At 34.8% G+C, this 68,184-nt stretch overlaps 5 protein-coding genes across 8 annotated transcripts in view; 3 read left to right on the top strand and 2 right to left on the bottom strand.

Moving 5' to 3' along the window:
* The first annotated feature begins 2,342 nt into the window (after positions 1 to 2,342).
* LOC132550233 (sulfotransferase 1A1-like) lies at positions 2,343 to 6,733 on the top strand. Its single transcript, XM_060214272.1, has 6 exons — positions 2,343 to 2,358; positions 2,710 to 2,904; positions 4,081 to 4,404; positions 4,715 to 4,818; positions 5,588 to 5,747; positions 6,621 to 6,733. Exons 1-6 carry the CDS (start codon positions 2,343 to 2,345, stop codon positions 6,731 to 6,733), a joined length of 912 nt encoding a protein of 303 aa, XP_060070255.1.
* A 3,088-nt stretch (positions 6,734 to 9,821) lies between these two features.
* On the bottom strand, positions 9,822 to 25,891 carry LOC132550236 (farnesyl pyrophosphate synthase-like). The gene is made up of 9 exons (XM_060214276.1): positions 25,863 to 25,891; positions 23,604 to 23,792; positions 22,789 to 22,923; positions 22,076 to 22,156; positions 20,985 to 21,107; positions 18,912 to 19,073; positions 16,455 to 16,532; positions 15,777 to 15,911; positions 9,822 to 15,483 (listed from the first exon to the last, which is right to left on the bottom strand). Exons 2-9 carry the CDS (start codon positions 23,781 to 23,783, stop codon positions 15,283 to 15,285), a joined length of 1,095 nt encoding a protein of 364 aa, XP_060070259.1. The 5' UTR covers positions 23,784 to 23,792; positions 25,863 to 25,891; the 3' UTR covers positions 9,822 to 15,282.
* A 2,929-nt stretch (positions 25,892 to 28,820) lies between these two features.
* Positions 28,821 to 43,069, top strand: LOC132550237 (uncharacterized). Its single transcript, XM_060214277.1, has 6 exons — positions 28,821 to 28,969; positions 31,542 to 31,699; positions 32,184 to 32,336; positions 32,691 to 32,809; positions 33,101 to 33,279; positions 33,484 to 43,069. Exons 1-6 carry the CDS (start codon positions 28,821 to 28,823, stop codon positions 33,629 to 33,631), a joined length of 906 nt encoding a protein of 301 aa, XP_060070260.1. The 3' UTR covers positions 33,632 to 43,069.
* A 4,004-nt stretch (positions 43,070 to 47,073) lies between these two features.
* LOC132550235 (2-hydroxyacyl-CoA lyase 2-like) lies at positions 47,074 to 60,719 on the bottom strand. Its single transcript, XM_060214274.1, has 16 exons — positions 60,543 to 60,719; positions 59,963 to 60,016; positions 59,594 to 59,698; positions 59,272 to 59,350; positions 58,860 to 58,951; positions 57,152 to 57,290; positions 56,062 to 56,176; positions 55,691 to 55,791; positions 54,765 to 54,874; positions 54,049 to 54,172; positions 53,362 to 53,456; positions 52,559 to 52,713; positions 51,706 to 51,843; positions 51,226 to 51,400; positions 50,546 to 50,644; positions 47,074 to 50,123 (listed from the first exon to the last, which is right to left on the bottom strand). The coding sequence occupies exons 1-16, from the start codon at positions 60,666 to 60,668 to the stop codon at positions 49,938 to 49,940; spliced, it is 1,893 nt and encodes a 630-aa protein (XP_060070257.1). The 5' UTR covers positions 60,669 to 60,719; the 3' UTR covers positions 47,074 to 49,937.
* A 6,061-nt stretch (positions 60,720 to 66,780) lies between these two features.
* Positions 66,781 to 68,184, top strand: part of LOC132550229 (zinc finger protein 76-like) — a 15,950-nt gene continuing 14,546 nt past the window's right edge. For 2 of the 4 annotated variants that reach the window (XM_060214269.1, XM_060214266.1), the window contains exon 1: positions 66,959 to 67,421. The gene's annotated coding sequence lies outside the window, so the exon portion shown is untranslated. Of the gene's footprint in view, positions 66,816 to 66,958; positions 67,422 to 68,184 lie in introns of those variants that run through there. The other 2 variants (XM_060214268.1, XM_060214267.1) reach the window with 2 other exon arrangements.

The raw sequence follows: 68,184 nt of genomic DNA, 5'->3' as shown, positions 1-68,184 counted from the left end.
GATACGGTAGTCCCAAAGTCATTGGACGATTATCTCTTGTATTTCAGTTTAAGAGTCAAACGGGGTTCAATTTTCTATTTTTGAAAGAAACGTTGACATTTCAAACTCTACAGTTATGTTTAATCAATAAAGTATCGGTAGCACGGCGGTAAGACCCTTGCTCTCAGCTGCAAAGTTCTTGGATCGAATGCTCTTGCCGCTTTTTTTTTCTTTTACTGAAGGGATGTCACAGGTATTTTTCAAACATGTACAAAACACTGGTAGACCATTGTCTACCACTTTTGTCTACTTATTCCATATCATATAACATTTACAGGGATACTGATCTAGCTCCATTGTCTTACATATAACTGATGTAAGGCTAACAGGCCTATAGTATCCTGCCTCATATTTGTCTCCCTTCTTATATAAGAAATACACAATAAGTGTGGATGGTGGGAGTGTCCTAGGCTCGGTTATCACTGGAACACGGACGTTAAGCTCCAAAAACGAAAGAAAGAAGATATGGATGGTTGGACGCGGGGTACCGCAACAAGGACGTAAAGCATCTAAAAAGACAGACAAAAAAGAAAGATTGATGGTGGGGGTGTGTAAGTTCAAAAATAAGGCCTTCAAACCTCACTTTGTCCTCATATAAAAAGTTAAATACAGAAGACCAAACAGTTTCTCCCTTATTCCTCTCATCAGTGATGTTAAGAGGATACAACTTTAAAGACCACGGGCGACTATGGCAAAACCAAAGTGATTGAAAGACAATGGACGATTGTCACTTGTGCTAAACTTCCAATAGCATAACTTATAAGCTGTAGGATACATTGAGTTTCTTACAAGGAGTGTTCCTGACGAGGAGAAAAAGTTGTAGAATACATTGAGTGATGCTGTAACACTATGTGTATACGTACAGACCATTTCTTACCAGGCGTGTTCCTGACGAGGAGACAAAGCTGTAGGATACATTGAGTGCTACTGTAACTTTATGTGTATACGTACAGCTCGTTACTAACAAGGAGTGTTCCTGACGTAGGATACATTGAGTGCTACTGTAACTTTATGTGTACACGTACAGCTCGTTACTTACAAGGAGTGTTCCTGACGAGGAGACAAAGTTGTAGGATACATTGAGTGCTACTGTAACTTTATGTGTACACGTACAGCTCGTTATAACAAGGAGTGTTCCTGACGAGGAGACAAAGCTGTAGGATACATTGAGTGCTACTGTAACTTTATGTGTACACGTACAGCTCGTTACTTACAAGGAGTGTTCCTGACAGGAGACAAAGTTGTAGCATTGAGTGCTACTGTAACTTTATGTGTACACGTACAGCTCGTTACTTACAAGGAGTGTTCCTGACGAGGAGACAAAGTTGTAGGATACATTGAGTGCTACTGTAACTTTATGTGTACACGTACAGCTCGTTACTTACAAAGAGTGTTCCTGACGAGGAGACAAAGCTGTAGGATACATTGAGTGCTGCTGTAACTTTATGTGTACACGTACAGCTCGTTACTTACACGGCTGAAGAATACATTGATGTGTTGTTGTTACCAAGTACATATCGGTATTTTTCATAAGAACTCCGGCTATTTTCCACCACCACTAGCACGTCATTAAATGATACTGGCTGTTCATAACACGTAAACAAAAATGGACAAATGGATTGTAAAACACTTTGTTTTCCAAATCTTGTGTATCATATGATAAATCTTGTTATGTTTGTTCAAAACATTAAGTTTTATGTTGTAAAATTTGTGATGCATATTGGAAAAATAATGTGATTTACAATGTAAAGCTTTCGTTTTCTTTGCATAATCTTCTGATTTCATTGTAAACCTTGTGTGATTAAAATTGTACAATATTGTGATGTATACTCGATACGACTTGCATCATAGGTTATTTGATTTTATCGAACATAAAACAACGGATTTGGAAAATAAATAAGTTTTTCGAATTAACATCACAATATTTAGACAATAGAGAACAGCTTCTCAAATATAAAGCACCAGATATTGTATATAAATGACAGGATTAGGAACACAAATCAAAAAGATGTTAGAATATCGCAACGTTTTACGCGCCATATTGCATAATAGCATTTGTCGATATTTAGAATGCTTAATATTTCTACGAAAAATGTAACGATGTGATTGTAAATAAAGTCAGGTAAGCGACCTGTTTACTTTTCTCTGTTGTATCGACGGAGGTAGCCAACAAATGTAAATACTGTACAGGTAGCCGATAACACTGTCGGTCATCGCGTCCTGTGACCATGTATATACTGTCATGTGTGACAGATTAGGTTGTGTAATATAAGTAGATTCACTGTTCAGTCTTATGAGTTATCATGGCCGAGGAAACAGGTACGTAAATAAATCTTAAGTTATTTTCATACTTCCATGAATTGTGATGGAAACTGAACTCATATATATAGCATACACAAATTGCACAGATGTATATGATTCTGAAATATAATTCTTAACGATTCGCACTAAACTCAAACATATAAGGCGAATTTTAATATAATACATAGAGACATTGTGAATAACCATTATGTTATATACACTGGTAGTGGGCCGTTGTCACGTCGTAGGGCTAATTCACATATGCATTTTGTGAAGTGCGGGTGTGAGGGTGTGCGCGCGCGTGTGACACTAAATTCACAGATTGACACCTGTAGAAATAAAGGTCAGTTTTATTATCATTATATAAAGATAAACCTGTTGGAGAGTACCTTGAGGCCCGAGACAAAAACGGGAACAGCATATCTGTGCTTCGGTACGGTGAGGATGTCATGCCGGTGATGAAAGGAATGCTGGATTTCGGCGATCCACAGGAACACCTGTCACAGCTGAGAGAAATGGAGTTGAGAGATGACGACATCATGTTGTGTGCTCCCGTAAAGGCGGGTATGGTACTGCCTAACGTTGATTTTATCATCTTGAAATTGTGTATGGGATAATTCGTGTCGTTTTTTAATATACAGGTATGCAAAACGATAGAAAAAGATATATTATGCAATACAAAATTAAAATAGTTTCCCCTTGACGTCTACGTCTTAGAACACAAATAACTCGGTGTAACTGTTTGTAGTTGCTATGTTACAGGTTTACGGTAAATACGAAAGATGATTAATATCATCTGTGAATAGTTCATCTCATTTTTTTTCAGTGGGTTTTAATTTTAAACCACTTCCAAGCTTTTCACATCATTGGCCTGTAAAAGGAAGAAACAGTGAGATTTACAGTGCCTAACACTAATGTGGGTGGTTTCTACAATCCGTAAAGAAGCATGCATTTGATACTTAATTAACCTTATCAAAGTCATGCGTATATTGTACATTAGTATCTCATTTTTCTTCCGTTTTAAAATCTTGTGATAGGATCCTTTCGCAAGAGTGACGTCCATAGCCACAGCATATCTAACGTCGTGTCAAATACACCGACGCCATTAAAGCCCGACTGTATGAACGTGATAAAAATAGAAACCAATTTCAAGGGATCATCGTTAACAATTCGTTAACAACGAAATCCAAAATATCCACTTAATATTTCTGAATTACAATTCTAAATTTTACACTTCTGTTACATTGTGTGTATATGAAGTTCATAACTCATAATTGGTATATTAATCCATATTTACGTGTTAGGCTTGTTCAACAGTATAGGTTACTATACCATTAAATGTTTGCTTACATCTCTAAATTTTATACAATCGTTGTTTAACTGTAAAGAGACATGCAAAACATCTAGATGTAATGTTACATGTTACATTCATTTTAAAATAATTTGGTCTTAGATTTATTTTGTTGTCGTGGCGTTGTCACTGACGTCCAAGTGGTAACACCAACTGCTTCTACTATTCTAACGACAGGTATAAGGTACTTTTTAATTTTTTTTGATGAGCATATGTAGTAATTAAGTGTAAATATAAAAACTTTTAAATATTTTTTCTACCTGCATCGAAGTGTATCAATATTTACTTGTAATTACATAATTTACTTAGTGCACGTTGGGGTAACCACATGTACATTCAATGTTAATTTTGTCGTATGTTCTAAGTGACTATTTGATTATGTAACCTAGGAACCCACTGGGTATGGGAAATCATGACAATGTTGACAAGAGGAACGACAGAATACGCATCAGGACCAAAGGAGGATGCGATGCTGGAGTTTCGTTCACTGGAAAAATTAGACGCTTTGCCGTCACCAAGGATACTCAACACTCACCTAAGGTTTAGCAATCTTCCAAAGAAGCTTGTCGACAAGAGGTGCAAGATTGTATTTGTAGTGCGAAACCCTAAAGATATTGCAGTGTCTTTCTACAATCATATGTCAGCGAAGGGCTCGGCATTTGCTTACCGGGGCAGTTTTGACGATTTCTTATCTTTGTTTATGAGTGAAGTGGGTGAGTTTACATCAAAATCTGGCGTGAAAATTGAGATCGATTTGACTTGAAATACCAATGCTTTTGAAGTGTTCGCTTTCTCGTGTCGTTTTTGAAGAGAAAACAAACACGTACAACTTGAAAGGAGTAACAGGCAGCAGAAGCCATTTTTAAGAGATTCTTGACAATAAATCATATAAAAGCGACATAAATTCCGAAAGAATATCAAGTTCACGGGAAAACAAATAACACTTTATGGATTCTTGCTGACTTTTGGTGTGTCTTAATTTGTCGATCGTTTGTCTTTTGACTATTTATTTATATATCGCAGTACCACATAACACCTGGTCTCAGTATATGAGGGGTTGGGAAACGGATCTGGATACGAATCCCGATATTCCACGTCACATTATCTACTACGAGGACCTAAAACAGGTGAGTCCATCATACGTCACATAATGTTCTACCAGCATCTCAAATAGGTGAGTCAATAACATCATCATACGTCACATAATGTTCTACCAGGATCTAAAACAGGTGAGTCAATAACATCATCATACGTCACATAATGTTCTACCAGCATCTCAAACAGGTGAGTCAATAACATCATCATACGTCACATAATGTTCTACCAGGATCTAAAACAGGTGAGCCCGTTACGTCTTCATAAAAAAAGCTGACAGGATTTGAAACGAGAAATTCTATAATGTCATTATACGTCACACAATGAGCTGACAGGATTTGAAATATGTGATTGTAACGAGTCACCATTCGTCACACAATGAGCTAACAGGATTTGAAACAAGTGATTGTAACGAGTCACCATTCGTCACACAATGAGCTAACAGGATTTGAAACAAGTGATTGTAACGAGTCACCATTCGTCACACAATGAGCTAACAGGATTTGGAACAAGTGATTGTAACGAGTCACCATTCGTCACACAATGAGCAAACAGGATTTGAAACAGGTGATTGTAACGAGTCACCATTCGTCACACAATGAGCTAACAGGATTTGAAACAGGTGATTGTAATGAGTCACCATTCGTCACACAATGAGCTAACAGGATTTGAAACAAGTGATTCTATTACGTTACATAACGGGCTTACAGGTTTTAAAAAGATTATTCTATACTACAAGTACGTATTATGCTTATATTTCACTCCCTGATTTGATTTGATTTTTATTAATATTGTCAACAGAACCCTGTTCAAGAAGTAAAGAAATTGGCATCATATCTGAATGTGACGTGTACCGATTCATTCGTCCAGGACGTTGTTGACAAATGTTCATTTGTAAATCTGAAGAAGGGTAAAACCGGTCGATCTGACACTATGATGTGGCACTTCCTCTATAGGAAAGGTAAAACATTATATAATTATCATAGAACAAGTGATGTGATTATCTACACAGGGTAGTTTTGGATTGATAACGCTGCATATTATCAACCTTCAAAACTTGAGAATATACCATTTCAGTAGTAAGATACAGTAATAAAATCTCTTTAGTTGTTCTCATAGGGACTTGGCACGAATCTCGGACCAGTGGTCCATATATATATATATACATGCATTATACTAACTATAATACATGCGTATGGACCATGGGTCGGAAACTCGTATCAAGTCCCTGTGGTTTTTTTCTGAAGATAGCTCGTTTGTGTGGCGTTCCCAGGAATCTTATAGTAAAATACCAGTTCAGGTTCGAACTTACCTTGTCCTAATCATTTTCATCGTTCTGTTAAAAAATACTTTAGTTACAGCTTCGGATTTTCTTTTTATACACATTGTGTGGAATTTCTCTTTGCTTTTCAAATTACGATTGCACGTGCTTTAGGTTATATAGTAAAATTAAATAAATGTAATCTAATAAAACTTAATCATCATTTTGTTAAGTTCGTTGCATCATTATAAAGATAGATGTTTAGGTATTATGCTTATTTTCCTTAACCGTAAAGTATAGTAGTTAAAACAATACTTTGGAATTTACGAAATGTATATAAAGATATGAGTTCAGCATAACAGTGTAATAAATTTATCACCAAATTTGTACTTTACCACAATTCAAATGCATATTTTTGTATTCCAATGCGTTCATACAAACATAAAATACGACAAAGTTCAGTTCAATCTTTCTTGAGTTTCAGAGTTTCGTGATTTTTATAACATATTTAATTGATATATGATCCAATAACCTGTAGATAGATACCTGATCTCTCTTTATCTAACGTTTCAGGAGAAGTCGGGGGATGGAAACAGTGGTTTACAGTTGCACAAAGTGAAATGTTTGACGAATACTTTAGAAAAGAAATGGAAGGCTCTAAATTCAAATTCAAATACACAATATAACGTGAAAAATATTTAATCGCAATAAAATCAATCAATCGAAAATGGATTTTAAAAAATACAGGAATTTATGTCTTTTAGTTATCCAAGTACTGGTTGAGCCTCAATCATGATATACATACCGACATGGTCACACAGAAGGATAAAAAAACAGACTGTGCAGCTATTATCATAAAATGACAACGGAATCTGATCTAATGTAACGCCTCTTTTTATAATATCCATGATCTAATCCCCGATATACTCGGACGAATTTCATTCATAACTTCGCATCAATACGTACGCGAGAGAAATCATTATCGGTGTATAATGATGCTGAAGATTAGAGAGGTTAATTATAAAGTCAATTACATCGGTAACTCTAAATATGTAACGGTAATGTAGGTATTAGGTCACACTCGACGAAACTAGGGCAAAAATGAACAAACAGTTTACTCGGACACCCAAGAAATAAGTAAAGGGAAAATAAAAGTAAGCGCCGTGTTATCGTGATCAATCAACCAAGTAATGTCACGTTCCCAAACGAGAACAATGTAAATAACAGCGTAACCAACAGACACACAAAATAAGGTAAATCGAACCTGCCCATCTTCCCTAATCATCATGTCGACCATAAAACTTACCCATAAACTTTATTATCGTGTATGTCTTCAAATCATGTGACATTAGTTACAACAGGAAAATTGTGACATTGGGAACAAGGCCTTGAATATCGGATCAAAAGCGACATGTAAACGTCATGTACTTGTGGAATCAGGGGTTCTGTAAAGATTTGGAAAATGCACAATTTATTGGTTATTGGTATTTTGGAAATATCAAATTCTTGTGGGTATATACGACGGACATGGTCAACACTACGTTTAATTTTTATGGGGTGTTCAATAGACAGCCATGCGAGAGGCAGAGTTTGTTCCTTTACTACAGAACTCACCAAGATATTGCCAACCAGAAAAACTTTTTACAATTTCATTCTCTGTATATTTCTTCTTCGATTTGGACGTATTGTCTGTATCGTTGTTTTTATTTTTTTGGAAATAAAGCTGTCAGATTTACAGAATGAAGATGTTAATTTGGTTTAGAATAGGGTACGGTACATACGCTGTTAAAGCGACAAACATCAAAATATTGCGGTTCGTTGTAAATACAGCTATTCAGACATAATTAAGGTATCTGAAATGTAATGTAAAAGACTTGACGAGGTATTATGAAAAACTGTGTTAAAATCAGTCGCGTGTAAAAAAGTGAAACAAGAGACCCGCGGGACTTGTGGGTCATCCGACTATAAAGACCTATATATGAATGAATAAGATAAATTGCTCAACTACACTTCAACTTATACAATAACAATGGTTGGTTCACAAAGTCGTTGACATTTTAACAAACTTGTTAGCCCTTCATCCCAACTGCTAAAAGACATAATATCAGTACTATTGACCTTTTGCTTATTGAGAAGATGTTCTTTAAAGATTTTGACATATTTGACACCTTTGACCTTGAAAGTAGGTCTACGTCAATAATATGAACAAGCTACGTAGCCCTTCTGCCAATCATGCTACAGTCCCAATATCAGCACCCTGGGCCTTTTGGCTATGGAGAAGAAGTCGTTTAAACATTTTAACATATCTGACCCCTGTGACCTTGAAAGCAGCTGGCCTGATATCAGCACCCTGGACATTTCGGCTATAGAGAAGACGTTTTAACATTTTAACATGTTTGATCCTCTGTGACTTAATAGCAACTCGAAGTCATTCATATTTATAAACGTGGTAGCCGTTCTTCCCATCATGCTACAGGCCCAATATCAGCACCTTGAGACTTTTGGTTGAGAAGTTGTTTATAGATGTCTACATATTTGACCCCAGTGACCTTGAAAGTAGGTCAAGGTCGTTCATATCAATAAACTTGGTAGCCCTTTATCCTATCATGCTACAGGCCCAATATCAGTACCCTGGACCTTTTGGTTAAGGAGAAGTTGTTTAAAGATATCAACATACTTGACCCCAGTGGCCTTGAAAATAGGTCAAGGTCATTCATATTAACAAACTTGATTGCCCTTTATCCCATCATGCTACAGGCGTCATATTAGTACCCTTAGCCAGCTTGTTATTGAGAAGAAATCATTTGAATGGGAAGTTTACCTCAGACTGCCACAACTACTGAAGAAACACCTAAGGCTACAAGTCATCTTGACCCTGAACTGAGCACAGTAGGGTAAGGAAAATTTACATTGTCAGGAATAGAGTTTAATGTAAACCTCCATGAGATACCTAAACTTAATTTTGACAAAAAATTACTAAAACATCACTTAATACTTTGAAAAGAGGTAATTAACTCCTTATGTAAAAATCAATATCATTAAGAAATTATATCACAGTTTACTCCTTTATTTCTCTACCTAACCCTAATAATGCAATATCATTAAGATATTACTTATATCACAGTTTACTCCTTTATTTCTCTACCTAACCCTAATAATGCCTTTATTGTTATACTTAATTCAATATTTCTTATTAGCTATGGAATGAGGGTCCTGATAAAATAAAAAAGGAGATAATTGTGCAGATTATACTAATGGGAATTTAAGAATGGTTAATGTTTCAGCTTTCTGTAACTTTATAAAGCTAACATGGATAAGAACACTTTTTCAAACTACAGGTAAATGGCAATATGTTGTGAAATCTTACAACATTATAAATCTTCCAAACTGTGGCAGCGAATATATTGACAATTGCATAAAGAATTGTAAAAACAATTTTTGAACATATGTACTCAAATTATGTTATCTTTTAAACACCACATACTAAAGTAATCGTTTTCAAGAATAATTACTTTAAATACCACTGTGGCACAACAAGGATATAAAGATTGCTGGTTTGGTAGTGTTATAAGGAATTTTATCACAAAATTCCTCCCAGCATGCTACAGACCCAATTTGAGATGAAGTCCTTTGTATATTTTAACATATTTGACCCCTGTGACCTTGAAAGTGGGCCATCATTCATTTGAACAAACTTTGTAGGGCTCCATGCCAGCATGCTATGGGCCAGGTTTTGTAATTAATGATTTGATTAAAGACACAAGCACTGGTATGTTCTACACATTTGACAAATTTATTGAAAATTTAATGTAAACACAAACGTTTACAATATCAGAGCCTTCTCTCCTCAGTAAGGAAATATATTTCTTCACATAACATACATTTCCCCTGACCTACATTATGTTATCCTTACTTTCCTATTAACTTAGAACCTTTTATTAAAGACAGAAAAGGATAAAAAAAATTCTAAAAAACACTAAAAAAGTCTAATCACATTTCATCAGGAACCAAAGAATGGAATATCTGAGATCATTGACAAACAAACATGGGGGAAATATTATAAGATTCCATTTCTTGTCGCCATTAATACAAAACCTTAAGTGGTTCCATTACAGTGCTGTTCACCACATACTAACTTCTAACTCCTTTTTGTTTAAAATTAGAACAGTTATTTCCCCTGTCTATACACTTAGTAACTCTGAACCAGAAACAGTTATACATATACTATTGGAATGTCAAGAAGTGCAAAAATTGTAACAAAATTTTGAAACACTTTTAAAAATTCTGTATATTCCTTTCTTGTTCAACAAGAAATCTTTTGTTGCTGGAATTTCTTATGATAAGTACTTACAAGAGTCGATAATGAAGTTATTCTAATAATGAAGCAGTGTATATACAAAACAAAATGTCTTTCTATCTCTTTAAATATCATTGATCAAATAAATATAACCAAGGGCACTTATACCATTCAAAAATACAGTGCTAATGGTAAGGTTGATAAAGCAAAAGTTAAATTTGAAAATGAATGGCATAAATAGGTTAGTCTTATTAAGATTCAAGTTCAAATTATCTGTTACACAAATTAATACCTGACTGCAAGTCCTTTTAGGTGCAGTTTCCTGTAAAATAAATCACCTACTATACTAACACATGTCAGCCCTGTAGTCAAAACTACATTAATAATTAATTGGAACAAAACATAGTAATTTTTGGTGTCAGCTTTAGCTTTTTTTCTGATTATGGTTATTTACACACATCCGAGCATACTAGTTAGAAAATAACAAATGAACTAGCATATCCCTAAGCTGTCTATAGTTTCTTTGATGATCAATGCTTACTACGAGTATGTTAATATGTATGTGTGAAGTAAATGAAAAAGTTGTTCAGCAGTCCTGTCTCTATTATGTTAGAATGTTGGATGATTAAACAAGGATTTTCCCAAATAAGAAAAAAAAATATGAATCGTATGAAAAGTACAATGCGATACACATCTCCACCCGGTTCCACACTGAAACGAAGCAAAACAAAAACCAAAGTCTAACTGAATTAGTGAAGCAGAAAATAAAGGTCACAGAAAAACTGACTGTATGATGACAACGGAAAAAAAAAAAAAAAAAAAACAAGGCATTGCAAGCTATACAATGCTCCTTACTCCCATTTGATCAAAATCCAATGAGAATGACAAAGATTTTCTATAAATAGTAGCAGTGACCTTAATGTTGAACCTAGCACACTGAAATACAAACAAGCTTGAGCTATTGTGATTATTGAACAGTACATGAAGTTTGATTAAAGCCGGTGGATAAAGGGGTTGCTAGAATGACAACAAAAAGTGAACATATGTATGTACGAACAGAACATTACATCCCCCTATGCAGTTTCTATGAGGGAATAATAAGCTTACTTAACATAGTTTTGTGGTACACATAAAAAATCTACATGCCCCAGTGAAGTATCGCTAATCTTTCTGTCCCAAAATCTGTTCTAAGTTAGTAAAGCAAAATATCATAATAGAGCTACAGTCAGTAAAATGAAAGACAAAGATCACCTTGACAGTTGCACATATCACATGATGCTAGTGTTTAAAGCATTAAGATTGGGCTTTAACAGCTAAGATAAATAATTGTGACATTCTCAACTAAAGATATTTATATACCCTATAGACATAGGACCATATACCAGTACATACAGGCCTTTATGTACTCTATATATAGAAATAGGACCATCCAGTATATACAGGCCTAAATGTACTCTGTAGACATATGACCATATACCAGTACATACAGGCCTTTATGTACTCTATATATAGAAATAGGACCATCCAGTACATACAGGCCTAAATGTACTCTGTAGACATATGACCATATACCAGTGCATACAGGCCTTTATGAAATCTACAGACATAGGACCATATACCAGTACATACAGGCCTTAACGTACTCTGAAAATCAACACCATTTAATAATAAAACCATAAACAGACACACTGACTGGAATTTATTATCTTGTAGATGCAATACTCACAAAATTACTTTTATCATACATGTTACATGACAAACTAAAAACTTTTACTTTCATAAACCACACACAAGCAGAACACTGATTTTCACTGGTGAGAAAATAAGTATCAACTTGTGGTAATACAACAGAACCTGTGGTTTACTCTCAAAACTTGTGGTCATACACCAGAACTTGTGGTTTACTCTCAAAACTTGTGGTCATACACCAAAACTTGTGGTTTACTCTCAAAACTTGTGGTCATACACCAGAACTTGTGGTTTACTCTCAAAACTTGTGGTCATACACCAGAACTTGTGGTTTACTCTCAAAACTTGTGGTCATACACCAGAACTTGTGGTTTACTCTCAAAACTTGTGGTCATACACCAAAACTTGTGGTTTACTCTCAAAACTTGTGGTTATACACCAGAACTTGTGGTCATACACCAAAACTTGTGGTCATACACCAAAACTTGTGGTAATACACCAGAACTTGTGGTCATACACCAGAACTTGTGGTTTACTCTCAAAACTTGTGGTCATACACCAGAACTTGTGGTTTACTCTCAAAACTTGTGGTCATACACCAAAACTTGTGGTTTACTCTCAAAACTTGTGGTCATACACCAGAACTTGTGGTTTACTCTCAAAACTTGTGGTCATACACCAAAACTTGTGGTTTACTCTCAAAACTTGTGGTCATACACCAAAACTTGTGGTTTACTCTCAAAACTTGTGGTCATACACCAAAACTTGTGGTTTACTCTCAAAACTTGTGGTTATACACCAGAACTTGTGGTCATACACCAAAACTTGTGGTCATACACCAAAACTTGTGGTAATACACCAGAACTTGTGGTCATACACCAGAACTTGTGGTTTACTCTCAAAACTTGTGGTCATACACCAGAACTTGTGGTTTACTCTCAAAACTTGTGGTCATACACCAAAACTTGTGGTTTACTCTCAAAACTTGTGGTTATACACCAGAACTTGTGGTCATACACCAAAACTTGTGGTCATACACCAAAACTTGTGGTAATACACCAGAACTTGTGGTCATACACCAGAACTTGTGGTTTACTCTCAAAACTTGTGGTCATACACCAGAACTTGTGGTTTACTCTCAAAACTTGTGGTCATACACCAAAACTTGTGGTTTACTCTCAAAACTTGTGGTCATACACCAGAACTTGTGGTTTACTCTCAAAACTTGTGGTCATACACCAAAACTTGTGGTTTACTCTCAAAACTTGTGGTCATACACCAGAACTTGTGGTCATACACCAAAACTTGTGGTCATACACCAAAACTTGTGGTAATACACCAGAACTTGTGGTCATACACCAGAACTTGTGGTTTACTCTCAAAACTTGTGGTCATACACCAAAACTTGTGGTTTACTCTCAAAACTTGTGGTCATACACCAAAACTTGTGGTTTACTCTCAAAACTTGTGGTCATACACCAAAACTTGTGGTTTACTCTCAAAACTTGTGGTCATACACCAGAACATGTAATTTACTCTCAAAACTTGTGGTCATACACCAGAACATGTAATTTACTCTCAAAACTTGTGGTCATACACCAGAACATGTAATTTACTCTCAAAAGTTGTGGTCATACAACAGAACATACAAGTATATTGTGTCACTCTTCAAGCTATTGATGGATTGATCACATAAAAATGTTTAAAATTCACACCCTGAACCGGTGCAGTAAAAATGAAATATGTCAAAATTATGTCAAGTTAAAAAGTACACTAATACATTTCTAAGACAGCTTCCACAGATGCCATCAGACCACAATTACACTCCACCTGTATATAAAAAACATGATCATTCATTTCTACTAAACAACAACTAGAACAAGACAGAACTTGACAAGATACAAAACAACAGAGGATCATCTCTTCCCCTATAAAACAGTATAGAGACAGAGCATCTAATCCCGCAGTGTTGTAAAAAGATTTCTGTCAGTGTTACACACTTTCTTCTAACAGACAGAACACAAAATATCTCAACACAAATTACAGAGTAAACAGAGAATTTGGTTGTTATATTGCCATTGCAATTTTCACTTTTAAAGTGTAACAGTTTAAACAAATAAACACTGAGTACAGATTACAGTAATATCAAAATGCCATTATCAAACCCATCAAAAGTTTTCTCTCCCAACTATACAGACCAGATCATTGTGATAAAGTATTACCCAACATTACATTTTAATGGCATTATCCTCGCTAAAGTCCATTGTCATTAATCTTTCTGAATATCTTAAAAATGCATCACAAAGATATAGTTTATCTCACCCAGCCTATTCTACCATGTAAAGGACTATATGAATGAATCTGTAGGACACTCGTATGATAACATGGCACTCGTATGATATCATAATTGTGACACCATTAATAGTTATGTCATTCACTTATACATACATGGATATTGTACAGTGTAATTGATGTGAGTTATGAAACGAAATAAAATCTTTCAATCAGATCCAAGCAAATGGAATTGCATCAAATCGTTTACATGATTTATATTAGTTGCACTAAGGAATTGTATTAAGTTAGAAAATGTTGGTAATATCAAATGAATTCTACAGGAAATGTACAATCATATAGAGACAAGTAATGAGATCCACTTGTCGTTTGTATTTATCAGATGGTATTAATAAAATGCATGTCTGACTTGATTTCACATACAATTGCCCCTTGAATAACACATTCCACATCTGTGAGTATCATGTAGACATAATCTGGTTAGTAAATCAATGGAAAGCTAGTAAGTGTATCATAAAAATGTATTTTCTTGGTGCTAAATGCAAAAAGGCTTTACTTGAAATGCCTAAAGCTACTCTCACCTATGTGTGATGCTTTATATGAAATATACATCAAAAAGGAATGTCAAATGTTCTACTTCACCTCAAACCATTTACAGTGTGCACAGTATCCTTAGGCATCAAGTACAAAGCATTTAATTTGATATACCAGCTATTCAAAAAAGACAGATGCCAGCTTCATTTATAGATGCAGGTTTGCTTAATTGTGTGAAGATCATCTTACTGGGAAGACACATATGCCAGTATTGTGAAGAAATTACTTTGCTGAGAAGACACACATCTAATGTAGAGAGTATCTTGCTAAGAGGACACAATTGCCATCATTTTGTAGAGATTATCTGGCTAAGGAGACACATGTGCCATCATTTTGTAGATAGCATCTGACATAGGTGATATGTCACTTGTTTCGTTTGTAGATTTTGCTGACAAAGTCTGTGAACACTTCCTTAGGGATCTGGCCCTTGAATGACTGAATGTCCTGGATGATTTCTCTGTAACTCTTTTCCTCATAGTCTTGGTACAACTGTTCTAAGTCCAAAACCTTGTACACTGCCTTCACATTTAAAACCTTGTCTTCCTCTGGCTGTCCATAATTCTCCTGGTTATAGTACCAAAAATTACACAAATTACACAAAAAATCGAATCCATGATGAGAGTTACTCTCGATACAGGTTTCATTTATTCAGAATTTTTGTTTCTTCAATTTTGTCTTCGTTACTATTCGCAAATTTTAAAATGATATTTTTAAGCTGACTAAGGGCATAAAAAATTATTATTGTACATTACAGTAACTCTAATTTGAATGACCTTTGGGTGACAATAAAGTTATGTATCTGACCTAACAATCTTTACATTAAATGCATGTGTCTAGTTACATTACATATATGTTACCTCTAAGGTCTGCCGTTGCTCTGGGGTAACCCTTGAAAGAGCTTGCACTATTAACCAGCTACATTTGTTGTCCTGAATGTCTGTTCCTATTTTTCCCATGACTGCCGGGTCACCATAACAATCAAGGAAATCATCCTGTAAAATAATGTGACATCTGTTAAAGTTCAGGATGAAATATAGTCTCATTTAACACAAAGATTAAAAGGTTACCTACAAGCTATTGAAGAGAACTTTCACAATGCATTAATGGCATTCATCAGAGTATTAAGAATTCTGAGAAACCATCTCTAAACTATATATCTCTAAACCATAATTATTATATGCAAAAAAATTACAAATCAAGATTTGTTTTCATTAATTAAAACCATACCACAACAGAGTTTGAAAGTCAGAAAAATTACAGTCACATATTTATTTTGCATTCAATAGATCTACAGCATATTATTAGTTTATAAACTTTATTTTACAACAACTGCTAAACAAGATATTTCAAGATGTAAACAGGCGAGGGGTCAATTGCAGGAGAAAACCACAGTACCAAGGGAAACGCCACTTGGTTGTGTAGGTCACCCTTTCCCTTTTCACGTTTGTTCTTGTAATCAAACACAGAACAGCTAAGCTAAAGGTGAGTGCATTACCACTACATCACCTGACCACACTATTTATTTTAAGTCTTACCTGTACTTGAAAAAATACTCCCATTTTCAGGAAAATCTCTTTGGCAGCTTCATGTGTGGCTGTGTCTTTGATTCCAGCCTGGAATTTGTATGAGGTAAAATACAGTAAAAGATCAATAGTGTAGTCACAGACTGATGAACTACATTTATATACATGTGATTTATCATAGCACCGTATTTATACCATAAAAATCAATAGTGCAGTCACAGACTGATGAACTACATTTATATACATGTGACTTATCATAGCACCTTATTTATACCATAAAGGTCAATAGTGTAGTCACAGACTGATGAACTACTTTTATATACATGTGACTTATCATAGCACCTTATTTATACCATAAAGACCAATAGTGTAGTCACAGACTGATGAACTACATTTATATACATGTGACATATCATAGCACCTTATTTATACCATAAAGGTCAATAGTAAAGTCACAGACTGATGAACTACATTTATATACATGTGACTTATCATAGCACCTTATTTATACCATAAAGATCAACACTTCACTGAGGTTCACTCACGCTCAGGGATGATATATTTTATAGAAGAATGAATATGGAGTTGGAGTTAGTTTACAATCTAAACACACAAATGGAGTAAAATCAGCTTTAGTTATGTAGAAAACAGGCGGCAGTGACTTTCACTAGATAGACTGATGTCAGTAAATGTACTTGTAAAGATGTATCCATGAAGATCAATGGATCTTTCTGCACTGCATATATTCCCAAATGAAGAATCTGGGTAATTTTGAGTTGAGACCTCTTTGTACTATTTTTAGCTGGTCGCTATATCAATAAATATTATATGGGAGGCCCATTGGGGTTGAATGCCTTGCATAGAGACACAACCACAGCAATACACATCAGTCCATTTCTCTGTGAAACACAAACCGTTACAAAAAAGGGAGTATTGGACCACAAACCAAATATTTTCCCCAGAGACTATGTAGGCCAACACTCCGTCAGACTGAGATATTGCAGTGCCATAATGTATTTTACATGTACAGTCTGATTAAAGTATTTTTGGCCACTAGTTTGGATTTTGTTCAATTCTGTTACATCATAAAAGCACCATCATGGATATGGTATTGCTCCAATATGTCCCATTATTTGTTAGGCATAAGTAAGAAATACAATGAGGTGATCAGTCCCATGGTGCATATGGCGTCAAAGGGTTACCTTGACTGAGAATAATATGTTCTATACAAACCTGAGCAAATAAAATTGTTGCAATAAGAAGAAATTAGCTGCAAAATTCACAACGAAGGCCCATTGGCCGTGATATTCAAGTGTACATGTATGTACATTTCTGGTTACAAATTTTGTGCTTAGAACAGCTGTTTTTGTTATGAAAAAAAGTTTTGATATAACACTGAAAATGTATTAAACAGGTATATATGTATGTGCATCAACAATCCAAACGTAAACATCAGAATTAAACAGATATCAAACACCAGGGTGAAATGGCTGTTCTATATCAAGGAATATGATGAATGCACATGGTGTGCTTAGGTTTGTACCAGTGGGGCAAGGTGTTGTGTATGTCAAAAAAGTGGCCCCTGAACATACCCGTCGCTAATTACACACATGGAGGCTAAACAGTGCCGCCAGTTATAATCCTCATTCATTTTGCTATCTGTCTGGAAGGGATTGTTTGGAGAATCTGAATTTCAGTTTGATTTGATCTCAAAATTTAGTACTTTAATCATTACTGAGAACATATATTGAAACAGAAAAAAAATTGCTTTCCTGAAGATTTCATATTATATATATTGGTCATGATTCTGAGGTATTGTTGACAAGAGTGTATCCAATTTTTTTGGCCGCCATACATCATTATGTAAACAATACTCTCATACTAAGGTAGGTTTTAATTTAAAGCAATTTTTAACATATGTAAACAAAGATAGGGCAAGGCATGACATATGTGGGCATGTCTTATTGAGTAAATATGTTGTTATCATGATGTACCACTTTGACATCATGCATGATGTGACCTGGTTCTGTTTGCAAAATTTGTATATTTACCAGACTAAGATAAAGGGGGCAGAACAAGTATACATTATTGCATTAATTTAAAAATTGAAACAGAATGATTATAAATCATGGCCAAAACCCTGTTTTATGAATGGAATCATAGAAAATATAAATACAAGTCAGAGAATGAGAAATGTTTTCTTAGTGTGCATAGCTTACACAGTAAACACTGCCAGAACCACAGTGAAGTAAAGCATTTTTAACTGTGTACATGGCCAGCACCAAAGGGAACTAAAACAACAACTAATGTGCATGATCAGAGTCACAGAGAGCCAAAATAACAGTTTATTATGTACATGACCAAACATAGAATCACTGCTTACACTGTACATAGCCAGGGCCACAAGAGTTGGAAGTACAGCTTACCATGTACATGGCCAGGGCCACAAGAATTAACAGTACAGCTTACCATGTACATGGCCAGGGCCACAGGTAAATAAAAAGAGTAAAACGCTGTCTTCCACTTAGCAATAGCAGTAAATCTCTCTAGAGTAAACTCATCAAAGTTTATACATGTCTCAGGGGAGGTAACCAGGTCCAGGCACTGACCAGTGATAGTCTGCATTGTTGTCTGTAATTAAAACAAATCATAAACAGGTAATTGATTAATTTTAATGATTGTCCATTGCAGCTGTACGAAGAAAAAATCAGTTGTATGTTCTTACACTGAGTTCCTTTTGTTTACTGAAGATGAAATAATGCCTGTTTTTTCTTTCTTCTTTGGGCCATTGTAATTACTGCATTTATACTGGACAGAATATTGGAAGAAATTTTTTGTCCACCACATCCTTACTCAATCCAAACCAAATATCCTCCACTCATCCTTAAAACATTCTGACATCATTATAAAACTTTAGTAACCAAAATAACAAAGGGTCACAACTCTGTATATATTGATGTACATGACCCTCTAACTTCTCAAAGAGAAATTAACACAAGACTAATTATGTGTATGAAGCATTCATGCTCCCACTGCTGCTCTCACTGAAAGCAACAGCCAAGAGCCTAGTCAAAATTAAGTTATGTGAACATTTTTATTCATATCAATGTCAAAATTGAAATAATTATTTTTCTCAAAATGAGTAACTCCATAACATCACTGACTAATTGATTAATTTAACCTCCAGCATCTTAATATACTCTTTATTCAAGCCCTTAAGAAATGTCAAAGAGAAGTGACATCATATCAAACATGCCCAGAAAATATTTACTGTCATCAAGAGTGATATCTGTATGCAAAGGGACAAAGAAAATAATATACAGTAAACGTAGGATGATAACTTTGTAAAACAGAAGGGCAAAGAAAGTGACATATTGTAAACAAAGGGCAATAACTCTGCATAAAGCCAGGCAAAGAGGTTAGATTTTAGTGCATTACAATCATCCTGGTGTTACTCACACACAAAACTTTACAATTGTAAGAGACAAAAGAAACTGGGATTGGAGGGGATGTCCTAATGATATTCCTCTAAGCGGCCTTCAACTGGTCACCATGGCAACAAATTACAACCATTTTTTTCTTTTAAAAACAATATCATTGTATTTGTCATCCCCCTAAAGATTTTTATACCAATTTCAACTTAATCAGATGATTTCTTAATTTCAAACAATCAGAAGCCTCCAATGTATTTCCATGGTAATGGTTTTTAAATGCCGAATATGTCAAATTATAGGATATAATTAGTTGTAGCACTTGTTCAAGTTTAATTAAATTCAATAAAAAAACTAAGAGTTATGGCACTTAATATGAAAACTTCTGTATAGTGACCTTGTTACCACATTAACCCTAATTTCTGCCAAAAGAAAAATCTGCATGCACATTTGCACATTTGCACATCAACACATCCTAACATCAGTCCACAAAGTCAGGAGCAGTCTGAAAATGATTTGTCTAATTGTGAGACTTATGTGGTTACCATAGTAACTAAATGACATCTGATCTTTGAAAATGGTACCATTAAAATTGCCTTCCCTCAAGACCCTTATATTTCAGTTTCAGCACCATCGGTTCATATCTCAATTCTGTCTAATTAGAAGCCTCCATCATGTTTCCATTGTAACGATTCTGGAAACACCTGATGAATCAAACTATAGGCATTGAGATGTTACACTACTTTACCCAGTTTCAATAAAATTGACCAATATGGATGAGTTACGACCACTACATAAACCCTGATTATAGTGACCTGGTTACCACAGCACACCAAATTTCTAAGAAAAAGACACCCTAAATGCACATCTACACATGGTGGTCAACATTACTGTGTAGTATCAATGAAATTGCTCCACAAGTTTACAAGGAGTTTTCTGGACAAACGTTTTCGACAGACAGACAATCTGATTCCAGTATACCCCCTCTAACCTTTTGTCCCTTCCTGACATTTCATCCTCCATATAACAATGACTCTCTTCTATAGCTAGTACGGCCTTTCCATCTTCAGATGCAGGACTTATTCACTTTCTCAATTTTTGTCATTATTACCTCATGAAACAAGTCCACAACGTCTGTGTAGTAATCTTCTTGTTTAAAATGTCTTCTCAAGATAGCATACACACAGTTTTCCAAATACACAGCGTCATTGACAGCTATTAGAGCAACATCCTCCTGAAATATCACTATATGTTACATGATCTATAATCCACTATACAATTATATATCATTTGAGTGATCCATACTTCTATAATTCTTATCATAGTAACTTATAAATTATAATTCATACATGGTATGTTTATAATGTTATCACTGATATCATGTTGAGAAAATTGAAACAATATATACATGCTAAAGTATCACAATTTACAATTTACACTGTTATCTCCAATATCCTATTTACCTAAACTTAAGATCATAATAATTTTGTGAAAAGATTGAAATTGGATAACCTGAACAGTTATGGTAGCAGTATCAGCATTTTTCAGCAGATTATTCACCCTGTCTAGATCTAATAGTCATAATCTAATGTACCAGAAAAGATTCTTTGTGAGTTATTGAGCCTTACCTTTTTGTACCAGTACGGTGTTTCCCTCTATGAGTTATTGAGCCTCACCTTTTTGTACCAGTACTGTGTTTCCCTCTGTGAGTTATTGAGCCTTACCTTTTTGTACCAGTACTGTGTTTCCCTCTGTGAGTTATTGAGCCTTACCTTTTTGTACCAGTACTGTGTTTCCCTCTGTGAGTTATTGAGCCTCACCTTTTTGTACCAGTACTGTGTTTCCCTCTGTGAGTTATTGAGCCTTACCTTTTTGTACCAGTACTGTGTTTCCCTCTGTGAGTTATTGAGCCTTACCTTTTTGTACCAGTACTGTGTTTCCCTCTGTGAGTAATTGAGCCTTACCTTTTTGTACCAGTACTGTGTTTCCCTCTGTGAGTTATTGAGCCTTACCTTTTTGTACCAGTACTGTGTTTCCCTCTGTGAGTTATTGAGCCTTACCTTTTTGTACCAGTACTGTGTTTCCCTCTGTGAGTTATTGAGCCTTACCTTTTTGTACCAGTACTGTGTTTTCCTCTGTGAGTTATTGAGCCTTACCTTTTTGTACCAGCAAGGCTTTCCTCTGTGAGTTATTGAGCCTTACCTTTTTGTACCAGCATGGCTTTCCTCTGCGAGTTATTGATTTATCCATCACATCATCAGCCACAAGAAAGAAGGCTTGTAACTGAAATAAAAATAATCTTACAATGCCCTTTTTATCGTCTTAATACTTAACATTACCTGTAGAGTGTGAGATCTTGTATAAGAATTAAAAGGTATCAGCGATAATGAGTGATGTTGGTTTCATTATCACTTCGTTATACAGGTGTTGCATAAGTTTGATTTCTCTGTAAGATTCATATTGCTTTAATTTGTGTCCTTTCAAAGTGAATACAAAATATATTGTTTTACCTACAGACTACAATAATTATGCTTTAAAAGAGATTTTGAAATATCTGTTTGATGTATCTTTTTCTCCTATTCAAATTCTGAAAGTAATTTTGCCCATTCATATCAATCCTACAAGCACTTTTTGTAATAAAAGACTTTTACAGTTTAAAAGTTTAAAACTAAGATGGCGAGAAGAAGAACATCAAGAACAAGAACAATAGGTCAGTCAGGAACAAGAAGGGATTCGTACGACAAGGGATTTGTACAACAAGAGATTCAAGTGAAACCTACATATGAATTCTATGAAAACAAGAATTGCTTAAGAATGGATGAACATACAGCTGGACAACAGCCAACAGATGAAGGGCAATTTGAACTGCCAACCATCTGATAATGTACTTTACAAGTCTCTGTTATGATACATACCCATTCTATGCACCAGCCAAGTATTCTTGCCTGTCGAATCTCGTTCTCATTGGCATTTGTATGAATCCTCTTAAAGGCCATCACCACAGACAGGCCACGGGTCTTCTTCCCAAATGGTACATTATAAAGGCACACCTGACGATGATTATGTTTATGTTACACACAAAATGCACCCGTTTGATAATAGTCTATGTTACATTCACACTAAAGCAAACATCAATGTATATTTGTATCTCTGACATAATGAGTGTATTGTAAAAATTGTTTAATTAAAATTATCTGTACGATACAGAAAATATCCCAAAGGGATCAAAAACAAAACTTGAAAAAATAGTAAAACAGAATTGTTTAAAAGAATATTTACGAAGTTTTTTTTCTAATTACTCATCAATGTAATTCCTAAGATGAAACATTTAACATTAGCACTTTGAGGTCATTATTTATTCTAATGCTAGGTCCGATATGGTTGGAATCCTGAACCTCTCGCATACTAGACTACACTAATCTGAAAACTTTGAAGAAGTTCTCTCTAACTGAGAAGTGTATTGCAGCTAGTTAAATCCCTTGTACCACACATAACTCTGATGTTGGGAAAATGACACTATGGAATACCATTTATCTGAGCTCATCATCCAGTGTACTTATTTTGAATTGGGACTAGCTAGTGAAAATTATCTAAATCTTGCAAAGTCGTTAACCTTGCTATTGAATCTCACTAGACTATTACCACATCACTTTGTAGTAAAATTGAAAACTAAATGTATCACACACCTTCAGATTCACAACTTAACCTTTTAATGTAAACATAATCTTACCTCTTTAAACCAGTCAACTGCTGCTGATATTTCCTTGTGTTGTCTCCCTTGTTTTACTAGTCCTTCTACCAAATAACTGAATACAGAATCAAATTCTTCCAACTCTGTTCCCTTTGTTTTCAAGCGCTTTACTTTTAGATCTTCTTTGTCTAGTGAACCATCTTTAATACTGGTCTCCATAATAACAACCTGTAGAGATCAAGGTATCAAAAGTAGAACCATCGTCATACACCCTTAGGAAACAAAATTCATACAATTTACTTTTTTCCCTTATGCCAATAAATTTTACCTCATTTTTGGTGGGAGAGGGTAGGCTTCACTGCGAGCAACCACCCTCCCTGTTTCTACAAGACAAAAAAGTGAGGAGGATCTCTTATTTGTGGAAGATGACATGTTTGTGAAAAAAAAAAAAAATATATATTGCTTGGACAAATTTTACAAAAAAATTAGAGGTCAAATGGGTTTGCAACTCTTACCTGGTATATAAATACTAGTCAAATATCATGTCTCTATGCCCTTTAATTCATGAGAAGATGTCGTTTAAAGGTTTTAACAAATTTGACCTTTGTGACCTTGAATATAAGTCAAGGTAATTTACTTTCGCAAACTTTGTTGGGCTTCATCCAAGAAACATACCAGCCAAATATCATGACTCTCTGCCTTTAACTTCATGAAAAAATGTTATTTAAAAGTTTTAACACATCTGGCCCTTGTGACCTTGAATACAGGTCAAGGTCATTTCTTTTCATAAACTTTGTCTACATTCACCCTAGGAACACACCAGCAAAATATCAAAACATTTGGTTCATTGGTTATTGAGAAGAATGAGCTAAAAAGGAATGACTGGCTTGCTTCATCTTAAGAAGCTTATCCAATGACTCTTCCGAAGATTTTAAAGAACCATGAACGCTGCACCATTGACTCTGCTCAAGTGAGCAAAACTTCACAAGCCTCTTCATATTTCAAAGGCGACTGAATCTTAGTCATTTTCTTATATATAAAAATGTTGTGAAGAAAACCTATTATATCAACAAACATGTCAATGATTCCTTTTATTTGGAATAACTGTGTAAATAATTTCTTCAGAAGACACTTTATACAAGAAGATTACTACACAAATATCGTGAATTTGTTTTTTCACAAGGTAATTAATCAAGCTACCTTTCAGGAAGACAACTCATCATGCCTTGGTGATTGAGACTACCAATCAGATGGATAATACTAAGCCATAATACATGATAAAAAGATTTATTTTTTAAAGAAATTAATCAATTGGCTAGTTTCCTATATTTATCTAATTTTCATGGTATTTATTTTTTTACTCAGATTTATCTTGTCCTTAGAATTTATAAAAAATAAAACCCCTTAAAAAACAAACGAATAAAAGATCAACCTTTACTGTATTACTATCTTGTTATCAATGAAATACCATTCTTTAAAAATTCTAATTATCATTACACATGAAAAAGTGGAACAAAAATGTCATGGATATCCATCCTCCTATGGTCAGTGGTCTGTCTGGTATAGGATTCCAAGGAAGATACCACAAGGATATTCGAACAGAGCTCTAAACAAGAGCGATGAGTTCAATAGTGTATATAAAGGAGCCTTAACACACAGGAGTTTGTTATAGAAGATTTTTTTTATTTAAATGCTTTGGTAGGCTAGGTCTACTATCATCAGAACAAATTGTGGCATTGAAGACGAAAAGTGCAAATTATGGTATATAATATTGCTGTCGTATCGTAGTTCAGATTGCATGTCATAGACAAGTTATTGATGAAGTTATTTTCGACTACAATATTAACCAAGGTGAAAACCATGACTGAATTGGTTTGTTCTTTTAATCCAATGAAAATGAAATACAATGTAATACAAATATCCCAGAGGACTGAAAATGATACTAGTAAAATAAACATGTATTAATAAAACCAAAGAGTTCTAAAGCGGTTGCTTCCAAGCAAGACAGCAATGTTTGGAAGTTTCAAGTTAGTTCAATCAAGTTGTAGATTCTCAATTATTGTTTATAAATCATCACATATGTAATATGAACTATAGGAACTGTGACTGGCTGAACGGTACCATGATTCATGCCATTCATGGTTGTAACTTTGATAAAATAGAAATAGTGGCTATCTATGGGGTGAGGTTTAATCAGTCTCGTCATATCACCTTTACACAATTGTTGCAACAGTATCTAGAAATGTTTTAAATTAAATTACCGACCATGGCGTGTTGACAATGACCAATGACACTTACGTGATCTTAACTGTGGTGTATATACACATGTGTCCTCTCCGGCTTACCTCTGTTCCTATACTGCCTTCGTTTCTCATTTCAACTGCAGAAACCTCACGAAATGTATCGAATGAAAATGGGGGTTCCGGAGGTGGAGGTGTATTGTGTACGCCATTCCCGATCCCGGCCCTTACACCCATGCCAGGAAATTGAGGAATAATTAATATTCCGAGAACTAAAAATCTAACAGATCTCAAATTTTCTACATAAATCAACTGAAATGGTTTTAATATCCGACACTTTCAATGAATAAATTTAGATATCGACGATTTGTTTTTTCAGGGGGCGACAACTTGTACGCCGCACTCAGCAATGAAATTTCCGATTTTTCGCAAATTACAGCTATATACGTATAAGAAATAAGAATGTTACATGGTCTTGCGAGATTTCTTTTTATCGTTATTATCATTTATTACATACGTTTGGTAGTTTTACGTTTGACTCATCACTGACACATCTATTAGGAAATCAGGCTATTACAATCAGCGTTGCAAGTCACCATGTCGGCACAACGTTTGAAATATGACATCCCTCTGTTTCACAATGAATAAAGGGATCGATATATAAATTTTGAATAGTTTTAGTTTTGTTAAACTTACTCGTTTTTTTAGGAAATTTTATGAAATACCTTTTCATACAGTCTATGTCAAAATATAATTCTTGTTGTGTTCACCTGAATCCATTGAAACACAATTCTACCATGTAAACAATAACGAAAACCCCGTTTGTTAAGCTCACTTTGACTATCGCATCTCAAAAGCTGTATAACATCATCCATGTAAATTTATATATCACAGGACTATGCTGATTAAACCAAAATCTTAAGTCTCTACGCATATGATTAAAACATAAAACTACTTGGACATCTGGAAAAACTTCTAAAGAATTCTTAACGGCAGATTTCTTATCGGTAACAATAATCAGAAAACCTTCCAATAAATTAGGAATAAGAAATTCGATAGATCGCCAAAAATAATCACAAATCCGAGTTGATTTCTTATCGTGAACGAATAAAAACTTGTTAGTGCGACCTAAGGTTACCTTTAACCTATAGACTTCCCTTAACCTGATTCCAAGTTTGGTTCCTGTTAAATACGGAAGATGGTTTGCTATCAACTGAACAAAATGCCTTAACCTGCTTTCAAAACGGACGGAAAGGTTTTCCTGTAATCATTTAAACCATTTCCATGAACACTAGGAACAAAAACAGTTTCATCCCCTGTATACTGAACACCTCTAGGAACAACAATAGTTTCATCCCTTGTATACTGAACAAATCTAGGAACAACAATAGTTTCATCCCCTGTATACTGAACAAATCTAGGAACAAAAATAGTTTCATCCCCTGTATACTGAACAACTCTAGAAACAAAAATAGTTTCATCCCCTGTATACTGAACACCTCTAGGAACAACAATAGTTTCATCCCCTGTATACTGAATAACTCTAGGAACAAAAATAGTTTCATCCCTCATGTACTGAACAAGTCTAGGAACAAAAATAGATTCATCCCCTGTATACTGAACACCTCTAGGAACAACAATAGTTTCATCCCCTGTATACTGAATAACTCTATGTAACTGGACCTGTTATCCTGCGTTGAAAAGTCTTTTACCCTTTGTATCACCCTTTCTCACACGTTATGTAATTAGTTCGTTTTCACGTTTTTGTCGTCCTGAATATATCCCGATAATATCTATAATCTGGTGCTCACTCATCAATTAATCATTGCGTTATCAACTTTCATGCTAATTAGTATCTCGTCATTAAATAACTTCAAATAACCCCTTTAGGAATGATAGATACAGAAAATATTAGAATATGAGAAGAAATAAAACATAAAATTCAGTATTTTGTTTAATTCATTATTGTTAGATCGTTAGATGGTTAGCTTTTAAAACCAAGATACTAGCTCAGAATTGTACAACCAGGTGATTCTAATATTGATCATCCACATGTACAGGTTTTACCTTTCCTGCATTTGGATGTGCCAGTCGCATCAAGATCGCTAACACTGATTACAGTATATTTCACACTACGTACAGAAAGGCATACAAATTTTAGGGTCGTGTAGATCTGAGAAGGACTGCAGTTGAGAACAAATCAAAATCTTATGTTACGACACAGACTAAAGCATTTACCTCCCCCTAGCACGGGTCCGATTCGATGTGAAGTATGCCTCTTTTCTGAACGAAACTGATATATTTACAATCAGAAAGGTATAAATATTTTTGAAATTTCAAAAATCTAATATCAAATCTTTTTATAGCTAAAATTTGATAAAAAGGAAGTCGGAAATTTCATGGTTGAGTGCGGAGTACATGTTTTTTACACCCTGAAATAAAACAAATCGTCGATTAAAAAAAATCTCGATATCTAAATTAATTCATTCGAAGTGTACGATTTTTTTTTAAACATTTAAGTAGATAATTTGAGATTCATTAGATATTTTGTTCTCGAGACATAACTTATTTCTTAGTTTCGTTTTACGGGTATCGGGACCGGGAACGGCTTACAAATTCACCCACACCGGCTCCGGAATAATTCTATTTTAAGATAATCTAAAAATAGAAATTTATGAAAAATGATGCACATCGTTCTCATACGTGGTTATTAGTAATCAACAAAATCGGCAATCGATTGGAGTCTTCGGAATAAACGAAATTGTCGATCTTTATCTTGCTTTTCTCTTGCAAGTTTAATAAGGCGGACGAACCGTTTCAACCGCGTAGGCGAAAGCTACCGCACCTTCAATTTTTTCGTATTTCGCAATTTTACCTGGACATGTCCAATGGTTAACGTCACACCTTTTAAACAATTAAATATTATGTCTTTTAAACAGCGGTTATTTGTAATCGGGTTGGAGGCGTATTATAAAATCGTTTGATTTTCAATATACGAAACTCCTCTGTCAACAACATGACGCTAGCTCACATCATTAAAATCAACATGGCGACAACAGGAAAAGATGAGATTATGATACTCAACCCTGATCCTCCTCCCAAGAAAGGCACGGAAAGTGTCTCCGCTACAAAGTTATCCCAGAAACTTCAGAAATTAATGTTAAGGTAGGCAGAACATTTTGACAACCAAACGTGACTTCATGCGGGCTATGTCAAAACATCTCGGGTCACCTTTTTGCTTAAAGTAACCTCTTCACTTCAAGATCGTACACGGAATTTTAACTGATAAAATAAATAATCAAAAACTCATTTTAATTATTGAATTTGTAAGTCACCAGAACCGATTTTAAAAGAGATAAAAGTCTTTTTTGCAGTGAGTGGCAACAAGAGATAATGTTCTGAAGCTGATTATTTCTTGTATAAAGATAATTGATAGCATGTGACTAAGTTGTAAGTAATAAATAATGCGTGACTGTTCAGTGTTGAATCACAAATATTTCCAGGAAATAATCAAATCTATTAATATTATCTGCAAATAAGTTTATTTATTCCTACCAGGTAAACCGAATCAGTGATAAGCTGAATAAGAAATGTGTCAAAGTATTGTTATATCACAAAATATGTCCAAGGTGGCACCTTATTTTAGATTCTTGAAATTGTATATGCATGGGCCGTTTATCTGTTATTCTCACTTTATTTGAACCAAATCAGTTATTGCACAGCATTTCATTCATCCATTCGTTTTGCACATTTTACTAAATTGAAAAGATTTATTGGGAATTGGTTAGTAGGCAATGCCTTAGCAAGCCCTCTCCCTTACACATTTGCATTTTTTTTTTACATTTGCCAACATCATAAGTGGTGCTTTCCATTAGATAAATAAGTTTTCAGTATAGATTTTCTTGCTAAAGTTCTTCAGCATCCATCAACCATTAACAAATAAATTGGTATTAAATCACTACTCCAAAAACATTCCTGTACATGTAAATGCATTGGTTGTGTTTACATGTATGTTCATGTATTAGAGCTGAAATGAATGTTCAAACAGTTGCAAAAGAATATTTATTTCCAGAAAATGTAAATAGTGAAATGGTATTTTAATATTTAATAAGATTAACCTACCCTGGCCCTTATTGCAAATGCTGACAAATGTTCAAACTGGGTTTGGAAATATTTCCAGTTGAATTCAGATTGGATCTAAAGATGCTGTGTAGTTTTAACACACAAAGACAGAACATCAAATATGGCTAGTTATCATGGGCCAAACATCTTTTCACTTAAGATATCATAATGTATTGTCAGAATAACAAAGTTGCTTTAAAAGTTTAGCATACTTGGCTACAAGTGTCCAACTGACAAAAGAAAATTCACCATGTGAGCCATTTGTACTGTTGTTTTATTTCAGTGTATAGGTACATGTTACACAGTCATTATGCAAATGAATGGATCAGATTTATTAATCAGCTCAGAATGAGTTTAACATCAAAACAAAATTATTACCTTGACTTATCCTTCCGTCTTTACTGTTTTGATGTCAAAACAAAGTTGAGCAGCTAGGCCCTCAGGTAGACTTCTGCCATATGATCTACTTTGGGTCTTGTTTTACTACTAGTTCCTTCGTATTCTTATTGAAGATCTATTTTACTAAAATTAAACATAAAACTTTGAATATACTTTTTTTCCATTCATAACAAGCAACATTGTGTGTTCAAATAACTAGTACCAAGTTGAGTATATGAAAAATTACTTCATTGAAATAAACATTTGAATATTTGAATACCATCTGAATACATTTAACAAGTATTCCAATACCAAGTCTGCTATTCTTTTCAGCTCAAATATGTATGGTCCTCAGATTGTCCTAAAAGAAATTTGGATCCACAAAAATGAATCTTGTTATCAATTACTATACTTCTCTAGGATCAAAAATCATATTGAGACAGGATTTCCACTGATGACTTGTGTTTAATCCAAAGTTGGTGGTATCTGAAATTGAGACTCACTCCACGCTAAAGATGGCTGCCATGGCATCCATCTTTAAAATATGGCTTGTTATCACTTTTCTTCCTGTACAGTCCTACCTGAAGTTAAATGTATGAAGTGACTTTTTAAGAATGAAAAAATCGCATGCATCAACATTTACAAGTATTCCTTACAATTACATGGTAGAGAAATCCAGTACAACTTATCATGAATTTTTGTATTCCCTGGCAGATTGGACCGGGAGATAAGACCCATGGTACAATTGTATCAATGTCATTTACTTTAACTTAATTAAGCATATGATAAATTTTCTCGCTAAAAATTTTGTACTGTATGAGACAGGTAGATAGCTAAAATTTTCATACATTCACTTGCACCATGTGCTTGTAAACGTACTGTTGCTACCAATCTTGCAATAGTTGACTTTTTGGTAGAGTTACAAGACAAGACGAGAGAGATTTTGTAGTGGCAGTCATAGCAAAATATACTGGAAAGGGAAGATGTATAGAAAAATGAGTGGAAATACTCCATTTACATTGTGTGATTGCTTTGATATATATGCAAGAAAAAAATGTTTTATCTTTTAATTGATTTATTATTTGTTACAACATAATGTATATCATGCTGTTGTAAATCTTATAAAACAGAGCTTTAATGCCAACCCTGGCAGGGTCACTAAAATCCTATAATTTTGTATAGGGAGGAATTCTGACTAGCTCTGTGTATTTCTAATGTTTATTGAATACCTTTTTAGATTGAAGGGTGAGTGTATGCAGGAGGATGGAAAAGGCGTAGACTATTCCAAGATCAAAGATTCTCCAAGTTTCACTGCATACAAGGAGGAGCTTGCTCAGCTGCATAATGTTGATCTGTCAGAACTGACAGATTCACAGAAAAAAGTCTTCTTTATCAGTATCCTTTACCTGTCAAACTATATGGTTACTGCTATTTGTTGAATTCCTAACCATTGCCAAATTAATCATTGTTGTACAATTAAACCTATCCGATGTTACGAAAAAAAAAGATATGTTTAGGACTCCTGTCCTTAAAATCTGTCTGAGAGTACAAAAACCAGCTTTGACATGTTTAGAACCCTTACCCTTCAAATTTGTTTGACAATAATAGAATAAATCGTGATTTGTTGATATATACACAAAAAACTGACTTAGGAAAAGAATGCACTGAAGCTTTTGTTTAAACTATAATGATGCTTGTTTTTGAGAGACTGCGGTTTCATTTACCTGACAGTTTCCCTATAATTTGCTAACAACTTTGTTTGACAACTGTTTTACACATTAGACAAGCATTCTATCCAGTCATCAGCTGATATTGTGAAGTAAACTGAAAAGTTTATGTAATATTGTTGCCTCCTAGACATTATCACCTTAACCTGTAGATCTATATAATGCTTTGACTATACACGGCCTTAGTGTACTGGACACCCTGCCCAACTCAGTACTTGACATCAGTCATTTCTGGAAAAGAACATGCTACAAGATTGGAAAGCATGTTTACAGCCTTGATAACATGGAACATGGCATTCTCAGAGGTAACGCCATTACATTGCATTGATTTCCCTGATGCATTTTAAAATTGTGTTTGGATACTAACTAAGGCAATCATATCTTTAAAAATCAGTATTGAACATTGTATTGATATTCAAAAATTATTTTTTCGGTCCTAGGCCATAATTTTCATTCCTCTCTAATTTCAAATTAAAGTCAAATGTAGGCAGAGATTTACCAAGAACATGAAATGATCATTTTTTTCTTCGTCACTTAGAACCCTAATTTTTGCCAACAGTAAGAAAAAATGATCTGTTGGTGAATTTGACTTGTAGACAAAGATGATTTTGATGTATCCTGGTTTCTATTTTACAATCTCTATTGTAATTTACGGACAGGTAACCGACCACACCCTGCCACTACAGACAAGCCCTTCAAAGCTGATGACCCCAGACTTGTATATGCGTTAAAACAACTAGACCCTCGCATTCACTTTGCTCTGGTCTGTGGAGCAGTGGTAAGTGTATTGTAGTTGAAATAACAAAATTAATGAATTTTCAAATTTTTGATAAGAAGCATGTCCGTAGGATTAAACATGGTGTAAACTATTAATAGATCCAGAGAGTACAACCTTTTTATTGTTTACTGGTACAGTAGATACACTCTGTTAAACTTTAGCTACATGTCTATGATCCTGGATGATTATAAAGGTACTTAACATTCTGTTTACTCTGTTAAACTTTAGCTACATGTCTATGATCCTGGATGATTATAAAGGTACTTAACATTCTGTTTTAATTCTCACCAGTCCTGTCCAGCTATTAATGTTTACACTGAGGCTAACATTGATACTGCCCTGGACTCTGCTACCAAGAGCTTCTGCATACAGGAGGTGTCCATGTTTAATGAGGTGGATGAAATCTGGCTCTCCCGCATTTTTCAGTGGTACAGGCTGGACTTTGGTACGACAGAGGTCGATGTCATCAAGTAAGTCCATGTATTATGTTAGTGTTACAGATTTTCATGAAGCACTTCCCATTGATGTATCAATATTGAAGAGAGAAGTACATGGGGACTTGTAGTTAAAATTTCCAGAGAAATAAAGCCAAGAAACTTATAAAGTTGAAAGTTTAGCAGAATTATCTTATGTCCATGACTCCATGTTGGTAATATAATATTTTCTGATTTTAGATGGACCATGCCATACCTAGAGAAAAGTAAAGCAGATCGTGCCCATGTCATCCTGCAAAAATTACAGAGTGTCGGAAGAGTGAACATAAAATACAATGAGTATGACTGGAGATTAAACATCCCTGGATCACGACCTATTAACCTTTGAACAGGTCAAAAGTCATGCCCTGTCAAAACCACGTGAAAGAAAAAGTTGATGTTTTGTGAGATGAATCATCAGGATCTTCAAATCCCTAAAGGAAGAGATAAAAGCTATGTTAATAAGTTATTATTGGACAAGTATAGTTACCACAATTGATTCAGGGGAATCAACATTACAATGTTTATGTGAATCTCTAAACACATAAAATCAACTTTAACTCTTACCTTACACTAATCGTGCACTCACAAATTTACTTGTCAGTAGATAAGTTCATCCTGTACGGATAAATATGAAGAAATTAACTTAAAAAAAAAAGAAACTTCCATTTAATTGATATATAGCAGGTACATGATATCTAGCTAGAGGCAATATGTCTGGTATTTTTGTTCGCTCTCGGATATAATCAATAAGCTTAGTGCAAAATCTCAAAATGTTTGCTATTGTTGACTTGATGTGACCTCTCTCATAGAGATGTCAGCCTGCATGTTAGATGTAACCATGCATTGTAATGCAGAAAAGCGTAATGATGGTAGATCAGTCATATAGACATCTTTTGATATTATGATATCAGATATTCCTGTAAAAAGCAATAGAGTAGTTAATATATTTAATAGGAATAGAATACAGTCATGCAAGCCGATGAAACAATATATAATTCAACAGCTCCTTTTTCTTCAAATGAAGAAAATTGGATCACATAGTATTATATCACAAGCAATCTTCCATATTTCCATTGTTGACGGCTTTGATTGTTATGAATGTTAAAGACTTTACTCTGATGTTGTATGGTGGAAGATGTTCACGACAAATTCCCTTGTTCCGTATATATTTTCTGAGGCTGAAGTTTGTCCTTGTTGTTTTAACTGGTTATATTTATCGTATTGTTGAGAGTCCCTCGTTGTGTATAATTATGATATTCATCGTCACGCCACCAACTTATGCAAGCTTTGCTGGTTCTGATTCCTCGGAGGACAAACCTGAACTCTTCATTGGTATGTTATCCACCAAAATTTTTCAAATTGCCATAAAATTACTAGTTTTGATTTTTATTACAGCATTCTCCCCTTTTTTTGTTAACAAAGTTTAGTAGTTTTAACTTTTCAAGAAGTCTTGATTAGTTCTGTGTATCAAGTTTGATAAGTTTTTTTTATAATTCTGCATGCCATAAAAGATTATTAGAGATTTGGATTAGAGGTGTTATGGAAAGGCTAGAAATATATTGCAGTCATAATATGTTTAAAACATTCCCGGTGAATGTAATTTAAATTATTTAGACGTTGGCTAATTTTGAAATAACTAGTTTATAATCAAATGGGAAATGTATGGACAGTCTCAGCATTATTTAACATTATCCTAGGAAATTGTTTTTTTATTTTCTTACTCAAAGCTTGTATTTTTAACAGTCTATATAAAATTTCCACCAACTTCAGGTAGGTAATAAAAAAATATTAACAGAAGTTATAACATTTCCCACCCAACTTATATTGTTGATAGGCATTTATGTGTGTTACATTATAACCATTTACTCAGCATTAATAAATAACCAAGTGGTAACAAAGGTGCCACTATCCCTAGTCATATTTTTATTTGAAAGGTACAATAGACAAGACCTAAAGGGATGGTCTGGTGGTGCAAATATCTTACAGTGTGTGAAGAGAAGCAATGGACTTTGTAGATAGCTGTTCTAATTAATCCTAAAAAAGAAGATGAACACTGGTTTAACTTTTCTCAAAACAAAAGGCTCAATATTTCCTTTATTTCTGATCAATGTTTTGTATGATACATCAGATTTCTCCTGGTTCTTAAAACAGAGATATTTTAGCTAAACATGAAATAATTTTTCATCAGTCAGTTTGAAAAGAAGGGTAGAAATGCTAAATCAGTATGAGGCTTTACAGCTGTACAGTATGATATGGTTTTAATGAATTGTTTAACATTTAACTCAAGACTGAACTTCTTAATGAGTATTTTGATCAACAAATTCAATATTGATGGAAATGCATGTGAGGTTAAATAGTAACATTATTTTGTCTGTTTGTTACTGGTATATATAATAACTATTCATTGTCATTGATCAGGTTAGTCTTAAGTTAATCATTAGTATTATTAACTACTCTGACTAAAACGAGTTAATCAGGTCAGTCTGTGGTTAAACAATGACATAATTAACTAGTCAGAGTGTAGCAAGTTAAGTAGGTTAGTCTGTGGTTAAACACTGGTAATCACATCACAATAAAGGTATATATATATATATGTATAAGTTCTAGTGCAAGAATTTTTGTTTTATTCTTATTTATCACTGTGTTAATTATTGAAATAAGATTTATAATAACAAATTAAAAAGAAATAGTTTGTGTAATTATTTTATTGAATTAAGTGGTGAATGTCTAATGAGTTGTATTTTTCTATGCAATGACATAGGCACATGTTAATGTAAAGAGAATCGTTAATGTTAGTAGTTCTAATGGCTGTATTAACTAAGCATGGACTCCATCTTCTTTTGATTGCGATGTAATTAATTGAAATCAGATCTCTCACTTCTTCACACCATACAACTTGTTACATGTTATGAGGTATGATGTGAAATGAGAGATTCGATTTTAATGAGATTCATTATGACTGGATATCATCTACCTTTGCAGTAACTGTAATTTAACAAAATGCTTGTGTTAAGTTGATACTGTATAAAGGTCATTTTGCATTTATTTATTTTGCTTTTAATATTCAAGCTAATGTTTTGTTGTTTTGATTTTACATTTCAGAGTCTAATCTTTTAATGATTGTTGATCAAAGTCTTTTGTTGGAAACATATCTTCATGGTTCTTGAAATTCTAAGTGAATATGAATGTATATAAAAAAGGGGAAACCAGATTGTGATAGTAAGTTTAATATAAAGACATGAGATGACAAACTGTATACAAAGATTAATGCTATTCTTATAGATTTTGTGTGTGTATGACCACAGCTCTTACTAGTCTATGCATTGTCTTCATTGTTCTGCGTCAGGTGCATTTTTGTGATACTACTGATTCAATTTAAATCTACGCAAATCATGAAGTATGGTTACATACTATATACCTGTGACTTGCAAAATACAGGTGATTATATGATAGGGCACAGGTATGTAAAGATGGTTTTTACCATGTTAAGACATATGTGTAAACCTTATACAGATTTACGCAATATATTTCCTACCAATACCTCTGAGATCCCTACATGTGTAGGCTACCATCATTTATTTGTTACCTTTTTTTGCATTTACACTCTGTGATGCTGATTTGTGATTTGTTTTGTTTGTTTATTGTTTTGAAAACTGATGTTTGGAATGGGTATTTTGTACACCTTGCATGAAATTTCAGGAAGTACAGTGTTGATTTTCATATTTATGTTAAAAAAAAATTTAGTATAAAATTGGTTTGTGTTGTCTTTGATAAGGTTTCCTCTTGTCCATTGTTCAAAAGGTATTGAGTTAATGTAAAAATTGTGTTCTGTTCCACTGAATTCTGTACACTGCAATACATCATCACTGCCAACAACACATAGCAACTTAAAAAAAGGGGAGGGGATAATGATCTAGAGTTTTTACAAAATTTATCTAAACAAAAGGCTCGCCACTGTTGTCTTTTTTTACTCTGGCCAAACAATAAATTATCTTGAATGAGGAGGAGGAGGAGTGTGGGGTGGGTTGGAGGTAACTGATAACTTTAACTCTAACATAATCATTATTACTTATGTCTTGGTTATGTGGTATTTCACTTATGTGGAATGACAGGGTTTAGGACACTGGTATAGTTACTTATTGTGCTCTGTCCATTGTTTTTGTTCAATTTATATGGCATCAATTTTTTTACTTATTAATGTATGAAAAGACAAGGAGCCTAGGATGATGGCAATCATGTTGGTGCAAAAGAACAATTTTAATCAATTTTTTTTTATGATAAAACAAACAAATGAATGAAGAGATTTCAAGAAATTCTTCTGAAAGTAACATTGTTCAAACCGTTGCCTTATCTATGTTATATTACATTAAATGGAACAGTTCTGTATCATGAGAGTCACTTAATCAGCAGGATTAGAAAAAATCTTATTCATCATCAACCTGTGGAAAAGTTAAAGCTGCAAAAACCCAGCAAACTAGTATTTTTGCGATCTTTCTCCTTGGGTTGAGATCCCCCTCTTATCCTCAAGGGGACGAATCAATCTTTGGTATCCAGATACATTAGTAAAACGTCGGAGAAAAAGGGTGTCTGTCTCATGCTTCATGCAGCAGATATTTAAAATCCGGTATTAGTTATGCAGTAATATGTAGTCTATCACTAGTCTTGAAAATTATCAGGAATTATTATTGGTATATAATTTTGATATGTTGGTGTTAAGTAATATATACCGGTGGGGGTAGACTAATGTTTACCTTCATAATTAGTTCCTATTTACTGGGTTGATGCTAGTTTTTCAAATTCTTTAACTTATATGTAACATTTACAATGTCTCCTTATGGAAGTATGAAATTAGTAGTTATTAGTAGAAAATTTCCATAAAATAAGATGATTGGTTGATTACAGAATTTTTTGTCTTCTTGATTCTACCTATTGCTAGGCATTGTCTCACTGACCGTATGTGTGAAATCAACTGTGTTGGTTTAAAGTGATGATAATTTTCTTGCTGTTTTTATTGAAGAAATGGAAAAAATCTATAATTAATTGGTAATCGAATCTTAAAAATCAATAATTGTTAAAAACATTGCTGACAGTTCACATGTTGAAATACCTATTCTATATGATAGTTAGTGTATGGTCATTTTTCCTAATTGTAGTTAGTAAATCTTGGATTCTGTGTATACTAATAATAATTTCTAGACTTCTGTTCCTAAAAATAGTTTTATGACTTAACCTACATATTGTTACTTTTAATATATTGACTTATATATATATATAATTATATAACTTGTGTGTGGTGCTGTCAATTAATTCATATATGCCAATTTTGCCCTCTTTTTACATTTTGATGTACATTATCCACCAGCACATAATTAACATGTCTGATTTATTGATGGTGATGGTGCTTTATATCTGTGCATTTTGTGTAATTACAGTAAACAAGGTAATCAGTCCTTTGTAATTTTAGATTTTGATATAAATTTTTATTATGAAGGTTGGAATTAATTAAACAAAAAACAATTAGTAGAAAAAAGTATTGTAGTTAAAATTTGTGACATTAAGATTGAAATTTATGTTTAAATTAATGAAACTAAATGTAATCAATAGAATTGTTTGTAAGGACTTCGGGAATTCATTTAAGTGTGAAAAACGTTTGACCAAAATAGAAATCAAAAGTATCTACCAGTTATGTGTATGATTTAACTAGCTCTAAAGATTGTTACTTTGTTGGATTTACCTCACATGGTCTGCTTGACACAAAAGATCAATAGTCAGCACATTCAATTTGTAACAAAGAATTCTGTACAGTAAATATTCATTGTGTCCAAATCTTGGTTTTTAAAATATGATATTTTATTAAACTTTTGTAGATAAATTCTGTATTGAAATGATAAATATTTGTCTAACTGGGATGACAATTGTTAAAGATGACAATGACTCTGATTGTCCGGATATGTCAGGACACTGATGTCAGGAACAATAGAGTGACCCTGAAATGTTTATCATATTTTGAGTTATTGAGCTTTTAATTGTAAAAATCAGAATGAATTAGTCTTTAGAAAAAGGATGCCCCAACAGTCCTGGTTTTAAGATATGTCAAGGTATATCATGATTATGCTGTCTCAAATTCAGTTTTGTTTGCCATGCATAAAGCAGAGACAGCACTATGCAAATTTCCAAACAAAATAAGGTTAATTCTCTAGAGAGAGTTAATCAATTTAATGGATTACTGGCCTGATATTGCCACTGATAAATCTGTTGCTTTCATTTCATATTTGTTCTAGCTGATTTGAAACAGTTTTACATGTCTTAACAGATAATTAATGTTTCACGGTCACACCTTTAGTTTGAATGGTATATGGTTTAGATAGAAATATATCATATGTATGGTACACTTATTACACTTACCATATCTTAACACAAATAAACACTGTCCCCTAGTGAGAAAATATTGACTGAACAAAGGGAGGTGGCTTATTTGTGAGCAGAGTCAGCCATCTTGGATAATTGTCATACCTTACTTTGATACCTGGTATTATGGTAAATCATGGATTAATAACTCACCGGTACAGATCACGAATGTGACAAATGTCTTGACACAAATTATCAACCCCATGATTCATGTGTGATGCTTACAATATTCTGAGTATGTATGTATAAGGCACAGAAGGTGAGGTTTGGATTTTGTGCCAAGTCCATGTTAGATAGCAAAGATACACAATATAGACGATAGAAAAAATTTGTAAACTAAGGTGAGTTTTATTTACATTAAATTAATCAAAATAAGACATTCCAAAGATATAAAGTATGATCAAATTGTGTTTAACAGTTGTTAATCAGTGTTTTTAAGATGTCCCAAGACAAAATGTATAATCTACTCTTATTTGTTTTATACCAATGTAATAGATAATCTGAAAGATTCTCTTTATATTTACATTCATCAAATCTTAGTAGGTTCAAAGAGTAGATATTACTTATCTCAGAAACGAAAATGGTAAAACTTTACAAAATCTTTGCTTATTTTTTTTAAGTAGGAACTGTATATATGTGGAATCAACTATTTCCTGACAAAGAGTGTGAAACTGACAACAGATTTCCATCTTTTCTTAGTATCTCTGTATTCCCCATATCTTGCCTGTGTAGGAGATTTTAGTACTTGTAATATCTGTATCACTATACCTCCATTCCAGTATAGCCAAATCATTCGTAAGGGCATTACCTGTTATCATTGTTTATACAACAACTGATGAAATAAGATATTAGATATGCCTAGTCACATTTTGAAATGTAAGTTTAAACTTTAGACATTTTAGATATTAGGATAGATACTGATAGACCTTAGGCAAATTAGATACAGCTAGTCACAGTGGAATAAATTGGAAGGAAGATTATATTCAATTCTCAAATCATGATTTTGAGAAACTCATGCTGAAGTATTCTTTAGAGTGTTTACAGAACAAATTACTAAATACTTAGATGTGTGTCAAAATATGTGTTTCTTTAGAAGTGCTCCTACAGTTTATTTCATACCACATATTATGATTTTGATAAAATATCTGAACAAAAAATGTTTTCTCTTTGAAGCTATACTACGTGGTTAATAATATATAGAATTTGTGCATGGAATTGTTTTTATGTCATATAGAATATTACCATACTTTCTTTTCTGTAAATTTTCAAAAAATGATCATTATGCTTTCTCTGTGTTTTCTTATTAAGGCTTTCACTGTAATTATTTCTCACATATATTTGTAGACATCATTAGTTTTCTTGCTTAGTTGATAAATAATGATTTGTGTTCTGAGTTTTTAAGTCACAATCATGTCCACCTCTCTGGATCTCTAGATGTGTTACTTTACATGATGTGCATGTACACACCATCTATAATCTACTAACTGGTAGTCATTGTTGTTGCCTGGGTTTACTTATTGGTGGGTTAGTTGAGTCTACTTAAGGTTGGGTCTATGTATTCCTAATGGTTGGTTGATTGAGTCTACTAAGTCCTAATTTTTTTTAGGTCTGTATTCCTTATGGTTGGTTGGGTCTTCTTAGTCTTATGGTTGGTCTTCACTTGGTTCTAGTTGTTTCAATGATAGTCCTCGTGGATCTGCTGATGTGTTAAATATATCATACAATTCTTCAATCTTGATCCCCCAAATTGTATATGATAGTGAGTGTGGATCCGCTGACATTTTTACTATAGTTAATGAATATCAATCTCCAGATGTGTTAACTATAGTAGGTCTGTGTGGATTCCCAGATGTGTTTACTATAGTTAGTCTGTGTGTATTCCAGACCTGTTTACTACAGTTGATCTGTGTGGATTCCCAGACCTGTTTACTACAGTTAATCTGTGTGGATTCCTAGACCTGTTTACTATAGTAAATCTGTGTGTATCCCAGACCTGTTTACTACAGTTAATCTGTGTGGATTCCCAGACCTGTTTACTACAGTTAATCTGTGTGGATTCCCAGACCTGTTTACTATAGTAAATCTGTGTGGATTCCCAGACCTGTTTACTATAGTGAATCTGTGTGTATCCCAGACCTGTTTACTAAAGTTAATCTGTGTAGATTCCCAGACATGTTTATCATAGTCTGTGTGGATCCCTAGATGTATTTAATGTAATTAGTCTGTTTGGGTCCTATCCCTGTTTTTCCCTATTACCAAAGACTTTAAGACCCTGGCTGCTGTCATAGTCCAATAATATCACCTTCATATATTTTAAATTCATTAGCTGGCACAGGATTGAGCATATCACTCTTAGCCTTCGGCTAGCACAGGGCATATTTAGATATGTGGAGAAGGCCAATAACCATAAGTTCAAACAGATCATACTGAATTTACAGGCTTTTAAATTTTAGATATAGCTGATCCAGTTGACAAGTGACTGTAGGATGGGGACTGGATGTACAATCAGAGTGGATATTTAATTCAAGCTCTACCTGTTCCAATATAGACACAGCAGTTTAAATTGATCTAGAGCTTCCTGGTAAATATTTACAGATCATTATCAGGTTGTTGCCTGGTTTACCTGTTGATAGAGAATCAGCTCATGTGGAAAGACTTTTAATGCTTTGTTAAAATCAACCTCTGATTTCTATACCTGGTAGAAATAAGTCCTCTTAAAATAAGAAACAATAACATAGTGTTTCAGTGACAATTACCACTATCTTTTTTTTTTTTTAAAGAGATTGAACTGATCACTTCTTTTATTTTTGTTTTGTTTTTTTTTTTTCTATATTTTCTTCAGGTTGGTAATATCAATAGAATAGAAATTCTTAAAACACAAACCATCTCATACACTACGTACGTCAGTGCTAGTATGCTCCCCACTGGTCATTTGTTGTATGAAGATGATGGTGCCGTCATCGAAACATCACACTCTAATCTTCTATAAGATATTTATTATATTCATCATGTCATTATTTTTTTGCTCAAAAAATTTACACACAGCTACTGAGTCACATATTTTGAGCACAATAGATGGTAAAAATTGTGTATCCTCAGTACAGGATACAAGAAAGAATTGATGAAAACTATTTTACTGATATTACATTGTGATATTTATGAATTATACTGCATGCAATGTATTCTATATTCAGCAATGTGTGATACCTGGATTTTATCCATGTTACATTCGTATCTATTTCACAATTATTTTACCTGTATTGATTTATAAGTGTATGGACAATTCAAGGTTAATTTACTTTATATATACTACTTAAATGGTGTGAGTTTAATATTTGACATGATTTCCTTGTTGAATAAATAATCTTTCCTTCAACATTGCCTCTTGCTAGTTCTTTTTAGCTCTGCCGGTCAAGGATCGTAAGACATCATATGAACGGTCTGGCATCTGTCAGTCTGTGAACAATATTTCAACAAAACTTCTTTTCCTGTATGGTTGATAATTTAAAGACCGGAACTCTATAGTGGACCTTCTGAAAGGAAATTGATATGGAATTCAAAACCTGACATGTCACATATAAGATGACCACCATTGCCACCATTTTGAAAATATTGTTACTACTCATCCAGAAATTGGAATACAGTAACAATAATTTGATCCATTAGTGAGTTGAAGCCCTGTCACATTCAGGATGGCTGCCATTTTGGAAATCTTACTGTTATTTCTCCAGAACACGTTTGTATTGAGACTAGATTTCAGAATTTGTTTTATTGAAGGTTGTTGATATCACCTTGAAAAATACATCTTTAAAATTCTTTATACTTAACAAATTTGCAAAAACTTGGTGGAAGTATTGAAGGTCACAATTCAATAAAGTCTTCCTATATTTTTAGGTCACCTGAGCCGAAGGCTCATGGTGACCTATTGCCATCATGATTTGTCTGTCGTCGTGCGTCGTATGTCGGGCATTGTTAACTTTTCACATATTCGACTTCTTCTCAAGAACCACTGAATGGATTTTGACCAAACTTGGCACAAAGCATCCCCATGGGAAGCCACTTCAAGTTTGCGAAGAAAAAGGGCATGGCCCCAATAGGGGTCCCAGGAGGGGGAAAAAGGGGGTAAAATTAGGTAAATCTTTAAAAATCTTCTTCTCTTTAACCAACAGTCAGATTAAATTCATATTTAATATTTAGGGTCCTTATCTCAAGGTTTACAAAGTTTGCGAATTAAAAAAAATCAGATCAAAAACGGCCCCACTAGGGGGCACTCAAAAGGGTCAAAATTTCAACTTTTACCGATTTCAACCAAATTTGGTAGAAAATATCCCTTAGTGAAGGACATATGAAATTATGTTGAAAAAAGTTATTATGTCCCCTTTGGGGCCCATAAGTGGTGTAAAAGGGGCCATATGTAAAAACCTTCTTTAAATGACTTCTTCTCAAGAACTGTTGGATGGATTTTGACCAAACTTCGCACAAAGCATCCCCCATCGGCAGCCGCTTCAAGTTTGCGAAGAAAAAGGGTGTGGCCCCAATAGGGGCCGCAGGAGGGGGGAAAAAGGGGGTAAAATTAGGTAAATCTTTAAAAATCTTCTTCTCATGAACCAACAGTGAGATTAAATTCATATTTGATATCTAGGGTCCTTATGGCAAGGTTTACAAAGTTTGTGAAATGAAAAAAAAATCGGGTCAAAAACAGCCCCACTAGGGGGCGCTCAAAAGGATCGAAAATTCAACTTTGACCAATTTCAACCAAATTTGGTAGACAGCATCCCTTAGTGAAGGACATATGAAATTATGTTGAAAAAAGTGATAATGTCTCCTTTGGGGCCCATAAGGGGTGTAAAAAGGCCATATGTAAAAACCTTCATTAAATGACTACTTCTCAAGAACCAGTGGATGGATTTTGACCAAACTTGGCACAAAGCATCCCCATGGGAAGCCGTTTCACGTTTGCGAAGAAAAAGAGCGTGGCCCCAGGAGGGGGGGAAAAGGGGAAACTTGATATGAATGTTCTACACATGGTCCTGGCAAGTGTTTTAACTTTTTGTGGCGATTCAAAATCCAAGATGGCCACCCTGGCCTCTGTTTGGCTAAGACATTATGGACTTCCTCTCAAGAACCATTGTGTGGGTCATGTTCAAACTTGGTACAGATGTTTTACACTTGGTCCTGCACAAGTGTTGTTACATTTTTGCAACATTTTAAAATCCCCAGATTATTGACATATATTCCTCAGGTGACCGTTAAGGCCCCTTGGGCCTCTTGTTTGTCCTGGTTTAGAGTTTGAGACATTATTGACAAATCCTATGTATTTGAAAAATGAAACATGTTTTCTCAAAAAAAAATGATTTAATTGAAACTTTCCAAGAATACACAAGTAAGATAAGGAATTGCTGAAGTAGTTTCACAATTGCTACTATTAATACTACTGCTCTGGAGTATACTTTTTATTATGGTATTTATGGTCATTATAAATGACAGAGCAATGCAGGGAAACATGTCAGCTAGTACAACATGGTATGCTTACCTATAAAAATCTGTCAGTTATAATACATATAAATTCATGTACATTTTGTTTATGTGTTGCTGATTTATGTAGATTGTAACTCAAACTTGTAGATCAAACTACCATGAACAAGTACTAATTGTACAAATGTCCACTAAACGACCCCTTCAGCAGTAAATGATCACAATAATCAGACCTGCAGTCATGCCAAACATGAACACATCAATTTTGAATGGAAATGAGAACGTAAATTTTTAAAACATCAGAAAAGAGGAAATGGTGATGCTTTTAGTTTGGTATAAAGAGAAGTGTCCACCATCCGAAATGGGGAAGAAAATGCCGGAAAACAACTTCTTGGAAAAAAGAATCTTCATAAACGACTTCCACCATTGTGTTCCTGATGCCAGACAATACCTATATAAGGCTAAATTTTTATCACAGCTGACCGGCCAGATGGCAGAATGAAAAATGGACTGCGCCATTTTGCTCCTAGTGCCACCTAATACATATATACCAATTTTCACGAAAATCAGACAATATCTAAAATTTGGCCAAATTTAGACCACAGCTGACAGCTCAGATGACTGATTGGAAAAATTCAAGTGGCCTGCACTCCGCCTTGCATGTATGAATATGTGTTTAAAGTTTTGTTAAATTCCATGCAATAGTGTTTGAGAAATGCGCCGGAAACCTCACTGGTAGAAGGAAGTAGAAGAAATAAGAATAATATAAATAACAATGGATAGGGTGTCATTTCTGATACCTTCACATTACACATCCTTCTGGTTACAGTAGTTTATGTAGTGGCATTGCCAATCCTCAACCTAGGGTGTTTACATATTACAGTTGATTCAATATTCAAAGGCCTGTTCCCATTATCATAATTTTCATGCAAGAAGTTGTCAACTGATGAACAAATTGATTGAGAATTTTTCTACTTCTTTGCTTGTTGATTCCATTGTTAAATACCTTGTTCTCATTTAAGATTGTGGCATTACTTACTTGGATTCACCAAGGTTTACATGGTGGATGTCGTTGATGAAGCAGAAGATGCTTTCTCTTTCGGAACACATGGTCTTATTCTAATTGTATTTATTTCAGAAGTATTATTGCACCTTAGTTTTAATGAATTTAAGTAAGGATCATGATTGTATTGACATGTTGGTATTTTCTTGTTGTTTTGGACCACTAGCCCTCCAACATCACATAAATTATTCTCTTGATTCTGACTGACTTAAAAATCCAAGATTACTTTTGGTATTAGTTGGCTTTGACATTCAACATTATTTCAGATCAAAAGAAACAGCAAGTCATGGCATAGAATCAGTTGTCCATCATTCTGTCAACTGTTACTTTACACAACTTTGACCAAATGTTTGAAAGCACCATCAGGTGAATCAGGAGAAAAGAATACTGCTTAACATCAATAGAAGGGGAAAATTTCGGCCCAGCAAGTGAAATTATTTAAAACTCATCATCTATGGATCAGGGTATTTTGATAAATTTGTTCGAAACTGAATGTTGGAAGAATAAAAGGACCAGCTACAAACATTAACATCAGTCCCCACTGTATGTTCACATCCTAAATCTATTCAGTAAGAAATTTCACATAAAGTGTGGAACAATAAATATTCAACACCATGTCTAATAACTAGATGATTTTTGCCAGCAATGTTTTGAATTTGTTATGAAAAATGTTATTATTGAGGTAATAGACTCACAGCTGACAAAAAATATGGACAATAGTTCAGTTAAAATGACTAGGAGGGATTCTCAGTCCAGAAAACAGACGTACTAACATTCCAATATCCATGTACATTTAGAAACTTTCAGCTAATTACCATGATTAAGAACAAAAATTCAATAAATTTGAAAAAAAAAAGGTTTTAATCTCAAACCATTCTCTAATTCTGTGACATGATGCATTATAGTGTAGAAAATAATAGAAATGAGTGAAGGCCATTAATCTTCTCTAAAAGTTAAGCGTGGAAATGGACATTAAATTTACATGAGAAATGCAAAGTCCAACCCTACTTTACAACATAAAAATCAACACTCCACAACTTGTCTAATATTTCTGCATTCTCACTCCTCTGCGAAAAAATTGGTAGATGTTACTACAGGGAGAGCACTCTGTCCTTCTTTCTGTGTGGAACTGGTACTTCCTAATTCAAATATCTTAAAACTTGTCATAACAGATGTATCGTTCTTTAGCCATTGCAGATGAAATAGTACCTACTGCTTGATGATAATCTTGTACTAAAACAACGTGAAATTAAGTAATATATACGGGTAGGTGTATGTGGAAAAGGATTACATTTGAAAATCTGAACTCAAATGTATATACTAATGGGTAGCATTTCCAATTCCACATAGTGTGATAATTCATTCCTTTCTCCACTTTTACATCTTCACTACACCCCAACAACATCTATAAAACAGAAACATTAATATATCTTCATATGTTAATATCATGAAAAGTTTCTCAGTAACATAAATAACACCACACCTAGAAAGAACATGAAAAAACTAATACATGTATGGTCTATTGATATATGTAAAATTCAAAGAAAAGCACATCATTTTGTGAAAATTCAATTCCTTTTGTTCATGAGATGATTTCAATTACTGATAGCAAGATTGCTAAGTGCAGTTACACAATATTTTGGTGAGCTTTCCATTATGGGGTTAAAATGTACAGTTGAGACTTTCCTGTGACTGACAACATGATAACAAAGGTCAATGAGTGCACCATGTAGGATAAATTTATCCCTTATTGGTATTCCAGGTAGGACATACGTATCTTAAATATGCAGAAGTGGTAGAATCACATACACACAGAAAAGGTAAATGTAAAATCATATTTCAAATATTTCTTTGATAACATATAGAGAAGACTTTTACAAAAAGTACATATGTAAATACAGGCATATAGAATAGTTTGTTCTTTGAACATTTAGAGGTGGACAAAAAAGTTTATCTATATAGGTACATAATTCACTAACAAACCAGATAATTATGTAATAGGAATGAGTAATGAAAAACCCTTGTGACCACTGCCGTCTCCAGACAGACACTGTAATGCTTGACCACAAGGAAATTCCCACAGGTCCAGGACAGTAAAGCAAACTGACTTCTCTCCATCTACACTAAGGATATGATATGTAATTGTGACTACTTTTATTGTACAATAAATGGATTTTATGTATAAAGCTTGTGTGTTACGTAATATCTTTATATAACATATCTTCATATCTATTGAGAAATAGATATCTTATTATATATTCTTCTCAAAATGTGATGGTTACAGTTGATTTATTCTTTTCACATCCATGCTGCATTATGATAATATACAACCTAACAAGAGGCAAAATGGGCCTGCATCGTTCACCTGGTATATTTTTACCAAACAAATATCTTGTCTCTAGGTCTTTAAGTTCATGAGAAGTAGTTCAAATGTTTTAACAAATTTGACCCCTGTGACCTTGAACATAAGTCAAGGTCATTTCTTTTTTGCAAACTTTGTCATGCTTCATCAAGTATCATGCCTCTTGGCCTTTCAGTTCATAAGAAGAAGTCGTTTCAATGTTTTAACAAATCTGACCCCTGTGACCTTGAATATCAGTCAAGGTAATTTATTTTTGTAAACTTTGTCACATTCCATCCTAGGAACATACCAGCCAATTATCATGCCTCTATGCCTTTTTGTTCATGAGAAGAATTTGTTTAAATAATTTAACAAATTTAACCCCTGTGACCCTGAATATTAGTCAAGGTCATTTTTTTGCACATACTTTGTTGGACTTCATCCTAGGAATATTCAAACCAAATATCAAAGCATTTTGTCAAGTCATTATTGAGTAGAAGTTGTTTAAAGGACAAGATTTCTAAGTGAAATAAACAAAGGAGCATAACTCTTATTCAAATTGTCTAATCAAAACCCCATTCAGGACAAGACAACTTCATATCATGGTGATTAAGCCTACCAAGTTTCATAAAGATCGGCTGAAAAATGTAGGAGGAGATCTCCGGACAAATAAAAGTTTACAACGGACGCCAGATGGACGGACAGCGCCATACCATAATACGTTGTCTTTCGACATGCGTATAAAATGGCACTGCCAATGTGAACCCTAACGTACATGTACATAAACAATGACATTGCCACAATGAAGCCTCAAGTATACAAACACTGACATTGCCACAATGAACCCTCAAGTATACAAACACTGACATTGCCACAATGAAACCTCAAGTATACAAACAATGACATTGCCACAATGAACCCTCAAGTATACAAACACTGACATTGCCACAATGAACCCTCAAGTATACAACCTTGACATTGCCACAATGAACCCTCAAGTATACAAACATTGACATTGCCACAATGAACCCTCAAGTATACAAACATTGACATTGCCACAATGAACCCTAAATCATTTTATCAATACTATGATCAAGTTCTCTAGTAAGCTTCCCCTACACTTTTCTTGACATTTGATTCTCACATGCTCTACCTCCCCTTACAACAAAGTATACAAAACAATCCCACCCCAGGGGCAAGTAAATTAAGAAAATATCACTAATCATCCACATCATTGCTATTTAGTGTGTCTTGCCGTCCATTGTAGACTGAAATAGAAAAGTTCTAAAAATATCACAGGAATGTCTTTATCTTCATATAGATACCCAATCAGTGTCTCAGCCTGGAAATCAGCCACAAGAAGTATTATACAGAGATACTGCCTTCTCGGAAATTGGTTTTTCCTATCAGAGCATTCACCAATACACTATGTCCATCTCGACTCTGCTTCACTACATCCTCCAGTATTTCTTTAATTTTGTCCTCATTTGATCTATCCAGTCGTAGGCCCTTTCCACCGTATCCAATGGCAACCGTTTCATAATCAGTGAACTGAATAAAACAATAAAATCAGTATATTCACAAAAGAATAGCTTGTATTTTTTATTCAAAAACTGTATTTGATTTAATTTTCATTTCATGTTAAATAATCTTCATGCTTATTTTGACATATCTTCTTTTTTTATCCTCTCAATATGTATACCACTATAATCACAAGTTTTGAACTATAAAATGTATAATTTGAAAAAAGTCTCTTGTGATAGGATGTTTTAATATTTGCTCCATATATCAATAATCACTTCAAACAGTAAAAATGAAACCATCTTTTATACAGAATTTCTCAGTTATCTAGTTTATAATGTAATTTTTTGGAAACAAAATTCATGGGTATCATGCATCTTTATCCATAATGGGAATATGATTTATCTATTACATTAATAGCAGAATCAGATTATATATCAAAATTAACTCACAGCCAGTTTACAGGCAACACTGCTACCAAACATAGGTGCCTGTTCTCGCTCTATCTGTGTCCAGCCAGCATCATTACCAACCAACGCAATCACTGGCAGCTGTTGAATAAAACACAATCTGTTAGAATCATATGACTGGGAAAAGTTTTAGGATATTTTTTAAAATGCTGTAAAAGAACACAACATTTCACTTTAGATGGGACTCTATGTCCAATAGTCAAGGACTGCGTCATCTCTAGTACATTTTATTAGAAAATATATACAATTACTGTATATGATACCATGGTAACTGTATCTATCTGCTATTGCCTTACATACATACTATACCAAAGTAATCAACAACACACAAACCAAAATGTTTTAATATCAACAGACTGATCAATAAATAGTACACAGCTGGTATAACTTTAACATTACTCAAACTGACATGGCTACTCTACTACAGCCAGTCCCCATGTATTTGTTCCCTTTAGAACTGTCTAGGATGTTACTGGTAAAGTTTAACTATCAGTCTGTGAATATTCTCCAAGATAACATGCTTCCTCTTTATAAAGATATAATATCTACATGTCATAACTATTTAGTGTAAAATATACAAATGTCTATCATTTCTTCCCAGTTTTATAATAAATATAATTACAACATGGCGACCATTTACTGGACAATCTTGACTGTCTTACTTTATGTCTCGTGAAGGTGTCAAACTCTGCCACGCTGTATCCAAGGGAACCATCCCCATAGATAATCCACACATCACAGTCTGGGCGACACAGTTTGGCTCCCAATGCAAAACCACCTCCAACACCAAGAGTTCCAAATGCTCCAGGGTCAAGCCAGTGAAGAGGTCCCCTGGGCCTGCAATGCACAAAATCAAAATATACTTCAATTAATGACAGACAAGTTTCATTGTAAAGTACAGTTAAGAGAGATTTGATAATTTTGGTATTTGGTTCAGACAGGTTGAATTTTGGTGTTCAGTTTAGAGAGATTGAATTCTAATGTTCAGTTACGAGAAGGTGTATCTTGGTGTTTGAGTAGGACTGATTTCACTAAGACATTCGGTTCACAGTTTTCTTATGTTATTTGATAAAGACAGGCTACACATTGAGTTTAGTTTAGACAGGTTTAACTGTACCAATAAAGGAAAATAGATTTTTTACCTTAGGATGTATGAGGCAGTAGCAACAAAGTCACCGCCATCTGCCACCATCACAGTGTCATCACCCATCACTTCCTCTGTGATGTGAAGGACCTTTAAGGGATTAAGATGGACGTCAGTTACCTCTGTGGACTTCTCCCTAAATATAGAAGTAAGTTACTTAATAATAAAAGAAAACTAAAATCTATGTGTTGCATTATAGATTGTAGATGTATTTTAAAAAATCATGAAATACAAATGTTCACGGCTTAAACAGTATGTAAATCTTCACCTACAGGTTAGCTTTCTCTTTGACAGGTTATAACACTTACAGGTTAGCTTTCTCTTTGACAGGTTATAACACTTACAGGTTAGCTTTCTCTTTGACAGGTTATAACACTTACAGGTTAGCTTTCTCTTTGACAGGTTATAATACTTAAAGGTTAGCTTTCCCTTTGGCAAGTTATAACACTTACAGGTTAGCTTTCTCTTTGACAGGTTATAACACTTACAGGTTAGCTTTCCCTTTGACAGGTTATAACACTTACAGGTTAGCTTTCTCTTTGACAGGTTATAACACTTACAGGTTAGCTTTCCCTTTGACAGGTTATAACACTTACAGGTTAGCTTTCTCTTTGACAAGTTATAACACTTACAGGTTAGTTTTCTCTTTGACAGGTTATAACACTTACAGGTTAGCTTTCTCTTTGACAGGTTATAACACTAACAGGTTAGCTGCTTTCTCTTTGACAGGTTATAACACTTACAGGTTAACTTTCTCTTTGACAGGTTATAACACTTACAGGTTAGCTTTCCCTTTGACAGATTATAACACTTACAGGTTAGCTTTCCCTTTGACAGGTTATAACACTTACAGGTTAGCTTTCTCTTTAACAACGTCCTTCTCCTTGAGTTTTTGCAGCCAGTCTTGATCACACTTGTACCCTTTCAGCCCTTTTGAAAGTTCCAGGATAAAGCTTGCTGCATCAGCTTCTACTGCCACTGTCGGCTTCCAGAACATGTCAGAGTTCTGTCAGTCACAATGAAAATGTACATGTTACTCAAATGTGTTGACATTCAAATTTTCACATCTTGACAAAAGGCTTGAGCATTAAAGGTGTTATTTGGAGGTCAAAATACAGACTGTTGTAAAATCATATACTTCTGAGGTGCTCAGTTTGTGGACTCTTGATTTTATGGATAAATACAGCTCAATTAATCTAGTTATACTTATTTCAACAGTACATGTACATACTGATTTATTTATTGAGAGTTTCCATAAAATCAATGAAAATAAATCACTGATGAATGATTTTACAGTACAAGTTTGGTTATCTGTTTAAATTCATTCCCAAGTGTCTATTGTTTGCAAATTTTATTACCAAAATAACAAAAATAGAAGTCTCATGATTAGCAACCTTTGCTGTATTAGACCTGACATCCACATTAGATGATACACCAATAAAGGACTGATCAGGTTACAGTGTGGTATATTGAACTAGCAACATTTATTAAGAAACATTTACATAGTTTCAATTCCTGCTCATAAATGACAAAAATATGACATTAATTACATATTCCAGTTCTAACACCGTAAAGTGTAACTTGCAGGAGACTAAAATAAATTATACGAACTACAATAGTTACAATGTCAAATCTTGATTTAGATGTCCCCTACCTTGTACAGCTGGTCTTTGCTTCTGTTGATGGCAATTATCTTGGACTTCCTGCTCAATACCCTTCCATAACCCAACCTGAAATCTGCTACAGAACCTACAATCATAGAATAAGTCTTTATGGTATAACTCTTTAGTTGAGCCAGATTGCCTGTATGTACTGCATGGCTAAATGCCCTTCCTGCCATGTTGACTTTATTTGTCAGGACAACCCTACAATGATGACATCTTTTGACATTTCAGTTGTTCTACCTGTCATGATGACATTTTTTATTGACAAAATACTACAATGATGACATCTTTTGACATTTCAGTTGTCCTACCTGTCATGATGACATTTTTTTTATTGATAAAACCCCACAATGATGACATCTTTTGACATTTCAGATGTCCATCCTGTCATGATGACATTTTTTTATTGATAAAACCCCACAATGATGACATCTTTTGATATTTCAGTAGCCCTACCTTTTATGATGACATTATTTGTTGGTGAAAAGCTACAATGTTGACATTGTTTAAACATTTAAGTTGTCCTACCTGTTATGATGATATTACTTGCCAATAAAACCCTACAATGATGACCTATATTGTTTAAACAGTTAAGTAGTCTGACCTGCCATAACGATATTAATTGTCAGTAAATCTTACAATGATGACATATTGTTTTAACATTTTAGTAGTCCCACCTGCCATGATGACAACATCAGCCTCCTTGAGAGCTTCGCCCCTCTTCTGTCGTGCCTGTATTGCGCTGTTTTTACCTAGAAGTCCCCTTGCCATACCTCCAAGGAAACAGGGCACTCCGATATCCTACAACAGATACACATCCTCACAGATAATTCAGATGTATTTTCTTGACTTCCATTATCACTGAAATCTTAATTTACTTGTTAATTCTTTAAAATATTTTCTTACAATCAAAATAAGCCAAAACTGGCCATACTTAGTATATCATTTCTGTATTTAGTATATTTATATAAAGCATTTCACAGTCCTGTTACACTTACTGTCAATTCTACAATGCTGTACTTTGACATTTCTTATTGTCTTTGAATAGGTCACCATCACAGAATCACAGGAACTATATGTTAATACTTTTCATATCTGTTTACAAATGTTGTAACTAAACCTACACCAAAATCTCTTCACTGAGCTCGACAGCCTGGTACTTTACCTCAAGTTTCTTCTACACCTAAATCTCTTCACTATGCCAGACTGCTTGGTACATTACCTTCAGTTTCTCCTACACCTAAATCTCTTCACTATGCCAGACTGCCTGGTACATTACCTTCAGTTTCTCCTACACCTAAATCTCTTCACAAGGCCAGACTGCCTGGTACATTACCTTCAGTGTCTCCTACACCTAAATCTCTCCACTAAGCCAGACTGCTTGGTACTTTACCTCGAGTGCCTTCCTTAACTCCTCGACAGGAACTGGGGGAAGTGTTGCCTGACTACCAATCAGGATTACTGGCTTTTTAGCCTTGGAAAGCAGCTCTATGCCTTTCTGGACTGTATAATAAAAATAATCCCTCTTTGAGAAAATTAAGAAAGACAGGGTAGGTTCTAATCACAGCTGAGTAGCCAGAATTTAAAATTATAAACAGTAATTTCTAGTCTGATTGCAGACAGTGCATTTGTTTTCATTTTTACAGTTTCTTATCAAATATTTTGTTCAGTTGATCTTTATTAAAGTCCTCTCCTTACATTATCAATTCATCTACTGCAACTGCCTTTCTTCAGAAGTGATGACCGAGGTGAAAACACAGGATTATAACAGGTTGGTTACTAATATCACCGGTATCACAATACAAAGGGAGTCAAAACATTCAATGTGATTTTCTAACATCAAATGAGAATTTTTTCTGTAACTTCAAAATTATTAATCCACATAGAATTAGAAGTTAATATTTGTAGTTCCAACGATGAAATCTATAGCCTTATCAATATTCTCGCTGGTTTCTATCAATGACAACCAAAATGAGCTCAAATTTTACGATATATTGTATTACAAAAACATGTATTTTCATTGGCACTTGATTTTGTGGATAAATCTTGCTCAAGAAATCCGTTATTACTATAACCCATGTCATTTTTATCTGTGTGTGACCTCCTGGACACATAAATTTATAGACTCAGAGTAACCACGAATTTTACAAAAAACACTGAAACCCCCCACAAAAAATTGCAATTTTACAGTGTTCTGATTGGCTGAAACATGGACAAAGATTGTAAATATTGCTAAATAAAATGATCAGTAAATTTTTCTCTATATCAATTACAACTTCAAACTGTTCAGAATTCTGAAACAAGATAATAATAAATCACCTTGAGAAGAACTTGGTTTCTTTATGTCAATTAATAATGGACTCATATCTCTTTCCTCAAAGGCCCCAGCAAACAAATTGGTCAAGTAATTAGAGAGATACCTGGAAGAAAAAGTATGAAAAACTTAAAGAATCTGATATCATATCTGGTCGCAACCACTGTCATACATTAAAAATGTTCATGTAGCTGTCAGATTTCACTTTGGAATAAATGAGAAATCTTTAGTTCATGATCGGTAATCACAACAACCAATTATGTCAATTTAATCCACAAACTAAGATCCAACGTCACACTTCCTTTTAGATAATTGATAATGTAATGTTGTTCTGTATAAGTACCAATAATAAATGAATTTTTAGTGAGTTTCTTACCAGTTTGTGATCCTTTGCATTAGGCTTAGTTTGCCCGACTCCTTTATACCAATCTCCTTACTAACAGTCTGGTATGGGTACAGACTGTCGATAGGAAACTCCACAAACACTGGCCCTGGGTTAACAGAATCAGATTAATACGTCAGATGTGTAAGAAAGACGTCTGCTTCTAGTGTTTTGGGAATTTAAATAACATTTCCAAGTAAGTCCTGACCATGATGGTGTAGTCAGGAATTAGGATTGATTATAATCTCACTTAAATTCAAAGCCAGACAAACCATGACATACCCCATAGCTCTAGACTAAACCTGATCCTACAGTTCAAGACTGGATAACCTTAACCTTATCTGGATTTCCACACTAGACCATATGTATTACAATATACATCTTGTAACTTATCCGATGTTATTAAAAATTTAGACTATGAATCGAGTTCTAAATGAAATCAAATGTTAATGGTAATGTGACCCTGACTTTACTTTCAGTACCACGCTGTAGTGTACAATGTGCAGGGCATTCTGCAGTCTGAGGAAAATATCCTTGACCTTAGTCTCAGTATTCACAAAGGGGCTTGTGACCTAGACCTTGCCAAATGTTGCAGACTGCACTATCTGTAGTGCCTTCTGTAGTCTGGTGACAAATCTTAGATCTTAGTCTCAGTACCTCAGCAAAGGAGACTGGGACCTTGAACTTTCAACTTAGAGTAGTATACTGTACTTTCTGTAGTGCATTCTTTAGTCTGGTGACAAATCTCTGACCTTTGTCTCTGTATTTACGAAACGATTTACGATCTCGACCTTTGTCAAGAAATTCTGACTGGGCTGATTATAGGTTCTTCTGTAGTATGGGGACAATATCTCAAAGACAAATACCTGTATTTACACAGGGACTTGTGACCTTGAACTTTACTGGTGATTCTGACTGGGCTATCTATAGAACCCATTATGGTATGGGGACAAATTCTTGTATTTACACAGGGATTTCTGACCTTGAACTTATCTGGTGTTCATTAGTGGGTTATCTTTAGAACCTTCTATGGAGTAGGGACAAATTGCTGTATTTACACAGGGATCTGTGACTTTCTACTTACCTGGAGTTCCTGACTGGGCTACCTGTAGAGCCTTTTGTAGTGTGGGGACAATATCCCTGACCTTCGTTACAGTGGCACAGTATTTACACAGGGGCTTAAAAAGTGACATTTGGTCAATATCTTGAAGTGCTCCCCTGCCCTAAAAATAGATACAGTATAGCTATTAAAGACAGAGACTAGACATCCTGACATGGTCATTTATTCTCTTCTTCCTCTTCTGCTATCATAAAGACAGTCTTTGATTTACTATAACCATATCTATCCTGTTATGAACCTTGGGGGCCAACATATGAACTTTGAACCAAAGTAGCACTTGTTGTAGGACAATGAAATAGTACTTGTTACAAGTCTTATTAAACAGCTACAGATACAATTCCACTCTTTATCAAACATAGGCTTATTGTCTTATATACATTATATGCTGCATTTGATACTTTTCATCTCAAACAACAAAATGTGAGCAATAATGAAAAAATGAAACTTCCTCCAAATTGTTTAAACAATTTCAACATATGAAAAATTAAAGATTTAAAGAATACAGAAGAATAACTAACAGAACAATAAGACCAAATATCCCCAAAAAATTATCTCCAATATAATCAACAATGTCTTCCAGGAACCTCAAATTAATGTTGTATTCCTTAAGAGCCAGGTTTGAATGGTGGAGGAAAACCAAAGTTCTCAGATAAAAACCACCGACTTATTGCCAGTACCTAACTGCTGCCCTTGTAGGCCTTGAACCCATGAACCAAGGGTGTAATACAGCGATAAAGACAGTCAGATACCTAAACCCTTGGCCACCGAAATGTGAATGGATACTCATCAAAACCAATCACCTACATATACTGCTCAAAACTAAATAGTTCAGCAATCAACACCTATCATGAAAACCTAAGACAACGGAAATGAGTCCAAAACTCAGTCAACTATTGGTAAGAAATGAAAATAACATTTTAACACAAAAAGAAGGAACACCACTATGGTACCAGTCAGTCCTCCTTTACTGTCAAAACTAGGTCGTTTCTCCTATCAAAAATTGTGCGAACATTTCATTCCCAAAACAAACAAGATCAAGAAGTGAAAAAGAAATGGTCAAGTGTCTTTGTAACTCCTTCAAAAATCAGTTCTTCCCAGTGATGGGCACAGTTGAAAATAGCTCAGCATCAGAAGTCTACTGTAAAATAAACTAACAGATATCGCTACTTTATTAACTTCATGTACTGCTGATTTTTAAAATGAGTGCTGTTTGGGAATATTCAATGTCAAAATCAGTTCTGATTTAATTGTACTATGAAAAGTTACAGATAAATTATTACAACATGTTGATGGTAAACCTGTTATTAAAATGAATCCATATTGAACTTCTCATCATTATAATGATCTTCCTCAAAGCTTTCAAACATATTATAGTCTTACTCCAGTTACATTTAAACTTTATACAAATCTGCATCAAATTTACATTCAATCTTCATGATTCCTGACAGCTTCCCATATTTTCTTTCATGAATCAGTGATACAAGGTTGTTTTTCTGTTTTATGATGAATAGAGTACATGACTTCCGAAACTTATTTCTCTGAAGCCTTCTTTCAAAACAGAAACCGTGTGAAACTGACATTCTTCCTAAGAGATGTAAATCCAAGGAATGAATGAAGAATGCATTGTCAAGTTCAAGAGTTTATCACTGATACAAGAAAATCAAAATCATACCTTGAGAAGTGTAGCAGCAGCCCCTCCAATCAGCAATACTGGAGACTCAGCCATTTGAGCATTCTTAACAGCAGTCACTGTGTTGGTAAGTCCTGTAGAGTGAAAATCAATATTACACCTCTGTCTGTCTACCTGGCTTTAGTGAACAGTTTGACAAACAAAAAAGAGAACTGGACAGGAAACAGGGACATATCTGTTCAACTGAATAATGTGGCAAGGAGAACAAAGAAGAGAACTGGTCATACAGTTAAAGTAAATCTGTACACCTGGCTTAAGAGGACAGAAGTACAGAAAAGGAGGAACATAACGGAAAATTGCTTGTGTGTACACCTTACTTAAAAAGACAACAGAAGGATGGACAAAGAAGAGAACTGGACAGACACTCACAGAGGTGGTGTGTCACCTAACCTACCTGGTCCTGCTGTTACAGCAGCCACACCCACTGTCCCTGACATTCTGGCAACAGCATCTGCAGCAAATACGGCTGTCACCTATGTAATAAACATCACAAAATCTGTCAATTAGAGACTGATCTTTCTAAACGTAAAAACAATTTATCAAAACACTGAAGGTTAACTGCAAAAAATAAACACATACAAATGGAGATCCTTGTGTTGTCATATGGAAGATAAAACTTTTATATTAAAATTAAACTAAGGAAGCTGCCTTCTTTGGTTGGTATCATATATCAAACATAAACAGCAATAAAAATAAACAGAACAGGGATAATTTACCTCATGTCTGGTGTCCACTACACGGATACCAATCTTCTCACAGGCCACTAGAATGGGAGAAATGTGTCCTCCAACCAAAGTAAACACATATTTCACACCATGAGCCTACAACATAAGACACATGATCCTGACAGAATAACAGTACATATCTGATCACACATATCAGTGGAGAGCTAGGGTAAATCCTAAACCAACTGAAAAAAAATCTGCTTTGAAAATCAATTATCATACATAAATCTTCTTCTCCAGCATTATTCATACATTCCTGATAAAAAATGTCAGTGAGAGTAGAATAACCATTATATCACATTTACATAGCTACCAATTAACAAGTGACAAATGTGTAAATAATGTTCTGACAATCATTACCTTCAAAACATCACCAACTATATCACCACCATTCCTTTTGATGTTTTTGTCAACCTGAGAAAAGAAAAAAATGGTTAAATTACCACAAAAACTAACAAAGAATGAGTATGTGTGTGAAATCCTTCTATCAATAAGAAGTTAATTACACCATTTATATACAATATGTTCCACCAAGCTGCTCATTAGTTTTTTTCTTTTCATCTTATACCTGCACAGAATTGTAAAATGAACAATCACTGTTGATTAATCCTTTCCCCAACCCTTATGCACACAATACTTGATTTTTGATAGAGTGTATTCATCACTGTTGATGAAGGGAGAAGTTTAAGGTGAAAAGTACCGGTCATCTTACTTAGCCAGTTGGTAATTATAAAAAATTGAGAGGAGTGGAAGGTCGTAGTGGACAGTGAAGGGTGGAAAAGAGTGGAGGCCTAAGGACATATTCTTGATTATGTGTGTTTCTTAATACCTGCAAGTGATTTTCATTTCCTTCCAATTAACCAAATTCAAACCGTTTTTAAACACGTGCACAATAAGATTCTCTGTTTAAACAGATTTAGAACTTGTCAAGTGGACGCACCTTGTGGAAGAGCTGGTACAGGATACCAAATCTCTTGAGAAACATAAACGTTCCTAATGCTGCCGCTGACAGGCCTACCGGCACCAGGGTAGACGCTTTACAAAACTTCTCGGCCATGTCATCCATCGTGAACTTATATCTGTACTGTAGACTTTCCGATGGACTTCAACCTGCAACAACAATAACCAGCCGGTTCCGAATTAATCAGGTTAAACTAGGCGATAAAATAGCCGGATGTTTAGTATACTTTCACAAAGATGGTCGACGCGATTACAATAGTTTTAAAACGCGTATAAGTAGTTCTAAATTTTGCTGTATATAACCATACCACTTCGTTGATATATTTAGAACAATATGAACATGGGCAATGAAAACATGTTTTTTCTTAACGTGAAAAAACTTTGATTATGTCGCATTACGCACATTGTATTTTGCTTATCGTTTCAGATCGGTTAAAAAAAGGCGAACACATCTTATCGACTGTAGTTGACTTATTTCAATGCTTTATTTTCACTTTACGGACCGTCTCATGCAAACACTCACTCCCCCACCACACACCTCATCCACGCCATAACAACACCGTAGGACTTAGAAAAGATGCTAAGTCCGTGATTATATCGTATTTTTTAAAGCCATGAATATTTCTAAAAGGCAGTGGTACAGAAGGAACACGTGAAGCAGGAAGAAGTGAAAGGATAATTATGTAAGGAGGGGATTGTGGTATGAGATTCGTCAAACGATTGAAAGAAATATGTATAGAGGACATTAAAAGGAGAGTTGAAAGGAAGGTTGGGGTCAGTGATAGGAGAGTAGAGGAATAAAGCTGGAGAGATGAGTCAATGAGGAGATCTAGAGGAGAGTATAGGTGTAGGCTGTGGTAGGATTGTGTAAAGTTTGGGAGGTATTGCTAGGAGACTGGGGAATGGTAAATAGGGAGGGCAGTGATACAAGAGTGGTAAGGGTGGAGGTTGGGGGCAGTGGTAGGAGTGGAAAGTAATTAAATAAGGATGAAGGCTGTGTGAGAGCAAGGTTGGGCTGCGATAGGGGAGTGATGAGTAAGGGTGGAAGGCTGTGGTAGGAAGGTGGTGCGTAAATGTTGGGGATGTGGTAGGACAGCGACGAGTAAAGGTAGAGAAGAAGTGTGATAAGAACGTTCGGGACAATGGTGGATGACAGTGATAGAGAGTGGGGAATAAATTGGCGGTAGAAATGGGATAGTGCACGCGGTGAGTAAGTGTTGGGGATGTGGTAGGAATGACGATCTAGGACGGAAGGCTGTGGAAGGGGAGTGAAAAATTTGGGTTCAGGGTAGTGAAAGGAGTGTAGTGAGTAAGGAAGAATGACAGTGGTTGGAGAGTGGTGAGTAAAGGTGGAGGACTGTAGTAGGAAGGTAGTGAGTAAGGTGGAAGGTTGTAGTAGGAAGGTAGTGAGTAAGGGTGGAAGACTGTGGTAGGAAGGTAGTGAGTAAGGGAGGGAGGCTGTGGTAGGAAGGTAGTGAGTAAGGGTAGAAGACTGTGGTAGGAAGGTATTGAGTAAGGGAGGGAGGCTGTGGTAGGAAGGTAGTGAGTAGGGTGGAAGGTTGTGGTAGGAAGGTAGTGAGTAAGGGTGGAAGGTTGTGGTAGGAAGGTAGTGAGTAAGGGTGGAAGACTGTGGTAGGAAGGTAGTGAGTAAGGGAGGGAGGCTGTGGTAGGAAGGTAGTGAGTAAGGGTAGAAGACTGTGGTAGGAAGGTATTGAGTAAGGGTGGAAGACTGTGGTAGGAAGGTAGTGAGTAAGGGAGGGAGGCTGTGGTAGGAAGGTAGTGAGTAAGGGTAGAAGACTGTGGTAGGAAGGTATTGAGTAAGGGTGGAAGGCTGTGGTGGGAAGGTAGTGAGTAATGGTAGAAGGCTATGGTAGGAAGGTAGTGAGTAAGGGAGGAAGGCTGTGGTGGGAAGGTATTGAGTAAGGGTGGAAGGCTATGGTAGGAAGGTATTGGGTAAGGATAGAAGACTGTGGTGGGAAGGTATTGAGTAAGGGTGGAAGGCTGTGTTGGGAAGGTAGTGAGTAAGGGTAGAAGGCTATGGTGGGAAGGTATTGAGTAAGTGTAGAAGGCTATGGTAGGAAGGTGTTGAGTAAGGGTAGAAGGCTATGGTAGGAAGGTATTGGGTAAGGGTGGAAGGCTGTGGTGGGAAGGTAGTGAGTAATGGAAGAAGGCTATGGTAGGAAGGTATTGAGTAAGGGTAGAAGACTGTGGTAGGAAGGTATTGAGTAAGGGTAGAAGACTGTGGTAGGAAGGTATTGAGTAAGGGTGGAAGGCTGTGGTGGGAAGGTAGTGAGTAATGGTAGAAGGCTATGGTAGGAAGGTAGTGAGTAAGGGAGGAAGGCTGTGGTGGGAAGGTATTGAGTAAGGGTGGAAGGCTATGGTAGGAAGGTAGTGAGTAAGGATGGAAGGCTTTGGTGGGAAGGTATTGAGTAAGGGAGGAAGGCTGTGGTAGGAAGGTAGTGAGTAAGGGAAGGAGGCTGTGGTGGGAAGGTAGTGAGTAAGGGTAGAAGGCTGTGGTGGGAAGGTATTGAGTAAGGGAGGAAGGCTGTGGTAGGAAGGTAGTGAGTAAGGGAGGAAGGCTGTGGTGGGAAGGTAGTGAGTAAGGGTAGAAGGCTGTGGTGGGAAGGTATTGAGTAAGGGAGGAAGGCTGTGGTGGGAAGGTAGTGAGTAAAGGTAGAAGGCTGTTGTAGGAAGGTAGTGAGTAAGGGAGGGATGCCGTGGTAGGAAGGTAGTGAGTAAGGGTGGAAGGCTGTGGTAGGAAGGTAGTGAGTAAGGAGTGTTTTCAAAAGAGAAAGAAGAAAGGTGGTTGACAGTGATAGGGCAATGATAAATAAAGTGGAGGGTAGTAATAGGTTGTGATATATGAGTGGAGAGTAAGGTTGGAGGGCTATAATAGGAGAGTGGGTGACAAAGGAGGAGGCCAGTGATTAGATAGTGGTGAATAAGTGTTCAGGGCAGTGATAGGAGAGTGGTGAATAAGGGTTCAGGGCAGTGATAGGAGAGTGGTGAATAAGTGTTCAGGACAGTGATAGGGGAGTGTGACGTAAATGTGGAGAGCTGTTATGCTTTTTTCGTTTTTCTTTGTCTATTTTTTTCAATCAGCATATAAGAGGATTATTTTAGGTAAATATATACCCCTCACTCGGTAGGATAGAACACAGATCACAAGAGGCCATTCATATTTGTCGTCAACGCAACGCAATCTATACAACACAGCGACAACAGTGCATCGATAGCGCGGCATATTTTTTGTCGATGTTGACGTGGTACTTTTGTCGCACTTTCGCATTGCGGCCACTATGGTATTCAGTATGCATTTTTGTTCTAAAGAGCTTTACACACTACACTTATATAAATTATATTAAATTTTGCCCTTGCCAAAATAGACCGGTCATTTTAAGATTCAACGTCAAGCTTTTCTATTGCAATAGCTAATTTCATTTCTGGAATTTGATAGCGTTTGGCCAATGCTGATACTTGCTTATTGAACCTTCGTAATGCAATATATCTACCTCAGTGTCACTACAAGTCAAATTTGCTTAGTACAAAAAAATGCAATGTGTAGTGTGTTTCATGTTTCTTAAATGAGATTATTTTTCTTTCACTCGTTGGAATGCAAAACTTTCCAAAACGGTGCGTGCGTACATCAACAGTAAATGTAAAGAAGATCATCAATCATTATCTGGGTCGATATGTTACTTGAGCACAAATATCACCCTGGTTAAAGACATTTGGAAATAATGTTATATATCAATGACATTTCAGATGTTCTTGATTAAGCCTCTAGGTTATTTGTAGACGATACATCATTATTTCATTCTGCTTTTCTCATGTTACGAATTACAGACTGTTCTCAACAGGGACCTTGAATCTTTAAATCAGTGGGCTAAACGTTGGTTGGTTTCTTTTAATCCTCAAACAACAGATGTTCTTTCTATTTCAAATTCAATCAATACTGACGGGGATCTAGACTTATTTTTTGACGGAATAATTTTTAATTTTACAGAAGTTCACAGACACTTAGGAGTAAATTTTAATTCAAATGGAAAGTTGGGGAGTCATATTGAGGCAGTTTATAGTTCGGGTATGAAAAAAAAATATGTTTTACGAAAACTGAAATACTTGTTAAAAAGAGATTCTCTGTTAAAATATTGAATATGCTTGTGAGGTATGGGATGGTTGCTCTGTTTTGGATTCTGAGAAATTGGAGAAAGCACAAAGAGAAGCGGCTCGATATTAACAGGTTTACCTTCGTATGCTAGTAATGAATCACTATATTTTGAAACGGGATTGGAAACATTATCAGAGAGAAGGAAAACACGTAAGTTAAATGTATTATACAAAATGATAAATAATTTAACCCCTTCTTATTTATCGGCCCTTTTTGCCAAACACAGTGGGTTATAACAATCAGTATAATTTACGGAACCAACATGATTATATCATTCCTTCTTTCAGACTCTCCCTAGGTAGCTCTTCTTTTCTGCCATCAAGTTTACGTCTGTGAAATTCGCTAGACAGTTCAATAAGAACATTACCATCTTTGAATGCTTTTAAATCTTCTTTATCTAATGACGCTAATTCTTGTCCCCCATCTTATCATAATTTTGGCGAACGTAATCTAAATATATCACATACGAGACTCGGACATCAGTGCAGCTCTTTGAAAAGTGATTTGTTCCGTGTTAAGATTGTTGATAACCCACCGTGTGCTTGTGGACATTACTGTGAGGATGTTGGTAATTTTTTCCTAGAATGTAAGCTTTATAATAGAGTAAGAATAACGCTTTTTCAAAGTATAAACATGTTGAATATAGATCAAGTGAATTTACATCTATTTTTATTTAGAAATGAAAATCTGTCCCTAACTACCAATACAGAAGTATTCAGACACGTGCAAATTTTCATCAAATCCAGCAACAGATTTTAAGTAAAATGTACTAACTGTTAAATAAATTATATATGCCTTGTTATTGTTATCATGTAAAAATATAATGTATTGTATTAAAGGAAAAGGCGGTCATAAGTTGAAATAACTTGTGCCTAATCCTCTTCTCAATGTTGGGACAATAAATATGTTTAAATCAAATGAAAGGAATCGTGTTGACCAAAACCTTATCTCGTGCAAATTTCGCGGAATCATGACTTGTTATCGAATGGCTTTGTTGAAAATTTAAACAATAGTCGTTTTTCTCGATACTATAGAGTGGTAGATACACATTTCCCAGTCAAATTTTAAGCTGATTGTACGAGTATTTAAATATTAAAAGTTATTTCATGAAAACTTCAATTTCAAAAATATCACCTGGTTTAGAATGCTGTTGAATTTGCTATTATTATTGTAAGGAAATAATTGCATGAATCTTGTCCCAGGATTACTGTATGACGTTATGTGAGCATGGCTTTCTGGGAACGTTCTAAGCGACTCTAAATCCAGTCTATGTGAACACGTACATGTACGAATGAAAAGCATTTACTTGTTGGTTTTTTTTCAAATCACAAGTTCAACGTTATGTCGTTAAATCTGGACATGGCGTCAAATCCGTACAATTGGTTTCATGTGATTGTTTGGGTCATGCTTGAAAATTAAAAAGAAAAGATGTCATTAATATTGTGAAATCCAGTTCGCGCCAGATATAATGTATCGATTTAATGCAGTTATAAAATTTGCGTATCCATTATAACACAAGAAGAATAAATCACACTATTACACTGCAAGCGCGTTTAAAAAACATTTTTTTTCTTTCCAAACATGTTTATGAAAGAAAAGACATTCATAAATTTAGATTTTTGTAAAACAACAACAAATACATATATCCTATGATATCAATTCGAGATCCAACCTGATTAAAACAGATCTCTTCGCTTTACACTACATTGTTAATATACAATACATAGTTAAGATACGTATTTTAATTAGTTGTGCTGTTTTTGTTAGTAAAATCCCTTAGCAAGTCTAGACGGCAAGCCAGCCTTTCCTCTCTTTGTGACGTCACCGTATGCTAATTACTTTCAGATATGCATATGTTGAAGCGATAGAAGAAGACTTAGACCACATATGCTTTATGGTATATCGTTCGTTAGTAACATTGAAACTGTGTTAAATTAGCTAAGAAATATTTCACGCGAGTATTTGTTCAATCAAACATTGTCCCATATAACGTGTATATCTATACATTGTACTGATATATATCCATAACCGGGGCCGGAAGACAGAGCATTGCATGGCGGTCTAGGCAGTGAGGATTTTTGGGTAAGTTTTCCCAGTGTTCAAAGTGCATACTGTCAACAGCAGAGTGGCTGTTGGGATTGATGAAATTAGAGCATCAAGTACCGTGTGTTCTATTAAACTATTTTGAGTTTCAGTCATACTATGATTTATTAGACAAAAACCAAGTAAACGCTCATGTCTAAGAAAGATTCAAGATGGAGACTTCCTGCTCAACGACCACAATATAAACAGAATTCTCCACGAGACATTGTACTAGCGTTTTAGATGATGGGGACCTAACGATGTTTTTTTCGAAAATGAAAGTAGAGACACGCTGATAATACACGAGGACAACGTTCAGATTCAATATGCTGAAGCCCATCTGAATTGTGCGTGAAACATGCGGCACAGAATCGTTTGATTAACTGTTGGTCATGGTCATACATGGCGAATGCACAGTTTTGAACTGTAAAGTAACTAGGATACTCGAACTAGCGCAGTTACAACATGACAGTGTTTTCGTCTTCACGAAACTAGATATATTGATAGAAGGAAAAATGAAGATTAAAACGGATATTTGTATAGCACTTGGGTGACGATTGTTTTGAGAAGTGGGAAAACATTTCAAACAAATCTATCTCTACAAAGGTCTTGTTATGTAAATAAGTGAAAAAGCTTGAAATTTTCTACTTCTTAAGACTCAGTGCACAGGGGTTCATTAGCATTGCCTGTGATTCAGCCTGGTACTGCCAATGATAGAAATTGATACATTTCAACATGAAGTTGCAAAACCAGTTCTTCAATGCATGTTCTAAAAAATCACATTTGAAATGCATTAATAAAATGTAAACAAGAAAAGCCCCAGTTACTCAGTAATTATAGAGATATGTATGTTAAGTGTAAGAGATACCCAAGATGGATGTCTCCTAGAATATACTTTCAAGGTCATCAAGGTCAAGTTAAATCAATATCAAGGAATAATGTTTGTTTGTTTTTTTTTTTATACTAACAAGACCCTAATAGAAATAAAAATTGTACTGCCAGTTTGATACCTTTCATGAGATGTGTGGTGATAAGTCTCCACATTTTAAACTTCTGAAGTTCTGATCTCAAGATGGTTTGGACCAATTTATCAAGTGTTGTTATTTTTCAGGTCAGTCTGAAAAATACATCTTAAACCTCTATAATGTCGTTTTTTTGGCCATGTCAACATTTTGACATAGCAGCCACATAAGTCATGTTTACGACATAATTGCGATACACAAGGTTTTCCTGAACATCTCTTTTAAACCATCAGTGGAATTCATCTCAGATTTGTCTGAAATGGTCTTGAGATGGACCTGACCAAGTGTTTTTTTTCTTCTGATAGGTCAAAAATTCAATATGGCTGCCCTCTTGAAAAACACATTTT

This window comes from Ylistrum balloti, unplaced genomic scaffold (assembly GCF_031769215.1).
Source record: "Ylistrum balloti isolate Yb309-2 unplaced genomic scaffold, AGI_CSIRO_Ybal_v1 Utg370112, whole genome shotgun sequence".
In the NCBI taxonomy this organism is placed as follows: domain Eukaryota; kingdom Metazoa; phylum Mollusca; class Bivalvia; order Pectinida; family Pectinidae; genus Ylistrum; species Ylistrum balloti.
This window is presented reverse-complemented; position numbering and strand designations above follow the sequence as displayed.

Coding starts and splice junctions, on each gene's coding strand:
- LOC132550237 (XM_060214277.1), top strand. CDS start 28,821: ATGACGCTAGCTCACATCATTAAAATCAACATGGCGACAACAGGAAAA. Junction 32,337..32,690: donor GGAACATGGCATTCTCAGAG/GTAACGCCATTA, acceptor ATTTACGGACAG/GTAACCGACCACACCCTGCC. Junction 32,810..33,100: donor CTCTGGTCTGTGGAGCAGTG/GTAAGTGTATTG, acceptor AATTCTCACCAG/TCCTGTCCAGCTATTAATGT.
- LOC132550235 (XM_060214274.1), bottom strand. CDS start 60,668: ATGGATGACATGGCCGAGAAGTTTTGTAAAGCGTCTACCCTGGTGCCG. Junction 60,017..60,542: donor TGTACCAGCTCTTCCACAAG/GTGCGTCCACTT, acceptor TTCTTTTCTCAG/GTTGACAAAAACATCAAAAG. Junction 50,124..50,545: donor GTGTTGCCTGTAAACTGGCT/GTGAGTTAATTT, acceptor TGTTTTATTCAG/TTCACTGATTATGAAACGGT.
- LOC132550233 (XM_060214272.1), top strand. Junction 2,905..4,080: donor GTGTGCTCCCGTAAAGGCGG/GTATGGTACTGC, acceptor TATGTAACCTAG/GAACCCACTGGGTATGGGAA. Junction 4,405..4,714: donor TTTGTTTATGAGTGAAGTGG/GTGAGTTTACAT, acceptor TATATATCGCAG/TACCACATAACACCTGGTCT.
- LOC132550236 (XM_060214276.1), bottom strand. CDS start 23,783: ATGGAGACCAGTATTAAAGATGGTTCACTAGACAAAGAAGATCTAAAA. Junction 16,533..18,911: donor TGGCCCTGGCCATGTACATG/GTAAGCTGTACT, acceptor TACAAATTCCAG/GCTGGAATCAAAGACACAGC. Junction 15,484..15,776: donor AGCAACGGCAGACCTTAGAG/GTAACATATATG, acceptor TACTATAACCAG/GAGAATTATGGACAGCCAGA.